This window comes from Eriocheir sinensis, unplaced genomic scaffold (assembly GCF_024679095.1).
Source record: "Eriocheir sinensis breed Jianghai 21 unplaced genomic scaffold, ASM2467909v1 Scaffold494, whole genome shotgun sequence".
Lineage (NCBI taxonomy): Eukaryota > Metazoa > Arthropoda > Malacostraca > Decapoda > Varunidae > Eriocheir > Eriocheir sinensis.
In genome coordinates this window covers 58345-130433 of record NW_026111825.1, presented here as the reverse complement: position 1 = coordinate 130433, position 72089 = coordinate 58345, and the positions used below count along the sequence as shown (strand labels likewise).

The 72089-nt window shown below is 43.1% G+C and overlaps 2 protein-coding genes across 3 annotated transcripts; both read right to left on the bottom strand.

The window, feature by feature from the left end:
• Positions 1–23464: 23464 nt before the first annotated feature.
• Positions 23465–42011, bottom strand: LOC126992596 (uncharacterized). Of its 2 annotated transcripts, XM_050851412.1 has the most exons (5): positions 41859–42011; positions 41146–41345; positions 36492–36600; positions 30905–31033; positions 23465–23600 (listed from the first exon to the last, which is right to left on the bottom strand). In XM_050851412.1, exons 2-5 carry the CDS (start codon positions 41156–41158, stop codon positions 23549–23551), a joined length of 303 nt encoding a protein of 100 aa, XP_050707369.1. In that variant the 5' UTR covers positions 41159–41345; positions 41859–42011; the 3' UTR covers positions 23465–23548. The 2 variants fall into 2 exon arrangements, 1 of the variants encoding a protein (XP_050707369.1); XR_007746660.1 differs by lacking the exons at positions 23465–23600; positions 30905–31033 and adding an exon at positions 30040–30089 and having other exon boundaries at positions 36492–36649.
• Positions 42012–43569: 1558 nt separating this feature from the next.
• Positions 43570–70856, bottom strand: LOC126992599 (uncharacterized). The gene is made up of 5 exons (XM_050851415.1): positions 70715–70856; positions 70110–70173; positions 69455–69600; positions 47694–47845; positions 43570–44109 (listed from the first exon to the last, which is right to left on the bottom strand). Exons 1-5 carry the CDS (start codon positions 70854–70856, stop codon positions 43909–43911), a joined length of 705 nt encoding a protein of 234 aa, XP_050707372.1. The 3' UTR covers positions 43570–43908.
• Between the last annotated feature and the right edge of the window lie 1233 nt (positions 70857–72089).

Below are 72089 nucleotides of genomic sequence, written 5' to 3'. Positions count from 1 at the left end.
GGTGAATTAGAGGTCAAGACGAGGTGATGTAGGCGAGGTGCAGACGTGGTGCTGTTGGTGGTGATGAAGAGAAGTGTTGACAGTGCTTTAGTGGTGGTGGTGGTGGTGGTGGTGGTGAGTGTAGCTATGAACGAAACGAAAACGACTGTGATGAACGCCGTGTCATGACCACCTCTCGTCTTGGTAGAAGTGAAACCAAGACAAATGTTCGTTCAGGGAGAGCGAAAGAGAAAAGCGAAACCAGGCAGAGTGGAAATTCAACATCAAACAACAAGAAGCGTCAGCCCTGGGCGTGGAAAACTGAGAAATGAAACAGACTCGTGGAAATTACCGCAAAAACATGAGAAATATATGTTTGTGTTCGTTCAGGGAGGGCGAAACAGAAAAGAGAAACCAGGCAGAGTGGAAATTCAACATCAAAACAACAAGAAACGTCAGCCCTGGGCGTGGAAAACTGAGAAATGAAACAGACTCGTGGAAATTACAGCAAAAACATGAGAAATATTTGTCTCCGTAGAGCAAAACAACGAGAAATATTGGCCTTTTTGGTGTAAATTATAGCGAAATTAAGAGAAATATTTGTCTTCGTATTGTAAAATCAAGAAATTAAAGCGACTCGTGGAAATTACAACAAAAAGAAGAGTAATATTGGTCTTTGTAATGTAAAGCCGAGAAACGAATCAGACATGAAAATCACAGCAAAACCACGATACATTTTTGTGCTTCTAGCGTAAAAGCAAAACATTAAACAAACTCTTAAAAATTACATCAAAACCACAATAATTATGTCTTTCTAACGCAAAACAGGTAAAAAATTAAACACTATTCGAAATTACAGAAAAGGCAGGATATCATTTTTCTTTGTTGTGTAATACCGAGGAACAAAACAGACGAGGAAATTACAGCAAAACCTCGAGATATGTTTGTCTTTGTAGCGTAAGACAGAGAAATGAAACCAAAGCCGTGGACATTTAGCCCCAACTCCACTACCATTGTTATATTTCCTTCTGGAGCACGAACCCGCAGAACAGAAATCTAAGTAGACAGTTTAAAAGACAACGATGAGAAATGTTAGGTCCTCAGAGTGCAAGGATTAAAAGGAGAAAAGAAAGAAAGAAAGAGAAAGACAGACTAAAGAAAATAGGAAAAGGAAGCAGTAGCAGAAAACAGAAAATAAGGACAGAAGGAGGAGGAAGAAGAGGGAGAGGAAAACCGTAATAGAACAGTAATACAACGATGAAGGTTACGTGTTTTGGAGCGTAAAAAGAGAAGATAAACTAATGTCGTGGAAATCTAACATTAAGTCACGTATTCTTAGATGCTTGACCAACTCTCACTAGGCTCATAAACCTACCCATGGAAAGACGAACACAGCACCCTCGAAAGCGTTCTCGAATGGGGGGGTGTAAGTCCAGAAATGTTTAAGAATAAAACCAAAGTCGTGGAAATCTAACATCAAGAGCAAGTGTCAGCTCTATAAGTTCGTAAAATGAAGAAGATAAGTCTCACGGAAATTAAACCATAAAACCACGAGAAATGTGAAAACTGTGACAAGAATTATAACTCTATCCACAACTTATAACGGTTTCAGGTGTAATAAATATAAGGAGAAACTTGTTTAGTATAAATTGTAAAAAATGATCGTTGATAAGATCGTTGTGCTGCAGGGACGACGCTAACTGTAACAAGAACCCACACTTGTCTAAGGAATTCGTTCATTATCAGCTCTGTTCGTTTTGAATTCGAAGAGAAAAAGTGGCGGAACATGAAGAAAAAAATACAACACTTCTCATTAGGCAAAATACGCAAGCAATGTGGCTAAAAGAGCATCGGACTCCAGTAACTTCGCCAACTATGTAAATAATTTCGAGCTAGGAAAGTGAACAAGGTTGTAAAATGCTGCAAATACCACAAAAAATACGCGAAGCAAGCTCTCATAACAAATATTCCCAAGGCCTCAAAGGAGATAAGACGGGTTCCCAGGAGTTATTTTTCACGTACATAGCGTAAGAGCCTTGTCAAATTATCACTAAGCTCATCAACTAACCATGGAAGCACTCACACACAACCCCTACGAAAACCTTGTCAAGTGGGGGGTTTTTTTGCAGCTAAGGAGACAGTTCAAGGGCGTAAAGAAAAATATATAAAAAAAGCCTGATACTTACTGCTCCTGAATAGAGGTCAAAGGAGTGGCCAAAAAGAGAGGTCAATTTCGGGAGGAGAGGTGCCCCAAAATGTTGAAAATTTGGACCCACAAAAGAGATTACTCGGGTTCTCTGGAGTTGTTTTCACGTGTAAAGTCGTTGTCGAACTATCACTGGGCTCATAAAACTTCCCACGGAAATATCCAAAACAACCTCTACGAAAGCCTTGTCAAACCTGAGTGTGTAAGCTCCGAAATGTTGTAAAATATGAGCCACGATGGAAATCATTCGAGTTCCCATGAAGTTTCCCACGTTCCTAGTGCATAAGCCTAGTTAAAATATCACTATAAAACTATTCATGGCAATACCTAGGACTACCTCTATGAAAGCCTTGTCAAATGTGGATGTGTCAAACTATCACTAGACTCTTATATCTACACATGGAAGGATCCCCAACCTCTAAGAAAGCCTTGTCAAATGTGGATGTGTCAAACTATCACTGGACTTAAATCTACACAAGGAAGGAACTCCAAAAGCCTTGTCAAATGTGGATGTGTCAAACTATCACTGGACTTAAATCTACACATGGAAGGATCCCCAACCTCTAAGAAAGCCTTGTCAAATGTGGATGTGTCAAACTGTCACTAGACTCTTAAATCTACACAAGGAAGGATCCCCAACCTCTAAGAAAGCCTTGTCAAATGTGGATGTGTCAAACTATCACTGGACTTAAATCTACACAAGGAAGGAACCCCAGCCTCTAAGAAAGCCTTGTCAAATGTGGATGTGTCAAACTATCACTGGACTTAAATCTACACAAGGAAGGAACACCAGCCTCTAAGAAAGCCTTGTCAAATGTGGATGTGTCAAACTGTCACTAGACTCTTAAATCTACACAAGGAAGGAACCCCAGCCTCTAAGAAAGCCTTGTCAAATGTGGATGTGTCAAACTGTCACTAGACTCTTAAATCTACACAAGGAAGGAACCCCAGCCTCTAAGAAAGCCTTGTCAAATGTGGATGTGTCAAACTGTCACTAGACTCTTAAATCTACACAAGGAAGGAACACCAGCCTCTAAGAAACTATCACTGGACTAAATCTACACAAGGAAAGGAATCCCAGCCTCTAGACTGGATGTCAAAAAATCACTGGACTAAATCTACACACAAGGAAGGAACCCAGCCTCTAGAAAGCCTTGTCAAATGTGGATGTGTCAAACTGTCACTAGACTCAAGCCTTGTCAAATGTGGATGTGTCAAACTATCACTGGACTTAAATCTACACAAGGAAGGAACCCCAGCCTCTAAGAAAGCCTTGTCAAATGTGGATGTGTCAAACTGTCACTAGACTCTTAAATCTACACATGGAAGGAACCCCAACCTCTAACAAAGCTTTGTCAAATGTGTATGGTGGGCATGCCTTGAAAAAATGTTGAAGGATCTGGGCCACAGGGATTCAGGGGACAAAGGGACAAAGCGACAAAGGGACGAAAGACTGGCGGATGTGAGAGAGGACCTGACGTGGGAGTCTTTATCGAGTACCCGGCGGCCTGGGAACATGGTAACGCTGTGTAATAAATGCCTGGCGTCACTTAAGTGGATTATCCGGCCTACAAGTGTCTGCCTGACCCGGGGAGTGGAGGGAACAGAACACAGGCAGTATGGAGTCACCCTACCCACCCCATCTCTCATTCTCCTTCACCTCCTCCCTTTCTGTCTGTCTGTCCCTGTTACTCATATCCGTTCTTCCTCTCCCTTCATAAGCTTATGTGTTCACTCTTTTGAGCTTCGTTTCCTTGTGTTCTTTCCCTTACTTTCCTTCTCTTCTCTTCCCCATAAACTTCATCTCCCTTTCTGCCAATATTTCCCTGTTACACGTATAGAAATGGGCACCAATATAGTCTTCCCTTATCGCCCCATCTCCTTCCCCCTTCATCTACATTTCCCTTCCTGTCCGTCTCTCCGTTATCCATATCTTTTCATTACCTTCCTCTCCCTTCCTAAGTCGATTTCCCCTTCCTTGGTAGAAGAGGACACCAGTATGTAGTCTTTCCTTACCACCCATCTTTCATTCCCTTTCACCTCCATTTTCCCTTCTTCATATCCTCCCTTTCCCTTCATCTCCCTTCGTAATATGAGAGTCTCCCCATCCTTGATGAAACTGGATGGAACAGAAAACGGCATGTAATCTTCCCTTGCCGTCCCTGGTGGGGTGCCGGGCCCCTCCCTTTCTCTGTTTTGTCCATCTTTCACTTGTTATTCATATTTTCTCTTCCCCTTCCTTTCCCTTCCTGAATTGATCTTCGTCCCCTTCCTTTCCTAAACTCCATTCCCCTTTCATCTTTCTCTTTCTTTCATTTTTCATCACTGTCCCATCCTCTCCCTTCCTGAGTTATTCTTCTCTTTCTTTTCTAAGCTTCACTCCCTTGCTTTCCCTTTCGTTCTCTTCACCTTCCTCTCCCTCACTCTAACTTATTTTTCTTTTACTAAACACTTCTCTTTGTTTTCCTTCAATTTCTTTCCCTTCCTTGGCCATTCCCCTTTCGTTTTACACATTTTCCTTTCCTGTATTTCTTTCCTCCTCTTCTCTCTTCCCATCCCCTTACCATTCTTTGTTCTTGGTCTTCATATTTTTCCTTTTCAAGTTACTTTCCGCGTTCATCCATTTTCTCTCCCATCTTGAGCCAGTTCCATTTCATTTCTTCCTTCATTCTTCTCCTATTTCGAGTCCAGGTGTTCTTCCCTTCCTGTCCTTTTTATTTTCTTCTTTTTCCTCCTCTAATTCCGTTACAAAGCTCGCCTCGCCAGAACTACATATTAAAACATTGCAAAAATTACCTCCAAAACTCCCGGGCGAGCATTAATCAGCCAACCCCGATGACTTCCCGCAAGGTTTTGATAGAAATTCGCCCATAAACGTCCATGCCTCGCTCGCCTCGCGCCGCATTGCTCGCCAAATTAAGTGAACACGGAAAAAAGTGGTGATTTAAGAGAAGCACTTTTTACTCATTCAGCGATTTATAAGTTTATTTTTTATTACAGTTACCCCCACCCACCCCCTTTCCACCTGTATAATACAGCTACTCGCAGGAGGATACATGGGCAGTAATCCATTGCGCATTTTTGTATTCTTTTCATTTGTTTTTGTTATTTTTAAGGAAAGACCTACGATTTTGTTTGTGCCCAGGTTGTGTTTTCCTGATCCTTCTTCTTTATCGTAAAATAAATGTAAGGGATGTACTTCGTTATATATGTCAATAAAAAAAATGTCGTTATGAAAGAATTAAATACTATAAAACACTGCATTCTGTAACATGATCTACTCGTCAAGAAAACAAAAGAAAAATAGGCAAAAACTATCACGTAAAAAGGAGGTAATAAAAACGAAAGCCAACACGAGATTACAAATATCATTTTTTGAAAGGAAACAAATGAAAATAAGGTCTTCAAAAAAATACGGCTCTTCAAAAAAAAATAGTTCAATAATAAAGTAAAGCAAAATATTGCCAAGAAAACGAAAAAAAAATGAAAAGAACAAAACTAGAAAAGAAAACTAAAAAGGATGCCGAGGAAAGGATAAAAATAAACGCGAAATATTTCAGTTAACCCGGCAGCTGCGGGGATCATGTTTCTTAATGGTCCCTCTAAGCGAAAAAAATGAGAAAAAAAACATCACTCACACAAACCATTACATAATATATATCAATGCATTTGTGCTCAGTTTATGCATAATCAAATTTTGAGGTTTATATCATGGCAAAAATTTGGCCCGTCGCTGGTACACGATAAAGCCACAAATTTGGCCCGTCGCTGCGGCTCTCGAATCGTCCCCTATCGGTCTCCTCCTCCCCCTTGCAAAGGTCCCAACGCCAACCCGCCAAGCGACAGATAAGCGGACTAAGAAGGCGATCGCAGGCCACAGAAAAGGCCACTCCAACCCTTAATTTATCTGGATCCGACGCAGTTGATAAAGGGCCGCTAGAACCGTATCGCATGGTGAACGCCATTACCCTGACGAATGGCTCATACCCTGCCAGTCTGCCCTGCTATTCTGCCACCCTACCCCTGCCAATCTGCCCCTGCCACCCAGCCCCTGCCACCCTGCCCCTGCCACCCTACCCCTGCCAATCTGCCCCTGTCAATCTGCCCCTGCCACCCTACCCCTGCCACCCTGCCCCTGCCAATCTGCCCCTGCCAATCTGCCCCTGCCAATCTGCCCCTGCCAATCTGCCCCTGCCACCCTGCCCCTGCCACCCTACCCCTGCCACCCTTCCCATGCCAACCCCTGGTGATTGTGGCACAAGGTACGGCACACCTCACGAGCCATGGCAAGGTACTCGAAAAAACTCTTGAGCTGCGGTCGCAATATAAGCCCTCCTGTGTTGTCTTGAGGACGCAAAAAATATTATCGTGTGCTGTCTTAAGGTAAAAAAAAAAAAAAAAAAAAAAAGCTCTCCTCTGTAGTTTAAGGTCGAAATAAAGGCTTTCTTGTGTTGTCCTAAGGTCGCATAAAAGCTCTTGCGTTGTCTTATGGTCGCAAAAAATAATCATTCTCTTGTCTTAAGATCATAAAAAAAAGCTCTCTTGCGTTGTCTTAATCAAGGTCGAAAATAAATACAAAAACAAGTAACACCAAGGAAAGGACAACACTAACACATAACTTGATGAAAGAAGAAAAATACAAAAAAAAAAAAAAACAAGTATAACCAAGGAAAGGTCAAGGTCTTAAGGTTGAAAAGAAAAGCCCTTGTGTTAAGGTCGCAAAAATAGATCAGTCTTAAACACATTAAGTAATGGAAACAAATAAGCGGGGATCATCTAAAATATACAGGATATGCGTCTACAATCATGACAACAGGAATTCAATAATGACAAAGGCAGCTGAAGAGGCAGCGGTCTGGAGGAAAACAAAACCAATTAACTGATTAGCCACAAAGTCTGACTCGCTTTGAAGCTACGATCTAATAATAAATGCACGTATGATATCATTTACAATAATCACAAAGGTTGATGTCGTTAAGTAAAAGCCTCGATAAATAAAAGTAGGTAATGCTATTGATAATGAAATAAACAATGCTAAATAAACCAATAAGATAAATGATAGTGAAATAAACGATGCTAAATAAACAAAAAATAAAGTAAAATGAAAATGATACAATGAATGACGCAGAAATACACTAAATACTGAAATGATTGCCACTTTTAAGCAACAAATGTCATAAGTGAAAAAAATCCTTCAACCCCGCGCAGGTTTCTCAGTAACAAAATGACACAAAAACGACATCAAAAGAAGCATTAAAGAAAACATTCCCGCCCAGCGACGCGCCGCTCCGAGGACACAAAACGGATAGCTCCTCAAAGCGTCTTCGTGACATCAACGTGAATATGTTTTTTTTTCCTTTTCATCATCGGGCGCTTCATAACGAACCCCAGGAAGAGATTAAGACTACAGAGAAGGTAATGAACGGACGAGAATAATGTCAGTGACGGATTAAAAGGGAAAGCAAAGCCGGGATCTGTTCTGTAATGATCTCGCAGTTACTCGGATTATCATATTTTTGCATAATTTAAGTGATTACCCCATCAGACTAATTATTAACTGCTACTGCACAACTTTAACCTCTCCCCCCCTTCATTCACTAACCCTCTCCTCCTCCTCCTCCTCCTCCTCCTCTTCTTCTTCCTCCTCTTCCTCTCCCTCCCTTCATTCAAAAAGACTCGAATATTTATTGTGTCTCACATTATCACTATTATCAGCAACGTCTCATTGGGCCAGTTTCACAGTTCCCATGATGGGTTAGTAAGCTCCCAAACCAATACCAGAGCCATCGAAATTTCCTTGTATAGTGTCTAGTGTTTGTATTTAAGTTCACAAATTTGATGAAACTATACAGGAAAAGTCTTGTGTATTTAGCGTGGCATCGAAGACCTCACCATTTTTTATTGTATGGGATTCTATAGTTTGGTCCGGGCTGTTACGAAGACGCTGTGTTGGACTGTGAGATCGGCTCATTTTCAGCCACTACAGGTCCAGGGCGGCACAAGCCTCTACCAGCGTCCTGCAGCTCTTAGTCTAATAATAGTGTTCCATTCTCCTCCGGCAAATGACCTAATTTAGTTTCTTCTCCTGGTTCTCTGTCTGCCCTGAATCCTCCTGCCATTCCTGGGTTCCTACTTTGGTTCTTCGTCTGTTTTCACCTCTGTGCATAATACGACCTGTACAAGTCTACTTTTAGTCTTAATTGACATTTGAATATCTTTAATCACTCTGTCGCTTAGTCCATGAAGCTCTTTTTCTGTCCCTCTACAGTTATAGATAATGCCTGGATTTACATTATTTCCCTTTTTCTCTTTTTTACTGAATTCAAATAGGATAAAAACATCAAACGCCTCCAGTAACAACTCTAAACACCGTCAGTCACTAATAGAATCAGTCTTGTAATAGGAAACTAGATATTAAACGAGAAAAATTTATATTAACAAAGAGCTTTCTCCCTCTATCTGTGTGTGTGTGTGTGTGTGTGTGTGTGTGTGTGTGTGTGTGTGTGTGTGTGTGTGTGTGTGTGTGTGTGTGTGTGTGTTTGGACTGGAATCTTCCAAACATTTACCTTCCTTCGCCTTTGCAAATTCTTTCTTCCAGCATATTTGTGTCCCTTCATTACGGCCACATATATAATTTCTTCTGGCTTCCGCTCTCTCTCTCTCTCTCTCTCTCTCTCTCTCTCTCTCTCTCTCTCTCTCTATCTCTCTCTCTCTCACTCTCTCTCTCTCTCATTACATCTTTACGCAGCCATTTCTTACAACTTTGCAATGTCGGCTAAATTTCCACAAAGATAGATGACTGAGAGAATGCATTTGTTCGTAGAAGGAAGAGGAAGAAGAAAAGGGGGAAAAGGAGGAGGAGGAGGAGAAGGAAGAGGAGGAGGGGAGGAGGAGGAGGAGAGGGAAATGGAAGGGTGAGGGAAGGAGAGCAAAGGGAGAAGTGAGAAGGTTAACATTTTTCGGAAAGAGAAATATCAGGGACCCGAACCTGAGCGAGTCGCGTTTCATTCCCGTTGACGTTTCATCACTGTTTCATCCTCTTCGGCTTCCCTTCCTTCCCCTCCGCTTCCATTTCGCGCCCCCTGCCTGCCCCTTCTCCCGCTGTCACCCTGTTCCCTCCCCCTCTCCCTTCTTCCTTACCACCCTCTCCTTCCTCAATCTCTTTTCTGGCCTCTCTTTTCATTTCCTTTGCCTTTCCTTCTCCCACTCACTCCCCTTCTCTCTCTCCTCCTTCTCATCTCCTCTCCTTCTTTCTCCTCCTTTCACTTCTCTCCAATTCCTTATTCATTTTGTCCCTTTTCTCAGTTTCTTTCCTCTATATTTCGTCATCTTAGACATTCCACTTTCTCTGTTTCCTTGATTTCCAACATTCTTCTCTTCCTCCACTATTTCTTCTCCCTCCTCCTCTTCCTCCTGCCTCTGACCTCCTCTCCCTATTTCATAAGTCTAACCCCGCTTCTCTATTTCATATTCTCTGGTCCGTCTTCCGTCTTTTATTATTTCTCTCTCTCTCTCTCTCTCTCTCTCTCTCTCATTTTGACTTGCCCTCTCTCTCTCTCTCTCTCTCTCTCTCTCTCTCTCTCTCTCTCTCTCTCTCTCTCTCTCTCTCTCTCTCTCTCTCTCTCTCTTCGTCTTGTGATCTCTCTCCATTGCAACTCTTCCTTCTTTCATTGGCCATTTTTCCTTTCTTATCTTCTTTTCTTTTCTTTTCTTTTTCTTCTTCTTCTTTTCTTCTCCTCCTGCTCTCTCCTCCTCCCCTCTCCTCGTAGTCTCTAATTTATCATAATCATCTCAGTAACAGTCTAACATCCATATAATTATTCTAAAACAAGTATATCCACCCCTTTCACGACTACCAAACTCACATACTCGATGAATTCCTCTCTTTCTCTCTCTCTCTCTCTCTCTGACATTCCATTCCCGGCCTAATCATCCTTTTATAGACTAAACTGACATGGTGCTCTTGACCTTGTCTCGGCTAAAGGAGGAGGAGGAGGAGGAGGAAACACGGAAGACCCGGCAATGGAAGGACTGATGGCGCATAACGAGGCTGCCTGCTTGAGTGATTTAATTAACTTAGTCGTCAGGGGCTTCAATACCTTGCAGAAAAGATTTAAACATCCACTTAACGTACGTGCGAGAATGTTTAATTAATTCCTCCTGTTGCCTTGAAGTGACGGCCAACGCGATCTTTAAACCCGTTGCTCCTTTTGCGCTGACTACTTTTGGCACTAACTAACTAAGTCTATATACACCAAGTCAAGTCATACGCAGGTTTGTAGGAGGAGACACGGCAGAGGCGTGGTTTATGCGTGACACTGCTTGGAGCCAAACTAGAGAATGTAGAAACAGGGACTTAAAGAAAACGAAGAAAGACGGACTTATTTAAATCAATCACTTCAACATGCCCTTCCTCACACCCCACGCCGCCGTTTGAAAAAGATCAATCGGGTTCTAATGGGTGTTTTTTTAGGTTCATGGTACAGAAGAAGGGTCAGACTACCACCAGGGTCATAAAACTACCCCTGGAAATGTCCCAAACTCCTACGAGCGGCCTTGTCAAATAAGTGTGCTTGGGAGGCGAAATGTTTATGAAAATGACCCAGAGAGCCGTGAAACAAACCAGGGAGACGGGGAGACAATAAGAGCAGGCAAACAAGGGAAGGAGAGGGTGATGGGAGGGAGGAGGTTTGGGCAGGAGGATGAGAGTAACTGCGGTAATGAGTGGGTGGTTGGGGGGGTTGGTGCGGGGAGTTGGTTGTTGGTGGCGGGGAAGGGGCAGTGGGTGGGTTGTGATGGGTAGGGGGGGAGGAGATAGGAGTCCGGGGAAGGAGGGAAACAGGCAGGTGGAGAAGAGAGGGGAGGTGGGGGAGAATACTGGGGAGAAGGATTTGAACAGTTAATTTGATCCACTAACTCGTAACATTTTCACTTGCCGAGAGAGAGAGAGAATCTTTTTTTACCGTATCAGGCTAGCGTATATTTCAATGGAAGGAAGGACAGAGAGAGAGAGAGAGAGAGAGAGAGAGAGAGAGAGAGAGAGAGAGAGTTTTTTTTTACCGTATCAAGCTAGCGTATATTTCAATGGAAGGAAGGACAGAGAGAGAGAGAGAGAGAGAGAGAGAGAGAGAGAGAGAGAGAGAGAGAGAGAGAGAGAGAGAGACTCACTTTTTTTTTACCTTATCAAATTAGCGTAATATTTCAATGGAAGGAAGAAGAATGATAACATATTAGGCAGCGTCAGCAACCACGCGTCAATGAAGGGGAAGGAAAATACAAGTAAATATAAATAATTCAAAGACATACAAAGCCTTGCCTTACCCCCGTCCGTCTCTGCCTCCTCCCTTCCCCCTCTACCCCCCCCTCACCACCCCACCCCGCCTCCCTCCTCCCTTACCTATCAGCCGTATCCTTCCTCTCCTTCCTCCTCCCTCACTCCTTCCTGGCCACCCCACCGCCTTAGGCAAGACGACTATCTCTTCATTACTCGCTCCCTCCCACCATCCACGGTCCCTATGCTCACTAATTCCGTAGCAGTATTTAAGGGTGATAACACACACACACACACACACACACACACACACCGCCCAGTCCACGCGCGCGCAGAACGACAGCAACATCACCGGGTAAACTGATGACGTCACGGGTTGCCGGCTAACCAATCACCGCAGCGGAACCTCCTTGCACCATATTACTCAACGCTTCACCTTTCATGCACTACCGCGGTGGTTAACTTGCAACATCAGCATTTAAAGGAACTATGGTCACAGGACACGAGGGGGGGCTAGGGAGGGCACGGGAGAGGGAGGGGGCTGTCTCCTTTGTTGTAAAAAAAAAAAAAAAAAAGTAGGGCACATGCACTCCCCCGCCGGTTTCCACTATCTGTATCGTATAAAATGAGCCTTTTGCCGCGTTCCAACTCTCAAGAACACCACAGCATGACTCCCTGGCACTGGCACTCACCTTCATCGTTGTGACGGGGCCTCCTCCACCCTCTCAATGACCGCAACACGATACACGCAACGCCGTCGGGCACACACAATCGCCTTATAATACACGCCTCGCCACCGCCGCCGGGCACACACAATCGCCTCATAAAACACGCCTCGCCACCGCCGCCGGGCACACACAATCGCCTCATAATACACGCCTCGCCACCGCCGCCGGGCACACACAATCGCCTCATAAAACACGCCTCGCCACCGCCGCCGGGCACACACAATCACCTCATAATACACGCCTCGCCACCGCCGCCGGGCACACACAATCGCCTCATAATACACGCCTCGCCACCGCCGCCGGGCACACACAATCGCCTCATAATACACGCCTCGCCACCGCCGCCGGCCACACACAATCGCCTCATAATACACGCCTCGCCACCGCCGCCGGGCACACACAATCACCTCATAATACACGCCTCGCCACCGCCGCCGGGCACACACAATCACCTCATAAAACACGCCTCGCCACCGCCGCCGGGCACACACGCGCACAAGGTCACATACACATCCCGCCGCTTGGCCGACGCGCGCCGCCCTGAGATGCACGAGGATCTCTCTACGTCACAGATTCTCCGCCGTTTTCCCACAGTGGTCAGCCGTCAGCGTTGTCGAGATGTAATTTTTGACACGCCACGCCCGGAAATTGCTTGCCACACAGGTATTGCTGGTGTATTTTTTTTTTCTTACAATACTGCTTTCATATCCAGTTCAAGAATTTGCTAGAAACAATTCCTGACAGTCTCTTTCTGACGCTAGGGAGCCCTCAGCAGCGTTGCCAGATTGCCTTACTCAGCCTCTTCTTTATACCGACTTCCGTTCCAAAAACTGTCCCCTACACCCAAGTAACGAGACTCATTTATAGTTATCGTTACAATCGTTAATTCCTGATGTCTTTTGGGGATCGTCAAGGGTCAAAAATCAGTAAGCACGATGCTCTAAGTACAGCAATCTGGCAACGGTGACCCTCAGTGCTCACCGTCTGAATGTTTCGCTATGAACAGTTCGAACGCGTGAAGCAGCGAGTCGCTCCACCCCTCGCTCGTCACTCCCTCATGATGCCACGCCGTAGGCTGATACACAATGTAGGTACAAGTATATCAGAGGCATTATGATTCTATACTCACTTCGATGCTATCAGCTCTCGTACGTGAGTGAGTTACAGGTTAGAGAGGCTACGAGATGCTGACCACTCACCTCCCCCCCCCCCCTTCCCCGGAGCACACACCCTAGTTTGCATGTTATGGGTGTTGCTGCACGGTACAGAGATGAAACGTTGGAAAGTTTCTTTTAGTCGGCGCAACATCTGTGCACATGTCATATGCCGGAGAGAGACAGGAGGGGGAAGGAATTATAGAAGGGAAAAGACCCTAGTAGACGGGACTAATACCTGGTACCCATTCACTGCTGGGTGGACTGGGGCGTAGGGTATCGGAAAAGCCGCCTAAGTTTTTCCACTCCGCCGCACTTCTCTCTCTCTCTCTCTCTCGACCCTGACGCTCTGCAGTTAATTTCCCTCCAGCCACTTCACCCTCGAGCAAACCGCAGATGAGAGGAAGCTGGGGCAGTCGTAGTAACAGTAGTAGTAGTAGTAGTAGTAGTAGTAGTAGTAGTAGAAGTCATATTTGCTTAGGGTGGCAATAAGAGGAGAAATGGGAGTGGGTAGAAGATGGCTTGTGACGTTGTATTTCTCTCTCGCTTGTATTTCTCTCTCCCTTGTATTCTCTCCCTTGTATTCTTTGTATTCTCCCTTCGTATTCCCTACCTTTTCTCCCTTTGTATTATTTCTTGTACTCGCATTGTAACCCCTTTTTCTTCGTTTATTCTCCCTTCTCTTCTTCGTCTCCCTCCCTTGCATTCTCCTTTTATTTTCCCTTATATTCGCCCTTCTATTCTCCCTTCTATTCTCTATTCTCCCTTTTATTCTCCTTCTTATCCTCCCTTGTCCTCTCCCTTCGCCCGTTCGTCACCGGCAATTTAATATCAGACTTGGGTAACGAGGGATTTGTGTCTTCCTTTATATCCACATGTGTCTCCTTGGGCCCTGCACCTAACTCATCCTTCCCTCCCTCCCTCCCTTCTGCTGCACCTCCTTCGCGACCTCCTTTCCTCCTGTTCGTCCGTTCTCCGTTCGTTCTGTTCGTTCTCAAGTTAAATGTCTTCTTCGTTGTCTTCGTCCTTGTGTGTTGTAATGTTACCTCTGTTTGCCTCTTTGATTTCACCCATTTTTCTTCTTTCCTTATCTATTTCAATCTCTTCTCTCTACTATCCACTTCCTCTCCTCCCTTCCTACCACCTCCTTTTCCCTTTGATTTCCCCTTTCGCTTCGTCCTTTTGTTCTTCCATTTTCTCCTCTCCTTTTCCCATTCCTTCTCTTTCTTCCTCTTTTTCTTCCAGTTCTTCATCCTTTTATTCCCTTTTTCTTTACTTCCTCTTTCTTATTTTATTCATTTTCCTGACCTTCCACTTCCACCCTTCCACCCACTCTTCTTTTTTTTTTTACCTACGGCACCTCTTCTTCTTCCACTACCTCCTCTTTATCTATCTACTTCTTCTTCCTCTTCTCTTTTTCTACTGAGTTCCTTTCCTTGCCATCTCTCTATCTACATCTACCTTCTTTTATCTATCCATCCTCTCCCTATATCCCTTTCTACCCATCTATTCCTCCCCCCCCTCCATTCCACCCCCACCACCACCACCATCATCATTAACAATCACCACTACCACAACAATGCCACGTCTATTCTCTCTCTCTCTCTCTCTCTCTCTCTCTCTCTCTCTCTCTCTCTCTCTCTCTCTCTACTACTGTCAACACTTCTACCACGAATTCCTCCACTCTCTCCATTTCTCCAAGTCCTTCTATCATTGGAGGAGGAGGAGAAGGAGGAGGAGGAGGAGGACAGTTAGACAAAGGGAATCTGCTTCGTCTTCTCCTCATTGTTCCCTTTACATATCCAGAAGGGAGGAGGAGAAGGAGGAAACATGGAAACATGGAAACATGGAAATGCAGGCAACAGAAAGCCTATTGGCTCATTACGAGGTCGCCCGCTTGGGTGATTTAATCTGCTCGACCGCCACTTGGGGCTTGGTGAGCAGATGAAAGCACCTCGATATTGAGGAGCAGATGGAAGCCCCTCGTTATTCAGTTTACTCCTGACGCAGCGAAATGACGGTCGATTCTATATTTGAAGGAGTTGATGGTATTCGCATTTACTACTTCTGAGGGAAGATTGTTCCAGTGGCGGATGACTCGGTTTGAAAAGAAACTCCTTCCAATGTCTGTGTTACATCGACTCGACTGAATGGGTAAACCGTTATTTCTAGTTCTTGAGTTGTTTTGCAGTTCAAAGAATTTGGAGTAATCGACGTTATTGAACTTTTTTAGATACTTGAAGACTTGAATCATATCCCCTCGTAGGCGTCTTTTCTCCAATGTAAAGAGATTGAGTCGCTTGAGTCGTTCCTCGTACGGTTGAGCCCTGAAGGTTGGAATCATCTTTGTGGCGCGTCGTTGAATCCTTTCCAGTAAAGCAATGTCCTTTCTGTAATTGGGAGACCAGAACTGCACTGCATACTCGAGGTGCGGTCTTACCATGGAATTATACAAGGATAGCATCACGTCTGGTGTTTTACACTCGAAGTTCCTCGCTATGAACCCGAGCATAATGTTGGCTTTGTTGTATGCTTTTTTACAGTGATTCGCGTGTTTCAGGTCACTGCTGATAGTGACTCCAAGATCCTTTTCCTCCTGCATCGCTTGCAGAGGTCTCCCATTCATGATGTATGTGTGGTTACTATTTTGGGACCCAATGTGCATGACTTTGCATTTGTCAACATTAAAAGACATTTGCCATTTTTCCGACCATTCGATAATGTGATTGAGGTCTTTCTGAATGATTTCGCAGTCGGTCTTTGTGAGGGCATCTCCACCCACCTTGGTGTCATCTGCAAATTTCGATATTGTGGATTTCAGTCCTGATTCTAGGTCATTGATATATATGATAAAGAGGATGGGTCCCAGCACTGACCCTTGAGGCACTCCACTAGTGACTGGTAGCCAATCGGAAGGCTGTCCGTTGAGTAGTACTCGTTGTTTTCTGTCGGTGAGCCAATCTCTTATCCACGCGATCAGATTGGCTCCGATGCCCGCCGAGTGCAGTTTCTTAAGGAGTCGCTCGTGCGGTACCTTGTCGAAGGCTTTCTGAAAGTCCAGGTATATAACATCACTGGGGATGTGGGCATCCCAGTTCTTATATATACCTTGGAAGAAGTCTAATAAATTCGTTAGGCAGGAGCGCTTGTTTCTGAAGCCATGCTGGGTGTCGGAGATTATATTATTGTTTTCTAGAAACTTAACAAGTTTATCCCTAATAATCTTTTCGAGTATTTTTCCTGCCACTGATGTCAAACTTATGGGCCTGTAGTTTAATGCAACGCTTTTGTCTCCTTTTTTGAAAATCGGTGCTACGTTCGCCATCTTCCAGTCTTCCGGGACCTTGTTTAGTTGAACTGACCGGTTGAATATGTTAGTGAGTGGTTGAAGTATTTGTTGTTTAAGCTCTTTTAATAACCGCGGGGACAAACTGTCAGGTCCCGTTGACTTGTTCGTGTCGAGTTTGTCCAAGTACTTTTTACTTCTTGGTCGCATATTGAGTCAATTTCCAGCGGCGTGATCTCACTCGGCGGGCAGGGCTCTCGGGATTGGTTTGGCTGTCCTTGACAGTGAATACGGATGCGAAGTTACTTTTGAGGATTCTGGCCATCTGTTTACTGTCCTGAGTTACAGATCCAGTATCGTCTGTCAGGGGACCAATATTTGATTTTACTTTCTTTTTCGATCTTATGTACGTGAAGAATTTCTTGGAGTTAGTTTTGATTTCGCGCGCTATTTGCTTTTCATAGTTGCGTTTGCTACTCCGAATAAGGCTGCGACAAGCTCTGAGGCTGTTGTGGTACTGTGTGCTGGCTTCGGCCGTAGCATTCTCTTTCATCAAATTATAATTCCTTTTTTTTAGGTTTACTGCCCTTTTTATTTCTCTGGTCATCCACGGTGGATCTACGGCCCCATTTACTCGCCTGGATTTCGTAGGCACTGTAGCCTTCTCTACTTGCAACAGCTTATCTTTGAAGACGTTCCACGCGTTGTCGATTGTATTGTCGGTGATGCCAAGTTGGTCCCAGGTCGTAGGGGGAAGCAGTGCACGGGCTAAGTCGAAATTTCCTTTTTTGTAATCTGGTATCACTGACGGATTATCTACGAGTTTGTGACATATGTTGATATTAAAACGGATGAAGAGAGGAGGAGAAGGAGGAGGAAGAGGAAGAGGAGGAAAATGGGGTACAGAAAGAGGAGGATTGAGGTAAAGAAAAAGAAGAGGAGAAAGAGAAGGAAAGGGGTGAGGAATTGGAAGAAAAGGAGACAGAGGAAGAGTGAAAAAAAAGGGGAAAAAAGGAGGAAAAGGGTCAGGAAAATTAATAAAATGACAGAGGAGGTAAAGAAGGAACTGGAGGAGAAGAAAAGGGAAGAAAAGAATGAAAAACTGGAAGAAAAAAAGGAAGAAAACTAATCACACTCATTTTTCCTTTGTGTGCTTGTTGTATTTTAAGATGTTTATTGCCCTACCACTCTGGCCCTAAATTTCTCTTGTTCATATTCTCTGGTCCTTCTTCTCCTCTTTCATCACTTTCATCTTCATTATCACTCTCCCGGCGTTTCAGGTGTCTGGGGGCTGATGAACAGGTATCTTATAGCGTCCTCACTCCTCCCTCTCTACCTGCTTCGCCTCCTATAATAATAATGAGGCTAAGAGTGGACTTGGACATCTTTATTGTCCTGGAAGTGTTTGGTCAGCGGGGTTAACTGTGCGCCATTCCTCCGAGGAGTGCGTGGCCTAACACATTGCTGCTATTTCGCTATGGCACGCTGATAATTTTTTCTTCTCTTTTTTATTCGCCTCTTCCACATTCCAATGAGTGTCGAAAGAGGCTACGACGCATCCTGGTAATTAACACAGACACATGATAAATTCCGTGTGTATCATCTCGTGGAAGTCATCTTACTCATCGCCCTTCTCTTTAACGCTACGAAACATGGGCAGGGAGGAGGCTGATTTATGAACGTGCTAATCAGGATGGAAGCTGTTTTGACCCACCTAAAAACCGCGCGGTGGACGATTGGATATTGGAGAGAGACAGAAACGTATGCTGGTTAACCACACTACACCACGGAACGAAGGACGCCGACACATCTTATATAATCAGAAGGGAATTGTACAGACCCATCCCCCCGCTGAGCGAAGGTTAGGATACAGCAGGAGAAGCGAGAAGGGATTTTTTTCTTGACTAAGCGTCAAGACAACCATTAGCTTTGCAAATCGCAACATCTCTATAAAAACAAAACTCTGACAGGAACACGAGCCGCCGTTAATCACACAAGGTCGAGATAGCATTCCCTTCTTCTTAATGTAGACACGATACGTAACATGAATTCGTCTTAGGAGGCACAAGGACGGTGGTGTTGGTGTTGCTAGTAGTGGTGGTGGCTATGGTGGTGGTGGTGGTGGCTATGGTGGTGGTGGTGGTGGTAGGCCTGGATAATGGTGGTTGTTTTGATTGTTATGGTGATGGGGATGGCGGCTGTTGTGAATAATGTTGTTTTTGTTGTTGTTTGTTTACAGCAAGGGAGGCAGCTGAAGGGCTAAGTACAAACAATATATAAATAAAAAGGCCTCTATATGCTGCCCCGAAAAAAAAAAAAAAAAGAGGCCAGGAGAGTCAAGTGATGGTGGTTGAAAAGTGTAATTGTGGTGATGGTGTGAAGCGAGGAAGTGTGAGAGAGTCTGGTCAACTTCAATAACCTCTCTGTTAACTGGTCTGCACTATCTGCCGACAGGGAAGGAACTAGATTATTAAATTTTGCGCAAGATACATTTCTTTATCAAACAGTTACCGCGCCGACGCGAGGAAATAACATTCTGGATTTAGTCTTCACGACCGACAGCCACCTCATAACCGCGTGTGAGGTAGGCGAGCCATTTGCAACCAGTGACCGTAACATAATCAGATGCGTTTTAAATATTGAAACAAAAGCACGAGCAAACTCACTCTTAATACCTAATTATAGTAAAGCAAATTTTATGGACCTAAAAAGAGAATTGGCTTCAGTAAATTGGATTCATTTGCTCAACAACGTCAGCGTTCAAGAAATGTATAATCGTTTTACTGCACAAATCACTGCGAGTGTAAATAAATTCATTCCACTCAAGCCACGAAGGACTGATAATCAAAAACCGTTGTGGATGAATAATTACCTACAAAAAATCATCGTCGAAAAAAGAAAACTGTATAAGAAATATAAGTTGTCACATAATTCACAGGATCATACTAATTACATCAATGTCAAGAGAGAGTGCGAAAGGAAAATCAGAAAACAAAAACGCGAAAATGAGATGAAAATATCACTTGATCCCAAGAAAAATCCAAGGTTATTTTTCAGTTACATGAGAAACAAAAAAACTTAAAAATAATATCGGCCCACTACTTTTAAATGGCAATACGATTAGTGATGATAAAGGCATGGCGTCGGTCCTAAATTCAACCTTTAGTAGCGTATTTACAAAAGAGAACATGACATCGATTCCAGCCCCGAAGAAAATTTTCAAGGCCCTGAATTACTTGCATTGACCGAAATTGATATCAGCGAAGTGCGTGCGTACCTGCAGAAAATAGATCCAAATAAATCTCCGGGCCCCAACAATTTATATCCTCGCGTGTTGAGAGAATGTAGTCAACAGCTAGAATTACCCATAACATTAATATTCAACAAGTCATTAGCACAGGCCAGTGTGCCTCTCGAGTTGAAAAAAGCCAATATTACCCCAATCTTTAAAAAAGGAGATAAAAAAAACAAGCCAGTAATTATCGTCCGATCAGCCTTACGTCTGTCCTAATTAAACTCTTCGAAAAAATGATCAGGGATAAAATGATCACTTTCCTTGATTCAAATGATTTGATAACTGATAGTCAGCACGGATTTCGTAGTAATCGGTCTTGCCTTACCAATCTATTAACTTTTTTCAACGATGTTTATACATGTTGGGACGCCCGAAGCCCATATGACGTAATTTACCTAGATTTTCAGAAAGCGTTTGATAAAGTTCCTCACGTTAGACTTATTTCTAAACTGCGTTCCCACGGTATTAACGACCAACTATGTGCGTGGATTCATGACTGGCTCACCGACAGAGAACAGCGTGTAGTTCTTAATGGTGAAGCATCGGATTGGCAACCCGTCACCAGTGGCGTGCCCCAAGGTTCGGTCCTGGGGCCAACACTATTCATAATCTACGTGAACGACTTAGAAACTGATACTCTATCAAAAGTAGCCAAATTCGCCGACGACACCAAATTAGGAGGTACGGTAATGAACAATGAAAGTTGCGAAAAGATTCAATCAGACTTAATAAGACTTGCCGACTGGAGCGAAAAATGGCAAATGAGTTTTAACGTAGATAAATGTAACGTAATGCACATAGGTGAAAAAAATCCTAACTTTAAATATCAGATTCAAGGACATGAGCTCAGCGAGGTAAAACAAGGAAAAGATCTTGGTATCATTATCAGTAACACTCTTAAAATGAGTGATCAATGTTCTGCAGCGAGTAAAAAAGCCAATATGATGTTAGGATTAATATCAAGAAACTTTGATTATAAATCACCCGAACTTATGAAGAGATTATATTTAGCATTTGTAAAACCACACCTAGAATACACCGTTCAGTTCTGGTCACCGAACTATATCAAAGATCAAGTTTTGCTAGAAAAGATACAGCGACGAGCAACCAAACAAATTCCAGCGCTCCGAAACTTGCCATATGACGAGCGTTTAAAGCGTTTAGATATGTTTTCCCTAAAAAAGCGAAGGATAAGAGGGGACTTAATTGAAGTGTTCAAAATCCTTAATGGATTCGACAACATTAAACCAGATAGTCTATTTCAGAGAGACACCAACACAATAACACGCAGCAACGGTATGAAGTTAAAGGGAAATCGATGTAACACATTGGTGCGCAAAAGTTTTTTCAATAATAGAGCCGTCGATCACTGGAATAGACTCCCACCATCAGTAGTTAGCGCACAGAGTATCAATAGCTTCAAGTCTTCATTGGATAAGTACTTCAAAGATATAAGATTGTACTGACCCTTCTTCGCATGTTTTCAGACAGATTGCAGCAAGACGTCAACCTAAATTCATATTATTCTCCCCCACAACCTAGATTGCAAGTAGCGTAAGTTAACAATAGAGTAAAGCAACAGTTAATGTCCGCATGACAGGTGGAGTGAGGTGTGGATGCAGTAAGGTGACAGGTTACTGGTGCCGTGCCTAGTACCGCCGGTAAAACGAGGATCAAGCCTCCACCTGTGCCCCTGAAACTACACCTCACCCATCGTGAGTATTAGGGGGGATCCTGAGGCTGCCCTGTGCAGGCCACTCGTCCTCTTCCATTCTCCTTGTGTTTCTGTGTTCTTATGTTCTTATGAAATGAGGTCATTTTCCCCCACAGCTTAGGTTACCAGTAGTGTAAGTTAAGGGTAGTAATTTCCTCTTATTTCTCTCTTTACTGTAAAATTTCCATGTCCCATTCCTCCTTAAAGGTACATGGTGTTCTCTTCTAACTATTTCCTGCCGGCACGTTGCCGGAGGGAGAGGTGGGTGGGGAGGACCCTTCATCTTTTCTGTCCTGTCCTACCACACGTAGATTACTAGTAGTAGCGGTAGTAAACAGACACCCTCGCCATAGACCGATAGGTCTTCTGGTGTCTGTTCCTCCTATGTATTCCTATGTATTAGTGGCTGCCGTGATGTATGTCTCTTGCTATCTTCATCCCAGCTTTCAATCCAAGCTGGATGCTGCATCTATGTATGCCAAGATGTCACTTCCTCTCGTGCCCATGACCTTGATCCTACAGAATTTTCCACCATTTGTCTAAGACTTCTGTCATACTCCATATGAGGACAGAAAAGACCCTTGTATGTGGACAGCATGTGTGAGGGGGAATAGAGCTGGTGAAAACGATACAAATGCATAACCTCGAAGACACTGATTTAGCAAAAGAGGAAATAAGTTTTCAGTTAATGTTTTGAGTTAAGGATAGACAGAATATTTAGTGTAGAGGAAGGGGACCGCTGAGTGTGGTCGAAGACTAGGGAATAGACGATGGAATTTGTTGAGTTGATAGGCGGAGAAATTGACTTTTTCCTTAGAGAGGGAGATAAAATAGTCGTACAGAATACAAGTGCTGAGAGGTTTAGGAGAAGACAGTGGCAGGATTACCACAGCATAGATAGATCAGCTTGAAAGGAAACACGAGATAAAAACAGAGGGATAGAATTCCGAACATCTGTTCCCTATTCTATGACAACACTCGGCTGTCCACTTAAACAATAAACATATTTGGTCTATCCTCAACTCATAATTTCATCTCACCTCTTCCTAAATCAACTTCTTTGAAGTTGTGTGTTCTGTATTAGTCTTTCAGTTTTTTACCCCTCACAAATGATATCCAGGGGCCTTGTCTGTCCTCGTATAGAGAGCGCATTTCATATAGGAGGGGCTTCATTCACATAGCTGTTTTGGACTCGATGGAGTCAAACTTAAACTCTCTTCTTCTATACCAAACTCTGCTGCAATGTTGCCCCTCTGTCTTCTACAGACATTTTCATGATGATTGCCCTTCTAAGCTTGCTAACTGCATGCCTCCACCTCTGCTGTGGTCCCTCTTCACATAACGTTCTACTCGTCTCTATACTATCCTAATTCCTTATGCAGGTTAACTCCAGAGCAGCCTTCCTTCATCTATTTCCTCCAGCCTATCGAGACACTTCTCCATTTGAAATCAACCACTCTCTTCTGGCCTCTCATTTTTTACTCATGTTGGAACAGAGAGGCAGTGGCTGAATGGTTAGTGTGCAGGTCCTGCGTTCACCATGTTCTGGACAATGCGGGTTCAAATCTTCTGCTACCACCTGGGATTTTTCAGTCATTGCCAAGTGGCATAAGGCTACCCACGTGCTGTCCTGAAGATCACCTATCAACCCCAACTCTAGAGGAACTGTCCAAGTGAATCAAGAATGAGCTCCGGCGGGCAGCATGAGCCAAGAAGAAATGGTGCTGCTATAAACATTTGCCTGCGCCATGACGGGCTTGGGTCGACCACCTGTCCCCTGACGAAAACCTTCCAACGCTATAGGCCAGTGTAAAGAAAAAAAAAACTTGGCTCGGTGTTTGTCAGCTCTTTTGGGCAACAGTGCCAGATGTTCGACTGACAACTGGATTGTCCTTACACTGTGAACTACACATCTCTATCCAGATTGGTACAGGTGCTTATTGGAGGGTTGCAACACCTGGCCACACCTGAAAGAAAGTAACACCAATATTAGAATAGCCTCCACCCTCAACATGCTGCAATGTCATTAAAAACATTACTTCAGGGGTCGGCAACCGCTGGCACGCGTGCCAGACTCGGCACGCAGAGTGCTTGCCTATGGCACGCCACGTGATTCGAAGAAGCAAAGAAAAAGCTAAAAACAGAATAATGAGAGAGAGTGAGAGAGAGAGAGAGAGAGAGAGAGAGAGAGAGAGAGAGAGAGAGAGAGAGAGATAGTACATCCTTACTTTTATCACAGTTTAAGTTTTCGAACGATTTTAAATCATTCTTTCCTATGATACATTGAATTAAAACGACAATGTTTCGTACCCGCGATGAGGAATACGTGAGTACAACGAGATGTAAACGAGTATGAGACACGTTGCCGCTGCTGACGCATCAGTCACGCAGCGGCAGCGTTGCTATTCTGCTTCAGTAACTATTTAGCCGCCGTGGTGACACTCTTTCTAGTTACTGTCGCCATGGCTACTGCGAAAAAGTCAAGCTTGATGTCCGATCATTTCAGTCATCATGGACAAATGACTTTGGATTTATTCAGCAGAATGATCGTGCTGTGTGTGCTCTGCTGCGAGAATGTCGTGTGCCGCACATCGAGTGTTAAAAGACACTTTGAAACAAGACACGAGAAGACTTTCAAGGACAGTACAGACAAGGCTGCAGCGATTAAGAAAGCAGTATCGCGCTGTGAGAAACAAAGTAATGTGTTTAAGTGCTAACAAAAACAATGCAACTGAGGCCAGTTACAAACAAGCTCTGTGTATTTCCAAGCATGGAAAGCCTTTTACTGATGGAGATTTTATAAAAGCAGCTTTCCTAGAGTGCTCTGAGGTGTTATTTGATGGCATATCAAACAAACACATGATCATCTCAAGGATAAAAGACATGACTGTCTCAGCTAGGACCGTGGAGAGACGTATTTCTGAAATGGCTGCTAATGTAAGTGAGCAACAAACTGTTGCTTTAACAACTACACCTGTGTTCAGTGTGGCCCTGGATGAAAGCGTGGATATAAATGACATTCCCCGCTTGGCTGTTTTTGCCAGGTATAGTGACACAGAGATACACGAGGAGCTGTGCATTCTTAAACCTATGTGTGGCCCTACCAAGGGAGAGGACATACTCAAGACATTCACTGATCATTTTGAGGACAGAGGGGTTGACATAAGAAAGATTTTTGCAGTTACAACGGATGGTGCCCCTGCCATGGTAGGAAAAAACAAGGGTTTTACTAAGATGGATGAGGATAAAATTGGACACTCCATTCTGAAATTGCACTGCATAATTCATCAAGAAAATTTATGTGCCAAGATCTGGAGCTCGGATCTCAACAAAGTGATGCTACTGTTACCAAAGTAGTGAATTTTCTTGTTGCACACTCTTCTCTTACGCACAGGCAGTTTCAAGCTTTCCTTGAAGAGGCGGACAGTGCTTACAAAGATATACCCTTGCACAGTGGGAAGGTATTGGAGAGGTTTGTGGAATGCTTTGATGAAATGAAGATTTTTTTTTTTTATCAGAAAAAGGCCAAGACTATCCTGAGCTGGAGGACAGAGACTGGACTGTGAAACTTATGTTTCTCTCAGACATCACCAAACGTCTAAACGACCTCAATCTTGCAAGGTGGTGGAAAAACAGTGATGGATTTGTATGATATTTGGAAGGCATTTGTTGCAAAGCTTGCAGTTTAATCATCAGATATCAAAACTGGTTCTTTCCGTTACTTCAAAAACTTGAAGAACTTGTCTGCAATTCATCCTGTCAACACTACTGATCTTCAGGTGTACATGCAAGAATTAAAGTCTGAGTCCTCAATCAGATTTCAAGATTTCCAACACACTGGCCCAGTGTTTTCGTTTTTAATCAGACCAGACACCTTTAAAGACAGTGAGTTGGACGAGTCTCTCTTTGAGTGGATGGAAACTGAGGAGTTGGAAATGCAGTTGATTGACCTTCAGGCCTCATCATTGTGGTCAGCTAAATTTAAAGATCTTCGAGAAATATTGGAAACTAGTACGAATGATCATGCAGCCTCCATATTAAGTTCCTGGACCTCACTGCCTGATAAATTAAATTGCATGAAGAAGGTAGCTTTTGCATTGCTATCAGCATTTGGATCTACATATCAATGTGAGCAGATATTTTCACACATGAGGCACATCCTCAACCCCCATCGCAGCAAGCTTACAACGGATCATTCTGACGGTTGTGTGAAGCTCAAGGTGTCCAGATACTCACCTGAAATTTCAACTTTGGCCAAAGGGAAGCAAGGGCAAGGATCGCATTAATATTGTGAGTATAAATTTAAAATAAAAAAATAATATATTTTTAGTTACAAGGAATGCTAATTGGTACAAAAAGGTAACATTTATGTTATACATGTGCAGGAAAATACACTTTACTTTAGTTATAATGGTCATACATACTCTATGAGTCTATGTCTATGATTATGATCTCAATTTCCATAGGATATACGCTTTATAATGTGGGAAAAAATAACACCTGGCACGCAAGGTAGTAAAAGAAAAGGCATTAATTAGACTTTGCACTCTATGTTCAAAAGGCTGCCGACCCCTGCTTTAATTTAATTGTTACAAAGGTTTTACTAATGCATTTGTTATTCATTAATATACTGATGGGATAATTAATCTTGTTTTATTTTATAATTGTTCCAGTTCTCCAGAGCCACTGACCTTTTTTTTTTGTTAATCTTAGACCTACTCATATATTCCTTACCAATTTTTGTCACATAAGTAGCAACACTCCACTATCCCTATGCTCAGGGAAATGGCTTATTAAATCAATTTGTATAATCAGACTTTCTAATTAATGTGACTGGAGGAAATATAAGAAAAGCAAATGGCAAACTGACTAATGTTCCTGGAAAAGTACCCATGATCAGTGGCAGTAAACAAATGAAACAGAAAACCTGATGGAGTACAAAGATTAGGAAGAAAACTACGTAGATGACAGAGCTGGGATAACTGAGCTTAAAATTGTTTGATATCTAATCTAAATTTAACATGGACAAGCTGGAAGAACAGCAGAAACATGAACACAACCAGTAGACTGGGCATTGGCAGATACCAGTTGTTTGCTCTTGTGAATGTCACAAATAATATGGAAGAGGTAGTTACGTACTTAAAGAATTTACCTACATGGAATTGTACAACAGTCAGGGTGGCCAAGAGGAAGGTGGCGAGTATGTTTTGCTGTATTTGGAAAGTCCCAGTGTAACTGTAGATAAGTAAATAAAGAAAACGAAATGTGTAGGAGTAAATCATGATGAGAAGCCTTTGAAAAGACCTTATAATTAGTTCAGAAATTCCTATACTTGAGTTTAATAAAGTAGCTCAAGTATATACAAAATGCTTTCAGAATCAGAATTCCCAAAGCCTGAATAAATGTTGGTGGGCAGGAACACATTCACATAAAGGCTGTGTACCGTGCGGGTTACCCAAAGTCTACTTCCCACGGTCTCCTGAATGGGTGTGCCTGTGTTAAAAACTCAGCCCACCTAGCTGTTCATCCTCCCTTTCAGGATGCTTGATAAATGGAAACCTGGGGAAGGTAAACTCTGGTTTTCATCATATTCATTCTCTAACCAATCATCAGGTTCTGTGTTGTTCCTCCACAACTACTGTTGCTATAGTCTTACTGAATTATTTTGAAAAAAAATATCAAGGAGATTACACAGTTTGAAAGTATTCAGGTCTGAAGACAAATATGAAGAAAACTAATGACCCTCCTTCAAAGCCTGTATGCCGTCAGTATTACTAGGAATACAGTCACCAGGAGTGACATGCAGTAATACTTGTATTTCTAATAGTCTCACTAACAAAAATACACTCAAAAAGCCCTTGTTTGGGAACTATGACAAACTGCAACTTATTGTTTTTAAGTTACCATTTGCAAAGGTTAAGGAGTCAAATATTATTAGTTATTGCCCTCTGACTGGTCCGTCTAATACTTAATGGCCCATATAATTATAGATGATCAGACGGGATGGCCCAGGCTAGGCACATCTGTGGTGTTGTGAACAATTATTAAGGTTGCGTCACCACACTAATAAATTTGATAACATTGTCGTGTTCAAAATTCGAGCCAATTAACTTACGGAGGCAACTGTGCCAAATTTGACCTGTCCAGCCCACTCCTGAGTCCTGACCCCCGGATTGCCACTCAAGTGTCGGTCCCTGGCAACAAGTAATTAACCATCTCGTTACTATCCTCTGGGAATAAACATGCAATGTACGGGATAGAAGGCCAGCAGTGCATGTCTATGTGTCATATGCCAAGACCCAAACAGGTAAACAGCAATCACGATGCTAACTTTGGTCCGTGTCGCAGTAAAGATTCCACTGTTCCAAAATGTCCCTGCCTAGACACACAACCCAGCTGGCCTATTCATACGAACGAAATGCAGCCCATGATCAGGATCACTGATAACCCAGGGCAATGACTAGTTAACTACCTCCCTCGATACACCTTCATAATGGCTGCTCAGCATTTCATGCAAATGAAGATAATGAACAATAAGCAAAATATATACTACTAAGGATTTCAGAGGCTGTGCGGCCTCGTTTTTTGGGAATAATATCGTAACGAACAATCGTATCGGTACGAGATTTTGCGACAGTGTATTTCACACACTGCCTTAATTTTGAAGGGTATCGCCAACCGCCACAAGTAGAGAATAAAGGCACTTGTCCCTATACCAAGAGGGTAAAGTCATCAGTGTCAGGCAAAGATACGAACACAACTACCAGAGGCTCCGCCCACCTTGTTCCTCTTCCCTCCATCTCCCGCCTCCTCCCTTCTCCCTCAATATCTCTCTCTCTCTCTCTCTCTCTCTCTCTCTCTCTCTCTCTCTCTCTCTCTCTCTCATGTAGCTTCGTAACTATAATGAATGAAAGGCATGCATTAATTGTAGTGGCGTTATATACTCTTTCTAATACTGATAGGCATCCTTTAAATAAAGTTGAGAGTAGGGTAACGTGTTACTTACATAGCCTAATTACCTCCGTAACTATTGGTAGCGTAGTGGTTTGGTGGTTTATGGTGTACGTTTTCGTAGGGCTATTGTATAGCATGTACCTACTGATAAAAGTAATGGTGCTCTTATCCTTAAATTATAGTGGTGCTATTAATTTTTGAGCACATATCGGCAGCAAAATGATGGAAGATTACTCACCCATGAGTAGTACTAAATTATGATGGAGGAGGAGGACACAGTTTAACGCAAAGCCAGGACATTACTCGAGTGCATCTGCAAGACACTCTTGGTCTGTTAACTAAGGATACTACATAGATGCTTGGATGTAGAGCCTTCTAAATTCTTGATTACCAGACATCTAGCAACTACCCACAACCGAAGCTTCAACCACCGGTTCAGTTTTCCCGTTCGCCGCAAAGGCATTTCTCGCGTAGTGACTTGCCTGGGTGTTGTTATCTTCTCTCAGTCGCCTGGACGACTGGTGCCGCACAACACAGCAAATGACGTACTGGAAAGGTAGCAAAAGGAAAACAACAAACGGCTGCTTGAACAAATACAAGCGAGCAATCGTTCTACCATCAATCAGTGATTCCTTCCTTATCGCCCTTGTACCAGATGTGTGTGTGTGTAAAGTAAGGACTGAATGGAGGATGTTAATCTGACGATCATTAGAATGTTAATCTATTAACATTGTGCCAAGAGAGAGAGAGAGATTGACAAATTTCCTAATATACAAAGTTCAAATATTAAGTCGAGCTACAGTGAACGGATAAGATATTTTCGAGAATAAGGCTTGTCAGCGTGAAGCGTGATGTTTTCTTATTAACATATAGACTACCTATTAAGTAAACTACTGGATTCATTCATATTATTTAACAGTTAATAACACCATCCGGCGTGCCTCGTTCCGCTGATTTACTGATTAGATAGTCAACATTCATTACTGTTGGCTTGTTACGTATTTATGGAACAGTTGCCATGACAACATAACGTCATATATAGACGTTGTGTGTGTGTGTGTGTGTGTGTGTGTGTGTGTGTGTGTGTGTGTGTGTGTGTGTGCAGCACCATAAACAAGCACCTGATTGAGAATGACACGTGTAGAAAAGCTTAAAATTCGGACACTTGAATCTTAGTCATGCGTCTTTTCAATCTGTGCTAACATTGTCAAATCTTATCAAAAACATCTAAATACAAATATAATTATTCAAAGGTTTGGCGTCCACCTGAACTCGATTAGCATTGAATATTCTATCAACAAAGATCAGTGCTGCGTGACTGTCACGGTGACTGCACAGGATGCTTCATAATGATAAAAACCTGCTCAGGACTCACCTGCTGGAAGCTGAAGGGCATGACGCGGGTGTCAGACACACACGCCCCGCCTGGAGCCGCAGTGCCGCCTCGCCGCTCGTCTCGTCAGTAATGAAGATTTACTTCCTCGTGAAGCGGTGCTCCAGGCCTGGGTCGACACCGATTCGAAAGTGTTAGTTGAACCCATAAAGAAAATTAGCCAGCTGTTTCTATTTTTAACTTTAATGCCCATCTTAGGTCCTCCCTCCCATACACATACTCGTACATAAAATGCCCTCCTGTGTGTTCAGACGTTCCCAGAATTATTGAGTAGAATGTTAATCTATTAACATTGTGCCAAGAAAGAGATTGACAAATTTCCTAATATACAAAGTTCAAATATTAAAGTCGAGCTACAGTGAACGGATAAGATATTTTCGAGAATAAGGCTTGTCAGCGTGAAGCGTGATGTTTTCTTATTAACATATAGACTACCTATTAAGTAAACTACTGGATTCATTCATATTATTTAACGGTTAATAACACCATCCGGCGTGCCTCGTGCCGCTGATTTACTGATTGAATAGTCAACACTCATTACTGTTGGCTTGTTACGTATTTGGTTGGAACAGTTGCCATGACAACATAACGTCATATATAGACTGTGTGTGTGTGTGTGTGTGTGTGTGTGTGTGTGTGTGTGTGTGCCACGCACGCCAAACAAGCCTGATTGAGAATGACACGTGTAGAAAAGCTTAAAAATTCGGACACTTGAATCTTAGTCATGCGTTCTTTTTCAATCTGTGCTAACATTGTCAAATCTTATCAAAAACATCTAAATACAAATATAATTATTCAAACATATTAGCGTCCACCTGAACTCGATTAGCATTGAATATTCTATCAACAAAGATCAAGTGCTGCGTGACTGTCACGGTGACTGCACAGGATGCTTCATAATGAAAAAACCTGCTCGGGACTCACCTGCTGGAAGCTGAAGGGCATGACGCGGGTGTCGGAGGAGCCGCCGCCCCGCCTGGAGCCGCGGTGCCGCCTCGCCGCTCGTCTCGTCGGTAATGAAGATTTACTTCCTCGTGAAGCGGTGCTCCAGGCCTGGGTCGAGCACCGATTCGAAAGTGTTAGTTGAACCCATAAAGAAAATTAGCAAGCTGTTTCTATTTTTAACTTTAATGCCCATCTTAGGTCCTCCCCTCCCATACACATACTCGTACATAAAAATGCCCTCCTGTGTGTTCAGACGTTCCCAGAATTATTGAGTAAGCGGCAAGGAGCACCTGACAGCTATGAATATATAAGAGAGAGAGAGAGAGAGAGCGAGAGTAGTTGGGGCAAAGTTTGTAAAAGATGAAGGAGGGAACATCATGGTGGAAAAAGAAGATATTGGAAAGATGGAGTAAATATTTCAGTGAACTGTTAAATGAGGAAAATGAATATACGATAAATGAAACTGAAAAAGTAGAAGGCCCACAAGAAAATATTATGGAAGAGGAAGTAAAAGAAGCACTTAAGGAAATGATAATAGTATAGAGCAGCAGGACCCTCAGGGCTAACAGTAGATTTAATAAAAGCAGCAGGAAAGGAAGGAGTGGTGGAATTGACAGGAGTGTTAAACCATGGATTAAAAAAGGGAAAAATACCAGAAGACTGGAAAGGAAGCTACACTATACCCATTTTTAAAGGGACAGGAGATGCTTTGAAATGTGGTAACTCTAGGGGGCTAAGGTTACTGGAGCATGGCAGGAAGGTGTATGAAAAAGTCCTGGAGAAGAGGCTGAGAAGGATGATAAGAACTGATAAATGTCAGTTTGGCTTTTGTCCTGGGAGGTCAACAACTGAAGCAATATATACTATGCGAGAGCTTCAGGAAAGGTTCATGGAGAAGAGGAGGAGACTGTATCATGTTTTTGTAGATCTAGAGAAGGCATTTGACAGAGTACCATGGGGAATTATAAGATGGGCATTGAGAAGACAAAGAGTACCACAAGGATTGGTTGAATCGGTGGTGGCACTACATGAAGGTACAAAATGAAGAATGAAAACAGTGGCGAGAACATCAAATGAGTTCGAAATTGGAGTGTGGGTTCAGCAGGGCTCTGCCCTTAGCCCGCTCCTGTTTATAACAGTAATGGAGGAGGCAACAAAGGAAGCAGGAGGAGAGGCACCATGGGAGCTGCTGTATGCAGATGACTTGGTAGGAAATGCAGAGACAGCAGAAGAAGTGAAAGAAAAGTTTAATAAATGGAAGGAAGGAATGGAGGAGAGAGGTTTGAATATTAATATGGAAAAAACAAAGTATATGGTGACTGGAAAAGAAGCAAGAGAGAAGATTAAATCAGGAAAACACTCAGGTGGATGCTGTGGGAAGGGAGTAGGGATAAATTTAGTCTTATGTTGCAGGCAGTGGTGCCACCTTAGATGCTCAGGCCTCAGAAGTGTAAGAGGAGTGCAGAATTTTACATGCCCAGCTTGTGTAAGGAGACAGCAAGGACAAGAAACTGAGAGGGATGAACTAGAGGTGAATGGAGGAAAGCTGGATGAGGTAGAACATTTCTTGTTATCTGGGAGATGTTCTGGACTGTGAGGCAGGAGTGGAGAGGACAGTGAGAGCGAGCGTGGCGGCAGCGTGGTTAAAGTGGAGGGAGGTGACTAGTCTACTTGTGAATCGTAGCATACCTCTAAAGAGCAGAGCAGGGGTGTACCAAGCGTGTATTACAGTGGTTCCCAACCTTCTTTTCAGGCGACCCCAATCATGCACCTCTAGACATGACTGCGACCCCACTAGTTTAGTTGTATATGTGTTACTATAATGGAATAACACCATGTTTGATATTTTGAGGTTTTGGCAACCCCAAGAAAATCGCTTAGCGACCCCAGAGTTGGGAAAGGGGGGTGTATTAGATCAGTGATGTTGTATGGAGCAGAAACATGGGCTCTAACTAGAAACTTGATAGAGGTATTGAGAGCAAATGATCGCAGAAGGCTGAGGTATGTGGCGGGCATCAGGTGGCAAGACAGGGTGTCCAGTGCAGAGGTAGCTAACAGATGTGGAGTACAGGACCTGGAAACAGTGCTCAGAAGGGAAAGACTCCGATGGTTTGGACATGTGAAGAGAGCAGGGGAGGATACAGTGCTGGGCATTTTGGAGAGATTGGAGGTAGAAGGAAGGAGACCAGTTGGTAGACCTAGGAAAACGTGGAGAAGTGTATACAGGAAGACTTGGCATTGATGGGATTGGATGAGCATAGGGCAGAAAACAGAGTGGAATGGAGGAGTCATAAAGTGTCCAGCCGATCAGGAAGTGAAAACGGACGTTAAACAAAATGATGATGATGATGACTTATAAATGAATGCCCTTGCTGATTGATTACATGTGAATTAAAATGAGTTTTTGCCCTGTGAGTAAATCCTCAATTAATGGAGCATTATTTTTGTCTCAGCACAATCATAACAACACAGAGAGTGGCGAGGCCCAGAGGTTGCTGCCCCACTCTTTACAAACAAAATGGTGCTGGCACCAATCATACATTCAATTCAACAGACTTTTAGCATCAATCTACACTCCTTGCCCTTCCATTAGTCCACTTTAGTGAGGAATTACTGTACAAATAAACTGTCAGGTGTTCAGTCTGCCCTTTGCCCTATTATAGGTACAGAGCTGTATGTACGGCTTCACATAATTTCTCTGTGGCCTGCACTGCAGCCACCTGGCAACCACCTTCATCCGGGGAAAGTTGACTCTTCAGAGTCCAAGGCAGCTGGCTACTGGTGGGGACTTGTGGCCTGGCTCATGATGACATGATCACTGTTTAGGACAGAATCAGGCCAACAAACTTCCCTTGTGTCTAGCTGCCTGGAGGCAGTGGTGGGCACCGCTAACCGGAAAGTTAGATTCACTGACTGGTAATGCACTAACTAAAAGTTAGCTTCGCTTACACTAAATTGCTAAACTGATAAAGAAATTAGTGGAAGCTAACGCTAACCTCTAACCGCTAACTTTTTTATATGGATTTAGCTCCGGTTTAGTATTTTGGCTCTAAAACCCTTATAAACAAACCTAGTGACCTGAAACTTCAAAATGTTGTAGCTTAGACATAGAGCTTTCTAGAAAGGTATAGCATGCATGGTCCTCTTGGGGTGGCACATGACGCACCAGAAGTGCAAGACATTGGGGTTCGCCATATCTCTTGATTTAAGGACAAAGTACTTCTCCAGGTGGGGCCACGGGTTCCAGATCTTCTGGGACTCCTGGCCGTCAGCTTGAGTGTCCTCCGCCTCACCCACAGCTGCTGACGGCCCCCTAACAGGGCCAGCATCCTCAGGCGGAACAAAAACGTCCTCACTCCGGTCACCTTCCATGACTTTGATATCAAACGATAAACAAGGCGACAATAATGAACACAACTGCAGTGACAACGTTGCAGCTGAACTGAACAAGGAGCCCAAAGAGCAACAACAAAAAGAGAAGAGAAAGAAGCCTCCAGTTTTTCCTAAATCCGTATATTTTACCCAAAAATTCCAGCAAATTTACGCACATTTTACTTTTTTCCATAACTGGCACTTTTATTTATATTATTTTAAGTTTATTTCTTGTCAGGTGGAAAATATTAAATTCTTGGTATTAAACCCCAAGTTCAATGAGTTGGAAATGGAAGATGCATTACCCTAAAATACCCAAAAGTTTCCCTAATAATTGTCCAGTTACCCAACTTTAAGGCATAATTTACCAAAAACTGGAAGCACTGGCATTGTTGCGCTACGTGGCTCAACTGGTGCTGTGTCTGCCCACAACGGATAAAAGCAAACCTGTATGAACTTTTTAGTGGACTTTAAGTTAGCGGACGAGGAACTACATGTAGCAGAAGCTAATTGGTCCACTAGCTGCTTCCAAAGTTAGTGAAAATGCTAATCAGCTAGCAAAAAAGTAACAAAAAAGTTAGCTTTGGTAATTAGCAGTTAGTGGAACCGTGCCCACCACTGCCTGGAGGAAATGAGAAAGAGAGAAAGATTTACAAGGAAGATAGCGTCATAGATTAGGGAACAAAGGTTCAGAATATTCTAGTAACAAATAAAGATAATAAATAGACTTGGGAAGGTCACATCAACATGCAAATAAATGATAACAAAGAGACAACCAAAGTAACAGTGTGTCAAGCCAGGAACCACATGAGCCACAGCAAACCATGAACCAGGAAGAGATGAAGTGAGTGGCTGGGATGGGGCACCTCAGCACCAGACACAGGGGCAGAGAACCAGGCACACATGAAGTGAGTGGCTGGGAGGGTGCACCTCAACACCAGACACAGGGGCAGAGAACCAGCCACACATGAAGTGAGTGGCTGGGATGGGGCACCTCAGCACCAGACACGGGCAGAGAACCAGGCAAACATGAAGTGAGTGGCTGGGATGGGGCACCTCAGCACCAGACACAGGGGGGGAAAGCTTCAGGGAAACACTTTTCCTGCACAGGATTACTAATGACTTACAACAACGATGATGATGATGATGATAATGAATACTCAAAAAACTTTCTAGTCTGCCATAGCAAGTTTGTACAAAGGCTTGAAAACACAGGAAGGAAAACTGGGATGCTCTGGAGAACAATCCCCCAGTCATTACTGTTATCTAATATCATTATCAGCTATTGTTATTATTATTATTATTATTATTATTATTATTATTATTATTATTATTATTATTATTATTATTATTATCAGCCAGTACTAGTCCACTGCACAAAAAGCCTTTCGACCAAGCTTCAGTTCTCTCTCCCTGATGCTAGTGTTTTCCATCCTGCTCTGCTGACGGTTCTAATGTCATCGCTACACTTAGTTCCCTGTCTGTCCTGGCTTCTATGACTCCTAGTTCTCCATATCTCCCTCCGTCTGGTCTTGTGTGATCCATCCTGCCCTGGCTAAGGTTCTTATTTCATCCCTCCACCTTGGCTGCTGTCTGCCCTGGCTTCTATGACTCCTAGTTCTCCATATCTCCCTCCGTCTGGTCTTGTGTGATCCATCCTGCCCTGGCTAAGGTAATAATTTCACGTCCATCTCATTATATATCACTCAGGGTTCTACTTCAGCACATGGTTTCCCACCTCTGTCTGTCCATCAGTGTAGCTCACCTCACTCCAGGCAAGATTCTATTTCACCTCTCCAGCCAATTTTTGTGTGGCCTGACCATTCAATTCCTACACTTGCTGGGTCGCCATTCTACTGAGAGCACAGATGAAGCACTGCCGCCATCAGCCTCACCTAACAGCCTCACCACACCCCAAGTAGCTCTTCACTTGCCTTCACTTGCTGGGCCACTGGTTATACTAATGCAAGGTCTGCCATTACGAAGAGAGCGTTTTAGCTAGTTTGTCCACATCATTCCAACTAATATGCAATACTAACAGGAAAAAACTAGGTAAGGAAAATGAAACCCAGCAAAAGTCTCCATTTGCTCCCTCCCCTGCATGACCTTTGCATACCTCCTCCTCCCATCTTAACACACAACAAAAAGCACACCCCCATATAAACAACATCCCTTAATGTGTAACAGCTGATACCTTGGTCTGGGCAGGAATATCACAGAAGTGAAGTTGTCTGGGTGGCCGAGGCGTTCGCTGAGCCACTGCAGCGCTGTGTCCTCCATGCCCTGCGTCACCAAGCCGTCACCTGCACATCACAGCAACCGTCAGGGTCCGTCCACACGGTCAAACACTGTCTGTCGGACAGACACTGTGTTACCATATCATAAGGCGAACCAGGATGACGTCATAGGCGTTGAAATGAAGGAAGTTGATATGGCAACAAACAGTGGTACCAGATGAAGTTGTGTACCATAGTTTCTACTCCGTTCACCAGGCAAAGATCGGCAGACAATGTTCAAAGTTGATGTTCGCTGGCAACCCACGGGTATCTAAGTCAGTGTTAGTATGGGCTCAAGACAGGTGACAGACGTACGGCCAGCCATGTTGACAGGGCAGGTGAGATCTAATCAACTGACAGCCTCAGTTCATCTGGTTAACAAGTAACTTTGTTCATCCTGTGCCTGGCAGTATCGTGTACTTCCAAGCCTCTGTCCCACCAGGCAGTGTCCGATACTACGAAAATGGGCAGTGTCTGGTACACCTCTTGGTGCTCGCTTCTGACGTCATCAGCGAGCCTTTCCGCTTTCCATTGTTAACTGGTAGCAGCGTTTGTCCGACGGACATTGTTCGACCGTGTGGACGCACCCTTACAAGGCGTTTTGCACTGGTACCACTATGAGCCAGACATGGCCACCAACACACTGAGGTCCCTGCCATGATACTTAGGTCCTTATTTTTAACGTCTCGGCCTCCCATTATGACTGTTAACCAAGGCCACAGAGGAGATTAACCGGGTGTTCATGTGGCTGTTTTTCCCGTCCAAGGTGCAGAAGTTGTGTAACACTGTCTCCAGGATCACAGAACACTCCATGAAAATTTCAGCAACTGCTACATGAGGCTTTTCAAATGGAAACTGAGTCACTGATATGTTTAAAAATAGGGACTTTATTCCCTCAGCCACCCCCCCTTCCTGGTGTGACTGATCCCTGCCTCAGGTTATTTATGTTGTGTTGATGAAGGTGACCCAGTGCATCAATACTACAGCAAGTGTTAGAAACTGGAGCTGATGCTGATGTTGGCCTGGAGGGTGAGGGAGGCTGTGGGGCTTATTGGGCATGTCAGCCGTGATGGCAGGGGCTGAGGGTACTTGTAGTGTAGACTGTTTCTCCTGCTGATATTGGTGAGTTGAAGGCAAGAAGCAACACACACCTCTTGTTAGCTCATCAGGCATTGTTCTGTCCCTGCCCTCCCCTTACTTTACTGTCTCCTAGTGTTCATACTCCGTGGAGGGGACTCAGGGTCTACAGTGGGGCCCTGGCTCTAGTGATGTTAAGAGGCTGAAAAATGTCCAACCATTTCAAATGGTCCGTTTGGGCGGTAGATTCCTGGGTCCTCTCCTCCCCTCTGCTCTGCCACACAGCCCCAACACCTGTTTTTTCCTCTCCTATGTTACCTGTAGCTAACACATGAGAGGGAAAAACAGGTGTTGGGAGTGAGCGCAGGCCCGTCCCCAGAAGTCTAACCATAGGGGGGCAATTGAAATATCAAGGGGGGCAGATCATGAGAAGGCTGTCAGTAGCATAGAGCAAAGAGTTAGTCCCACCTATATCGATACATGGGTCCATAGTTGTCATGGCTAAAGTTGGGATATAATAAAAACAGTTCTCTCTCTCTCTCTCTCTCTCTCTCTCTCTCTCTCTCTCTCTCTCTCTCTCTCTCTCTCTCTCTCTCTCTCTCTCTCTCTCTCTCTCTCTCTCTCTCTCTCTCTCTCTCTCTCTCTCTCTCTCTCTCTCTCTCTTAAATGATGAGGAAAATTACCTCAGATTTACAGATTTTACCTGATTTTAATATATATATATATATATATATATATATATATATATATATATATATATATATATATATATATATATATATATATATATATATATATATATATATATATATATATATATATATATATATATATATATATATATATATATATATATATATATATATATATATATATATATATATATACACACACACACACACACACACACACACACACACACACACATAATAACCCAGTAATAATTGAGAACTTAATAAGGAATGTAATAGCAAACACCAAATCAAATTTAATAGATATTATTTCCTTATCATGTTTCACAAGTAGGACATTGAAACTAAGCAAATTTAAATGCGTTATTTATGAGGACGAGGACTGCATTGTTTCTAAGGACTACATACCAATATACGCATCAAATTACTCAGACGAGAAACAGGCATGTCTTCCTCATAGCAAGACATATAAAGCAATTGCAAATCAAGGAAGGTAAAGCACAGCCAGGAACACTGAAAACCCCAATACACATCATGCACAGTAACCAAATAAAAAAATGGCATTTATTTCTCATAACCAACTAAAATCCCAATCAATATTCACATTATTCAAAGTACACATAATGCACAGTATCCAAACCAGGAAGACTTTTATATTTCATAACCAAGTTAAGCCACTGATCAAAATACACATCAATCAAAATATGCAGAAGATAAATAGGCATGCATTTCTCATAACAACAAGGCATTGAAGGCAAGTGTAAATCATGGAAGATAAAGCACACCCAAGAACAATGAAAGCCCCAAATAGACACACACTGCATAACATCCAGATCAGAAATAGACATGCTTTCTCATAACAACAAGTTTAAAGTAACTCTAGTCATGAAAGGCCACCCATGAAAGAACACATAAGAATATTCAAAGCCTCAATATACACATCATACAGAATAAACTGATCAGAAATAGGTATGTACTTTTAAAACCCAACACCCCAGTAGCCAATATGCACATCATTAAGTACCAATATGAGAAATATAGACATGTTTTCTTCATAGCAACACATTTAAAGCAAGTGTAAATCATGGAAAACAAAGCAAACTCAAGAACATTGAAAGCCCCAATATACACATCATGCAAAGTAGTATCCAGATAAGAAATAGCCCAACCTTTTCCTCATCAACTCCAAGCCCCAATAAACACATCATGCAAAGTAGTATCCAGAAAGAAATAGCCCAACCTTTTCCTCATCAACTCCAAGCCCCAATAAACACATCATGCAAAGTAGTATCCAGATAAGAAATAGCCCAACCTTTTCCTCATCAACTCCAAGCCCCAATATACAGATCATGCAAAGTAGTATCCAGATAAGAAATAGCCCAACCTTTTCCTCATCAACTCCAAGCCCCAATATACACATCATGCAAAGTAGTATCCAGATAAGAAATAGCCCAACCTTTTCCTCATCAACTCCAAGCCCCAATAAACACATCATGCAAAGTATCCAGATAAGAAATAGCCCAACCTTTTCCTTATCAACTCCAAGCCCCAATAAACACATCATGCAAAGTAGCATGTCATACATTTGAAATAAATTTCATATCTGCTGTCTGCTGATGCTCTTAATACAACTGAATCTTCCTGCTTCTTGCAGCAAATTTATGGAGAAATTCATCCATATTAATTTTTTGAGTGTAGTCAGAGAGAAATGACAACAATACAAGGTTGCTTTTTCTTTTATGGGTCATAGATCGCCTGTATGGTACTAGTACACGTGAGAGTGTTGAAAATGATTCTTCACATACTGCCTCGTAGAGACATTCCCAGATCTCCTCGATATTAACTGAGAACCTGATAGTTGGGGTGGGGAGTAGGAGGGGAGGAGCAGGAAACTTGGTAGTTGGGGGGGCAGCGAATCTGGTAGGGGGGGCAGTGCCACCCCGTGCCCCCCCTTATGGACGGGCCTGAGTGAGCGGCAGAGCAGAGGGGAGGAAAGGACCCAAGAAATCCGCCGTCCAAACAGACTATTTGAAATGGTTGGACCAAAGTTTGGGTGAAAATTTTGAATAAAAAATAAAAACAGACAGGAACTCATTGGAAAATGCCTTTTTGTGCTCTGTCTCATGTGCTTTAAACAACCCAACCTACATTTATAGATGAACATAACCACCAATAAGGAAAGCAACGAAAAAGCTCTGACTGTGTGTGCTCTCTATTGAATACAGATGTTGGGAGTGTGTTTGCTCACTGAAAGCCCAGACCTCTGCCACCGTGACCACTGCCACCCCCACCACCACACCCAGCGAGACACACGGCAGCCCCCTCTGGAGCTGCAGCAGCCCTGCCTCGGGCTGGCCTGACGCTGTGCAGACGGGGGGCAATGTTTGTACATAAGGCAGACGATGTAGTTATGTGAGTGGCCAGTGACACCTTTGCAGCACCATCTGCAAATGTTTCCTTTGACTGTGATTGTTGTTTTCAGTAAAGGGTCGCCTATAAGAGCTGCTGAGGGAACACTGTGATGGGGCTGCTGTGTGGAACGCTGTGTTTGGTGCGCCCAGCTGATCCAGTGTCAGTGTGTTTCACCCCCACACCCACGGGGAGCTGTGTGACTCACCAGTGGACGGAATGCACCACTGCAGCGGTCAAGTCCTCTGGTCTAGCAGGGTGCTGCAGGGGCAATGTCACACACCAGCACTCAGTTGGCCTGAGCCGCATAGCTCCCCATGAGTGGGGCAGGCCAAGCGGGACACTGGATCACCTGAGAGCCACAAAGCTTCATTATGAGGTCACCAGGGCTTACCAGTAGGGGTCATCCTGGGTCACAATGTGCAGGATGTCCAGCTTGTTGAAGGGCAGCCCGGCTTCCTTGCAGGGAATGTGCTTGTTGTCCTCCTTGGGGTCATAGTGGAAGTAGGCGTGCACCCTCACCTTGCTCTCCCTGAGGTGCACCGAGCTGCTGGCCGGGAGCAGCCTGAAGGTCATGGTGCCCTCCGCCTGCACCTGGAAGGCAGGAGGTGGGCTGGTTACTTGTGGGCTCGGAAAAATAAATAATGATATTAATAATTGTAATGATAGCTTTATTTCATCCAGAGCAAGTATACAGGAAAAGCAAGGCAAAAGAGAGAATAAAATTTGACCAACAGTTATATATATATATATATATATATATATATATATATATATATATATATATATATATATATATATATATATATATATATATATATATATATATATATATATATATATATATATATATATATATCCTCTCTCTCTCTCTCTCTCTCTCTCTCTCTCTCTCTCTCTCTCTCTCTCTCTCTCTCTCTCTCTCTCTCTCTCTCTCTCTCTCTCTCTCTCTCTCTCTCTCTCTCTCTCTCTCTCACAGTCACTACCACAGCCCACAGGCACATATAGGTCTCTCTCTCTCTCTCTCTCTCTCTCTCTCTCTCTCTCTCTCTCTCTCTTCATCCTTCCTTTCCCTTCCCTTCCCTTCCCTCTCCCTCCCTCCCTCACCAGCATCTTGTGGACATCCGCCGGTGTCTTGCCCTCCACATTGAAGGTGTTGACCCCTGCACCTCGTCGGCAGCATGGATGAGGCCGGAGCAGTCAGCCATGCATGATGCGGGTGACGATGATGGCTCCGGAGTGGTCGTCCTGCTTGATGGTGGCTCCCTGGGGGTAAGTAAGGAAGGGACGTGCTAATGTTGAAGACGCTGCCATTGCCTCCACAATTTTTTTTATTTTTTATTTTTTATTTTTTTTACTGTTTATTGGGGGCAAAGGAGGGAGTTCAAGGGCAAGATAGACAGAGAGATAGAAGGAACAGAAGGCAGGGAAAGGAAGGGAGAAAAGAGAAAGAAAGAAAAAGAACAAGAGGAAGGAAGGAAAGAGTTTACCAGCGGAAGGGATGAAAGAATGAAGTTGCTGGTTAACTCTTGCATAAAGGGTTTGGACAGTATAGGGATGAGCAGGAGTGGAAATACAGACGAAGGGAGGCTGTTCCAGAGTTTACCAGCGAAAGGGATGAAAGAATGAAGATGCTGGTTGACTCTTGCATTAGGGATCTGGATAGCATAGGACTGAGCAAGAGTTGAGAGAGGAGGAGGTATGCAGGTGAAGGAGACAAGTAAGACACACACCCAGCCACTACATCTACACACAAATTCCACAAAACCAGTCTTTCTACTCCCCACAATAGGCTCTGCTCCCTTTCCCTCCTGTGGCAAGCACTGGGCAAACAGCAACAAGGGTCAGGGAACTCAACACAGACTGAGGCACAGAAATACAGTGTCTTACATAATGATTCTTAAACTGGGTGGCCATGACTTCCATCTCGACCAAAGAAAAAATAAATAAAAAGAAGGAAATGCCAATCTTTTCAAGTGCACTGCCTCAGATGACTGTTGTGAGGTGCTGGCTGTCTCTTTAAAACACTGAATCAGCCTGTACTCGCCTAGAATATTTATTACATCAGAATATTGAGAAGCTAACCTAACCTAACCTAACAAAACCCCAAACAGTTACTATAGGTCTTGCCTCAGAAAATTCATACATGCTTCCTTACTAATGAGACTCTCTACAACAAAGTGAGGTCATCCTTAACGTGTCAGGCTCCCACCATGACTGTTTCCCAAGGCCACAGAAAAGACTAACCGGGTGTTCATTGGTGTTTTCCCCGCTCAAGATGCAAAAGCCATGTAAAGCCATCACCAGGATCACAAACCACTCCATCAAAGTCCCAGCAGCAACTTCTATGACAAGAGACTTTTCAAACAGGGTAAGTGAAGGGCAAATACATTTAAGATACAGACAGAGAGACAAGATTCCTACCATTGGCTCATTGCTCTTCACCCACTGCACAATCTTGACTGTCTCCTCATCCTCATCACCCTCGACGGGTGTTTCCGGCAGTGCAGTGTGAAGTCCTTGGCGGCAATGGTGGCGTGTGCCTGGAGAACTCCCTGCTGGATGAAGGAATGAAGATGCTGCTGCTCAACTCTTGCATAAGGGATCAGGATAGTATAGGGATGAGCAGGAGTAAAAATACAGACAAAGGGAGGCTATTGCTGTTTCAGAGTTTACCAGTGGAAGAGATAAAAGAATGAAGATGCTGGTAAACTCTTGTATAAGGAATTTGGACAGTACAGGGATGAAATAATGAAGATGCTGTTTGACTCTTGCATAAGGGATTTGGATAGAATAGGGATGAAAGAATGAACTCTTGCATAAGGGATCAGGATAGTATAGGGATGAGCAGGAGTAAAAATACAGACAAAGGGAGGCTATTGCTGTTTCAGAGTTTACCAGTGGAAGGGATAAAAGAATGAAGATGCTGGAAAACTCTTGTATAGGGAATTTGGACAGAACAGGGATGAAATAATGAAGATGCTGTTTGACTCTTGCATAAGGGATTTGGATAGAATAGGGATGAAAGAATGAAGATGGTGGTTAACCCTTGCATAAGGGATCTGGATAGCATAGGAATGAGCAAGAGTAGAGTCATGGCAGTGAGGGGGACTTCAGGATGGCAAATATCAAGCTTGATGTACAAACAAACCTAAAATTAAGACACAGAACTGAGGAGAAAATGTACGGTTCCCCCCCAAGCCACGACCATCCTGGAGGTGTGGCGACTACAGGATGGCAATAGCTTGCTGGCGTCCGGTGAGGGTGTGGTGCGGCTGTGTGTCTCCCTCATGATAGGAATTCCGATCTCCTCCACACTGGACATCAGAGCCTGGCATGTCTTGCACGTGCGGTTGATCTGAGAGGAGGAGGAAGAGGAGGAAGAAGGTTTAGTGTTGACTTCGGCAAAACCTAGTGATCTTATTTGTTACTGGGGGAGCTTTGGGGGTCTTGGCAAACCTGGTGTGTTCTCATTTTTTGTTGATTTTTAAGGTTAGGGGCAAGACAGAGCTAGTTTGTTGATTGTGACTTTGAAAACATTGTTCTAGACCCATCATCATCATCATCATTTCATCGACGCCTGCTCCTAGGAGCTCCCACCAGGGGATGGCCACGGCAGAAGAGCTTCCAACTTTCTCTATCCAGACACTCCCTCCTTGCCTGCTCAAAGTTTCTCAAAGATCTTTCCCCCCTCTCCCTAACGTACTCTTGCACCCTATCCCTCCATTTCACTGGAGGTCATCCTCTAACATTCCCTCCCTCTATCTCACTCACATACACCCTTCTGGTCATCTTACTCTCCTCCATTCACTCCATGTGGCCAAACCACTTTAAAGTCTGTCGCTTCACTTCTTCCACCACTCCACACTTCTTCCCTTCACCCCCGTGACACATTCCAAAATGCTCGTACACACTTTCATTACTCATTCCATCCATTCTACTCACACCACAAGCACTCCTCAAATAACTCATTTCCACTGCCTGCACTCTAGACCTCTGACTTTCATTCCAGGCCCACGTTTCACTTGCATATGTGAGGGTTGGTACTATTATTGTATTTCTCAAATCCCTCTTTACCTCCATGCTCACACTTCTGCCATTCATGATTCGTCCCAAAGACCCTACCACCCTTCTTCCTTGCAATGCCCTTTCTCTTGTCTCTCCCTCCATACCACCATGCTTACACATAACTGATCCAAGGTACTTAAACTCATTTACCTCCTCCATTTCTTCACCATTCAAAATTATTTTGCATTCTTTTTCACATTCAATTCCCACTCTATATGGGCATACAAAATCTACAACCTCACTTCTACTTCACTCACAAACCATCACTTTACTCTTGTTGACATTTACTTTCAGCTTTCTCCTGTTCAGGTAAAATGCTTGTGTCAATAATAGCAGATAGTATTAGGGTTTTAGGGACCATATTGACAGACATAATTTAATTCACGACTCACAGCATGGATTTATTAAAGGAAAGTCATGCATTACTAATCTTTTATCCTTTTACAATAGAGTATACGAGGCAGCTGACAATGATGAGAGTTACAATGTAGTTTATCTTGATTTTAGTAAGGCCTTCGATAAGGTACCTCACCAGAGACTTAAATAAAGTCAGGGCTCATGGGATTAGAGGGAAGGTATTTGATTGGATTAGGGCGTGGATTTGCGACAGGAAACAGAGGGTTACCATTAACGGTAAAAAATCTGAATGGGGTAATGTTACCAGTGGGCTCCCCAAGGTTCAGTTTTAGGCCCGCTTTTATTCATTATCTACATCAGTGACATAGACAATGGGATAACTAGTGACATAGGTAAATTAGCGGATGACACCAAAATAGGACGCACTATTAGGACAGGGGAGGATGCTAGAGCTCTGCAGGAGGATCTCAACAAACTGTCAGCTTGGTCAGAGAAATGGAAGATGAATTTTAACATCACCAAGTGTAGCGTACTTAGTGTAGGAACACGCAACCCATTACACGGGTATAGTTTAGACTCCACAGCAATAGGCAGATCAGAGTGTGAAAGGGATCTGGGAGTGTTAGTGAAATCTTGACCCAAAACTAAGGAAGCAATGTATTAGTGCGAGGAATAGGGCTAACAGGGTATTGGGTTTTATTAACAGGATGGTAACCAACAGGAGTGCAGAGGTCATCCTCAGACTCTATTTAGCGTTAGTTAGGCCACACTTAGATTATGCTGTCCTGTTTTGGTGCCCACACAACAGAATGGACATCAACTTGCTAGAATCAGTTCAGAGGAGGATGACCAAGATGATTCAGGGGCTGAGGATCCTCCCATATCAAAATAGGGTGAAACATCTAAACTTACATTCACTAGAGACGAAGAGTGCGGGGAGATCTGATAGAAGTATTCAAATGGGTCAAGGGTTACAACAAAGGCGATATAAGTAAAGTTATGTGAATTAGCCGGCAGGATAGAACACGCAGTAATGGATTTAAATTAGAAAAGTATAGATTTACGAGGGAAATAGGCAAGCATTGGTTTAGTAATAGGGTGGTGGGGGAATGGAATAGACTCAGCAATCACATAGTTAGTGCAGGGACGATAGCTTGTTTTAAGAGTAGACTGGATAGCTACATGGACGAGGACGACAGGTGGCAGTGAGGTGTGGATGCAGTAAGGTGACAGGGTACTGGAGCGTACGCCCCCAGAAACTACACCACCCATCGTGAGTAGTGGGGGGGATTCTGCAGCTGCCCTGTGTAGGCCACTCGGCCTCTTGCAGTCTCCCCGTGTTCTTATGTTCTTATGTTCTTAACACCTTGGAGGAGAGGTTGACGGCTAGCTATGAACACACCGGTCTGGGTTATAATGACGACCCACCCAGCTGTTCATCCTTCCTTTTGGGTTGGTCTATAAAAGGGAGCCTGGGCAAGGCAGCTGTGGTGACCCAGATACTGTAGTGGCCATGTCCTGGGGCTGAAGGGTCCTTGCCCGCTGCTGGCTCAGGGGCCAGAGGGATGGAGATGAGCACCACAGCCAGGCACACTTGTAACATGTGCCCCAAACTTTACCTAATTACTGCAAACCAGGCCTACAGAATGAATAAGAAATCAGGAGATAAATGGAGTGGAACAATTTTGGTAAACATTGTATTATTATGACTATAAACCTGCCCCTCTCCCTGAGGAGAAGGGTGCAGTCTGTGCATATTCCCAGCCCTAAAATGTGCTTCATAAACTCTGCACCTCACACAAGATCCAGAGAGAAGGTAAGAAATGTGCCAAGCTGAATGGAGAAGAATGCCAGGCACAACATGGGGAGACAGGCCTTGAGTGTCCTGGACCAGGGAACAGACAAAGGTTAAAGGTGTCCTGGTGCCTATGAAAGGTGAGGCTTGGACTTGTGCACTTCATCTCATGCACCTCACAGCAGCTGAGGAACCAAAGCACCCAGCCAGCGTGTAAGTCAGGGCAGACAGAGAAGCAGGACGTGAAATTAGAAGCTTTGTGGGGCAGGATGAAGTGTATTAACATCAGACACAGAGACAAATGGACTTTGTTTTCATTAAAGGAAGCAACTCCAGGGGGAAAAAAACACTAATATCTGCTCCAATAAAATAAAGTATAGAGGAGCTGCCAAAAAGAGTTGTGAAAGACCTTCATCCTATAGCAGAGAAATAATGGGCTGTATAACTCAACATTTTGGCACCCAAGCACACATACTTGGCAAGGCTTTCATAGGCATTTTGGGCATTTCCAAGGACAGTTTTATGACCCTGGTGGTAGTTTGACCCTTCTTCTGTACCGTGAACCTAAAAGAGCACTCATGAGAACCCAATTTATCTCCTGTTTGGCCTTTGGAAACAGTTGATGTGATGGACGAAAGCGTTTGATAATACCAACCAATATATGACAATGACGATGACGTGTGTACTGATGCAAAATTGAGTATATATAAGAGTGAGGAGACCTTAGTGAAGCCACAGTGAAGCCTGCCATTCCAGAGTCCCATCCAGAGGTGTTTGTGGTTCCTGGCCTGCAGGCTGGTGGTGGTGACCTGCCCGCGGTGCTTCAGGCCGCCGGCTTCCTTCAGGGAGGACGTGAAGAGTGACTCAACAACCTCTGCAATAAGAACAGTCTCACCATTACCGGCATTTGTTGGGCTCGGATAACTTGAACAGCTTTGTGGAGTGTGGACAGCCTCAGGATGTTTGTACTAGAGATGTATCGGATATCCGCATCCGCATCCGCATCCGCGGAACATCCGCATATTTTTTCACATCCGCATCCGCATCCGCATCCGTAGTTGTGATAAACTGAACATCCGCCTCCGCCTCCGCATCCGCATTTGTGGTGAAATATACATCCGCATCCGCATCCGCATTCTACAGAGGATGTGTGGATGCGGATGTGTTTTGTGTATTGCACAACCTATAGAGTATAGAGTAATATATAGACACGCAGTTACAGACTAGCAGAGTAGTAGAGTACTGCCTGGTGCTTACAGACTTAGAGTTCAGACAGAGCTTAGAAATGTGGAGTAAATTTATTGATGTGTCTAATGAATTAATTATCTAGTAAAACTAAAGCAAATAATATCACGGATTCATTTCCTTTCAAACTTACACAACGTAATGTGTCTAGAATTTAGGGGAAGGTCAGGAGGAGGGGGCGAATTTTACTTAGTGACTATGAAGTAAAAATACTTAGTAAATAAACTGCAAACTGTGAATGGTGGAATGTTAGATACTTAGTAACAACAGATGAGTGAGTCACTGTGTGTGTGTGTGTGTGTGTGTGTGTGTGTGTGAGGAGGGTGAAGAGGGAGATAGAGAGGAGGCTTATCACCCTTGCTTGTCACCTTCACCCCGATGCCTTACTGCTGGAGAGAGAGAGAGAGAGAGAGAGAGAGAGAGAGAGAGAGAGAGAGAGAGAGAGAGAGAGAGAGAGAGAGAGAGAGAGAGAGAGAGAGAGAGAGAGAGAGAGAGAGAGAGAGAGAGAGAGAGAGAGAGAGAGAGAGAGAGAGAGAGAGAGAGAGAGATTTACATAGAAAAACAGACCACACAGACCCCATGGTCCAGACTTGGTGGTCTGTCCTTAAACCTAAGTGATTTTACTTTAATCAGAAGACTCCAAAACGTTGCATTTCTACTCTAGTTGATATTAAGTTGAAGGAAGTGACGGTCGAGCTTATTTTTGAAGGAGTCAATCGTGTTACACTGGACCACTGATGGTGGAAGCTTATTCCATTCTCGCACTACAACGTTGGTGAAGAAAAATTTGGTGCAGTCTGAATTTACTTGTCTACATCTGAGTTTTACGCCATTGTTCCTCGTGCGCAAAGTGTCATCGATCATAAACAATGTTGATCTGTCTACATTCGTGAAACCATTAAGTATTTTAAAACATTCGATCAGTTTTCCTCGGAGGCGACGTTTCTCAAGAGAGAACATGTTAAGGGTAGTAAGCGAGAGAGAGAGAGAGAGATTGTAATGTGTGTGTCGTGTGGCTTAGTAATGTCGTACATTGCAGTCTTAGACCTTATTCCCACTTCACACGGTAGAATTCAGTGCTTCTTCCTTAAATACTTTTAATGCGAATGTTTCCATAATTATACAAATAATAATATTAAAAAAATATGAACCGGCAGCGCTGAGCTCTTCTTATCGCACGAGTTTTCCTGTTGTCGCCTGTTTCCCCTGATACAGTGAGTTGCCGATGAAAAGATTTTCACAGAGGAAGGGTAATATTAGCTATTGTTTTATTATTATTATCATTATTACTGTTATAGAGGGCTTTTCGATGTATTTCTTACTAGAATTTAATGCAATGAAGCATTAGAATAAAGTAATTTTCTTTTCACATTTGCTAAGCATCTCGAAAATTTATAATACTGATCCATAAGTTGTAAACTGGCATTCTGAGCATAACTCCTACACAGTAAACTGGCAGCTAGGTCATCAGTTTGGTAAGAGTTTGCCTTCGAAGGAAGAAGTACTGCTCCTTCCTTGCTTTGCTCCTCGCTGATAATACAGTTTGCCAGTGATGGTTTAAAAGGATATTATAATCAAGTTTACAAAGCCTTATTGTTCTGTGCTGACTGCTACAGCAGCTGAAAAATGGCGTCACATAGCAGTGAAGTGTGGAAATATTTTATGAGCAAGTCAAGTGACCTAGCACAGTGTCTGTTGTGCAAGAAAGATTATTCACGAAAGGGACGTGGAACTACATCTTTGAAAAACCACTTGAAATCACTGCATAAAGAACAGTTTGAAGAGTTAATGGCAAAAGAGACAAAGAAGTTGGAAGAAAAAATAAATATAGAAAAAACACCTTTGCAAAAAGCAAAGACAGATGCTAATCAAAGGAATGTTGCTGAGTATTTTCAGAGTGCAAAATTATGGGATGCTTCTAACCCTAAGGCAAAGAAACTGGATAAATGCATTGCAGAAATGTTAGTCATGGATGATTTGCCTTTCAGTCATGTTGAGGACATAGGATTCATGAGACTGATGACTGAAGCTGCTCCACTATACAGTCTAAAGCAGCGAAATTTCTATTCATCAATGATATGTAGTGATATGTATGAGTCTGTTTTCAAGAAAATAAAAGAAATAATTGATGAAGTGAAGCAAGACAACAAACTTTCCTTCACAACTGATGTGTGGTCAGATACCTCAGCAGGTGTCTCATTGCTGAGTTTAACTGCACATACCATAAATAAGGAATTTGAAAGAACAAACTTTGTGCTAGGTGCTGAACCACTGGAAGAACGACATACAGGAGAGTATATTTCCAAAATGTTGGATGATATGCTGATGAAGTGGGACATATCTCGTACAAATGTGCACTGTGTTCTGCGTGATGCTGGAGCAAATATGAAAAAAGCTCTGTTTCTCTCAGGTGTAAATAATTTGGATTGTACTGTGCATAAAATACAGCTGATTGCTAAAACTGGGTTATCATCACATTGTGATATAGAAAACATGATAAAAAAAACTCGTTGTATTGCTACGCACTTTCATCACTCAACTATGGCACAAGATGAACTTAAAAAGATTCAGGACAGGCTGCAAGTACCTAAACTCTCTGTTATGCATGATACACCCACAAGATGGAATAGCACCTTACACATGCTAAGAAGAACACTAGAAATAAAGGAATCTGTGTGTGTGTGTATGCTGCTACCAACTCCAAAATCAAACAGCCCAGCAATACTGAGTGGTTAATTCTGCATAAATGTGTACAAGCCTTACAACCTTATGAAGATATCACAAAAAAACTTAGTGACTCCACATCAACAGCAGCTGAAGTGATTCCACTTGTAAAGTCCTTAAAACACACTCTTCAGCATACCACATCAGTAGTTTCTAACCCTGTTGAAGAAACTCATACTTCAGATACAAGCTCTGAAGATGAACCAGGCTCAGGATCAGTGATTGAGTTAAATGAAGACAGACAAGCAACACAGGCAGTAAACTTCATGAAAGAAGCAATGCAGGTTGATGTTGAGAAAAGATTTTCTTGGATTGAAAATGAAGATCTTTACAGAATTGCAACATATATTGACCCAAGATACAAGAGTAAATTTTTTTCTTCATCTCACGTCACTGATCGAGTAAAATCATCACTTGCCAGAGTATGTGAGGAGCTTCGTCAGACGACTATTCTAGAAGAGGAAGATGGAGAACCAAGAAGGAAACGAAGAAGAGATGATATGAGTGAAACACCTACCACCTGTGGAACATTAGATGAAGCAATGACCTCTATTCTTGCCTCCAGCAGTGATGATGAAGCAGAAAACTCATCTGTAGTAACTTTACTCATGAAAGATATTGAGAAATATCACAGAGAGAAAAGAATAAGTGGAACAAGTCAAGATAGTTTGCAATGGTGGAAGACAATGAAGACAGTCTACCCTGATTTGGCAAAGGTAGCTTGCCAGTATCTCTCCTGTCCACCAAGTAGCGTTGCTAGTGAGCAGCTGTTTAGTAGTGCTGGCTTCATATATGACGCTAAGCGCAATCGGCTTTTGCCAGAAAAGGTAGATAAGCTACTGTTTTTGAAACAAAACTTGCTCATCTTGAACTTTAAATATTAAGTAATAAATATGTGTTTATAGTATCAGTTCAATCAGTTGGTTATAGATTTATAGTTAACCACTTTCAAAAGGGTGGAGGTTGGGGAAAGTGGTCGGTGGGATGCACGACGAGTTGGGTCCACGTCCCGCATCCTGGTAACGCACAAAATGTGTGGCTGAAACTCGTCATAAAACTTTATTGTAACAAAAAGTACTTCCACTTTACTTCCACTAGTATACTCTGGAACTCCCTTCCTGCGTCTGTATTTACGTCTTCCTATGACTTAAATACTTTCAAAGAGAGAAGTATCAACTATTAAGACACCATTCGAACTCATTTGGCAGTATTTTGGTTCTCCCATCTTGTTTTTATTTGTTACGTCTCCTGTCTGCATGGTCTGACACTGAAACAGGCTTTTTTTTTGGGGGGGGGTCCTCTCGGTGAGAACGTTTGACGTAAAAACATCCGCATCCGCATCCGCATCCGCGAGGATGTCATATTTTGATATCCGCATCCGCATTTGCATCCGCATTTTAGTAGAGACTGATATCCGCATTCACATTTGCATCCGCAAAATGACATCCGCATATACATCCGCATCCGCGGATGTCTGAAATTCGACATCCAATACATCTCTAGTTTGTACATGTTTGTGTTGACTTTAGTAATGACATGAAGAGGGGCTCAACAGCCTGTCTTAAGGATAAATAACTACAGCATTACTTGTTTGGCAGACTCAGAAGAGCTGGACAAAATCAAGGCATCCTGACAGTCAAAACTTATGTTTACACCTCCCTCCCTTCCCTATCACCCCCTTGTTCATCGCCGACACTTTTTATCATTCTTTTCACCCTTTCGTTTAAAGCCCTTCCCTCCACCTTCCCTGGCACACTGAGTCACCTTATTCCCCGTGACTGCCACAATCATCCCTTCTTCCTTCCCGTTTGTTCAGTGGCACAGTGACGGCCCTCCTCCAGTGTTCCGGCACCTCACCCTGCTCACAAGCTTGGCTGTGTGAGGCGTTGGTGTAAAAGTTGTGACAAACCAATCAAAGCGGTAGTACTGTTTTTAGCAGTATCTGGCACCTGAATTCTTGCTGCATTGTGCGGTGAAGCAAGTTTCAGAAAAAGCAGCCTTAAACCAGGTGATTCATAGGCCTACAGTTGTGTGACTTCCCCGATGAGGTCCCCAATTTATCTCGACTTCTTTCAGAAAGCTTTTTGTTCTCTAAATAGTTTGTTGATGTCACTCTACCAAAATAGTCATATACTCTGTCTACTTTCCCTACTGTTCCTTAACTGTCTATTTTGTATCGTCTGTCCAGCATGCATTCCCTCCCTTGTCAGGAACCAGAAAACGAACAAACAAGAGGAATAGCCATAACAGTACAGAGTAAACATCTCATAGGACAAACACTAACAAAGAGGGAAACAACGAGGATAAAGAAAAACAGATACCCAGAGAGGAATGAGAGATATACAAATGTGTAAACGAACTGTCCTATCCATTCCTACGCCGATGATTCCACTCTGCATTATTCAACTTCTTTTAATAGAAGACCCACCCTTCAGGAACTTAACGACTCAAGGCTGGAGGCTGCAGAACGCTTAGCCTCAGTCCTTACTATTATTTCCGATTGGGGCAAGAAGAACCTGGTGTCCTTCAACGCCTCAAAAACACAGTTTCTCCACCTATCCACTCGACACAATCTTCCAAACAACTATCCCCTATTCTTTGACAACACCCAGCTATCACCCTCCTCAACACTAAACATTCTCGGTCTATCCTTAACTCAAAATCTCAACTGGAAACTTCATATCTCATCTCTTACTAAATCAGCTTCCTCGAGGCTGGGCGTTCTGTACCGTCTCCGCCAGTTCTTCTCCCCTGCACAGTTGCTGTCCATATACAGGGCCCTTGTCCGCCCTCATATGGAGTATGCATCTCATGTGTGGGGGGGCTCCACTCACACAGCTCTTCTGGACAGAGTGGAGGCTAAGGCTCTTCGTCTCATCAGCTCTCCTCCTCATACTGATAGTCTTCTACCTCTTAAATTCCGCCGCAATGTTGCCTCTCTTTCTATCTTCTATCGATATTTCCACGCTGACTGCTCTTCTGAACTTGCTAACTGCATGCCTCCCCCCCTCCCGCGGCCCCGCTGCACTCGACTTTCTACTCATGCTCATCCCTATACTGTCCAAACCCCTTATGCAAGAGTTAACCAGCATCTTCACTCTTTCATCCCTCACGCTGGTAAACTCTGGAACAATCTTCCTTCATCTGTGTTTCCTCCTGCCTACGACTTGAACTCTTTCAAGAGGAGGGTATCAGGACACCTCTCCTCCCGAAATTAACCTCTGATTTGGACACTCCTTTAACCTCTGTTCGGGAGCAGTGAGTAGCGGGCCTTTTTTTTTCTTTTTTTTTTTCTTTTTTTCTTTGCGCCCTTGAGCTGTCTCCTTAGCTGTAAAAAAAAGAAAAAAAAAAATCTGACAGGACAAACACTAACAAAAAGGGTGACATATATAACAGTGTAAACATCTCAAGTACCAAAGAGGGGAAACAACGAGGGTAAAGGAAAACAGATACCCAGACTCAGATACATAAAACAGATGCCCAGTGGGCGTGGTCAGAAAGTGTGAACAACCATTGAAAAAGACTCTGACCCGTGACGTCAGTCGTGGCGACATGTTATGAGCCAATAATTTAACAGAAAAATCACTGAGGGAGTGTCTTAAGACTGACTCACGAATAGCAGAAGTAAAACAATACAACATAATGAGCGAGCAGATGGGTGTAACAGGAAGTATTGGCCATTGGTTATGTAGAAAATTAAGGGCGTGTCAAGGATGTAAGTCCGCCTAAAGCAAAGAAAAATGTGGCCTAGAAATCAGTGGTATGAGTAGACCGAGCTTGGTTCTCGCCTCAAGCAGACCTGCTACTCACTCAGCCGAGGATGGCTGTTGTGATCTTAATCGTGAGTAGAAATTCGAGAATCTAAGGGAAACCGACTGTATTGTCCTGGAGATTATAATGTAGGAGATGTGAAGTAGGATTGTGAGTGGGACAGGATTGTGATTATTTGTTGCGATGTAGAGCAAAGGTAAAACCACTGAGTGTGGTAAAATAATGTGTTTCCATGACTTGTAGTAGATTATACTACAGGAATGTGTTATTAGGATTTTGTGAAGAGAGTACATAATGATTGTGATGTAAGCAGAGAGATACAAACCACTGCTTGTGGAACGACGAGTGTTATTATTATTGGCAACAACTGAGCACATATTGTAGTATTATGTTTAAGACATGTCGTTTGTCATATGTTGCATCCATTGCTGAGTATGCCAGTGTTATGATCGTCTGAGCAAAGAATATTGCGTAAGGCAATTACTTTCATTTAATTTTAAATAAATGTATAGTATTATCTTTTTCCCTTGTTTATCCCCGAACACCAGTCTCCAATAACAACTTAAGCCGGATCACGCTACCAGGGATACGAGACAGTGAGATCATTTATGGAGTAATTAATGAGTGATAAAAGAGTTGATTTAATACAAGAAAAGAAGGGTCTAAAACTGGCGGCAGCGGTATAGGGATAAATAGGGACATGTGCTTACAGTGCTTTTGTTTAATTTACTCTGACGAGAAAACGCCTCTTATTTTCATTAAGCTTTGCTCGTTTTAAGTGGCGGAAATAATAGTGACGATTTAATTATATAATTAATGGTTCTTCCGGAGGACATGGACTTTGACGATATGGTAATGGAAACTCTGGCCAACCACTGTTGTTCTGTAGTGCAATGGGTAGCACACGCGACTCAACCGAGAATTCATGAGTTCCTTCCCGGGCGGAGTGGAGAGGGATGGGCAGTCTCTCCACCCGCGCCGCGATCCATTCATCAGTGAGAGGGTGTCAGGTGACAGGCAGCGGCAGCGTCCTGCCTCTCAGGTTTGTTTGTTTTAGGATTGTTACCCCAGGATGGAGGGGAGCACGGGGCTCTACGCCTCACAGGGTGGTGGTGTGCCGCGGCGGGCATGCAGCCATAGAGTGACTTTATAAAGGCCTAACCCGCGTCCCCCAGGTAGGAAGTGTAGAGTATGATCTAGAAAAAATGTGAAATACTAAGAAAAGTGTGAGGTATGGATAAAAAAGTCATGAATGAAAAAAAAAAAATGAAGCATATGGACAATAGTGTGAAGTATTAAGATAAATTTGTGAGGTAATAGAATCAGAGGAAGAGGAGGCCAGGGTAGTGCCCCTCAGTTAACTAATAACAAATAATATTAAATAAATAAATAAATAAATAAATATGCACACTTGCAGTGGAAGAAACGGAAAATGAGCGAAGAACAAAACAGGGAGTAACCTTTAATATAATAAGATGAAGGCTATAACGAACAAGGGAGTAACCTTTAATATAATAAGATGAAGGCTATAACGAACAAGGGAGTAACCTTTAATATAATAAGATGAAAGTTATAACGAACAAGGGAGTAACCTTTAATATAATAAGATGAAGGCTATAACGAACAAGGGAGTAACCTTTAATATAATAAGATGAAGGCTATAACGAACAAGGGAGTGACCTTAAAAATAATGAAAAGAAGGCTATAACGAACAAGGGAGTGACCTTAAAAATAATGAAAAGAAGGCTATAATTACCATAACTCAAGAGTAACTTTGGTAGGCAGATCGCACTACTCATGATAATACATATACAAAAGTGGCAGCACTCCTAGAAACAGGAGCGTGTGTGAGTTTTTAACGGATGAATTTATTAAAGAATTAGGGCTCGCAGTAAATGAATGTGAAGCGAAACCCGTGAATATTGTCTCTGTGCAAAGATACCATATTGAAGATGACGGTAAAAGTCAAGTTAATATGGAAGGAAAAAGTAGTTTCCAAGACTTATTGATAACACGCGATGTAGATTTGCCGACTCATATTATGTTGAGTACTGATTTGTCGTGTAGCACGAGATTATTTTGAAAACATTGCAACTAAATGAGGAACAAAAGAACGAAGCTTAAAACTGATAATAGAAGGGGAAACCATACAATTATGCCAGGAAAAATATCTTATATCTAGAGGTGAAGGATCTTAGCTAAATGTAGATGGAAAGGAAGAAGGTCTCACTAAAAATAAGGCCGTACGTTGGCAAGCAGCGGAACCTTTGCAACTGCATGCATCTGTTGCAGGTTACATAACGCTAGTGACGCAACTACAGGCAAGTGAAGCTTTATTTGAGCCTTGTGTTAGTACTCCTCAGGCTAGAGTCTTGTGCTCAGGGATAGTTAAGTTAACACCTTCATCTGACAATCAAAGATCTTATGTCACTGTGCCGTATTTGAATATTGAAAGTGAGTGTAAAGATAGATGATAATACAACGTTAGGATTTGTGAAGCCTGTCACTCATGAGCTATACGCTGATCTGCCACAAGTATCTAGTGTACAGACCGCTGACACAGCTAAAACAGACTTGAAGCCCGCAGAGCTTGAAGTAAGGAAGAAAAGCCTCTATCAAATTGTTGACGCTAAATTCCCAAGTGAAGAGAGAGAATCAGGTTTTAAAGTCCTTAATAGATAAATATATAACAGTGTTTTCCACAGAACAAGAACTATTAACAGTAACGCCCTATTTTTTTAAGCACCATCAAGCAAAACACTGATGAAGTAGTGTACAGGCGTCCATATAACATTCCTATCAGTTATCATGACAGAGTAAATGAACAACTTATATCGCTCCAGCAACAGGGTGTGATTCGCCCTTCGCGATCACCCTATAATGCCCCACTTATCACAGTGCCCCAAAAAGATGGAGTACTACGACTTTGTCTGGACTTCCGGGCACTTAATAAAACACTACGGGACGACCGGTACCCACTCCCTAATATAACTACCATACTCAATCAATTGGGAGATAGTAAGTTTTTTTCATGCCTAGACTTGAAACAGGGTTACCATCAAATCCCCCAAGATGAAATCAGCAGAGAGAAGACGGCATTTTCTTCTCCAGCAGGACATTGGGAATTTACTTCCCTCCCCTTTGGCCTTAAAACAGCCCCGTCCTGCTGCAAGAAAATAATAAACACTGTCCTTACAGGACTATTAGGTAACAAGGTTCAGGTGTACCTTGATGACATAATTATCCTGGGCGATATATTTTCTAATCACGCAGATAACTTAGAACAAATTCTGGATCGCTTAAAGGAAGCCAAACTGACTCTTAAGATGGAGAAGTGTAACTTTTTTAAGGACAAAGTAGATTACCTGGGCCATGCCATCCGCTCAGAGGGAATAAGACCTCAGTCTAGCAAGCTGGAGGCCATACAAAACGTCCCGGCCCCCCAAACTGTTCATGATTTACAGTCATTTCTTGGATTGACTAATTATTATCGCAAATTTATTGCAAATTATTCACAAATTGTTGCTCCTTTCCTAAAGATTTACAAAGAGAAGAAAGGTACAAAAAAATAAATAAATAAATAAATAAATAAATAAATAAATAAAATAAATAAATAAATAAATAAATAAAACTCCACTCATATGGACGGATGAAACAAAAATTGCGTTCTCAACCCTTAAGGATAGAATGCTTGGTACAGTCACTCTACGCATCCTACTACAATACTGGTGGAGTATTGCAATAACAGGATAATGATGATAAACTAAGACCTGTATCTTTTTTTGTGAGAAATTGAATACGGCAGAACAGTGGTACAGTATAGTTGAACGAGAGGCTTTAACTGTAATTTATGGGTTACACGTAAACCGCCCATTAATACTGGGTTACCCTGTTGAGATCCACACGGGTCACAGACCTTTAGTATGGTTGTTACAGGTAGCTAGTCCCAACGGCAGGATAGCTAGATGGCAGACTCTCATGAGTGAGTATGGTTTTACAATCAATCATTTGCCTGGCAAGGAAAATATAGTAGCAGATTTTTTTTTTTTTCAAGGATGAAGGCTCACAGGACACTGAGATTGAATTATAAGGACACGCGCGATAATGTTTGTGGATGGGGAACAACAAAAACCGTGGAACACGTGGATAATGAGGGGCAAGGTATTGCATTAGTGCAGAAAAAGAAACAGGCGCCGAAAAATGAGAAAATAAAATATATGATATGTATGGACCTGAATAGTGAGTGTATTGGCCACACACTTGACTGGAGTATTCAGGAGATTAGTGAGCTGCGTGATGAGCAGCCAGCATATAAGTATGCTAAAAGAAGGAAGCCCCATGAATGAAAATTGAGCAAAGACTCAGAGAAAAAAGGCATAATATGAGATGCCGCCCCTGTTAGAGGTACAGGTGGAAAATATGTTATATTGTGTTGAAGATGGGCATAATGTGAGATGCCGCCCCTGTTAGAGGTACAGGTGGAAATTATGTTATATTGTGTTGAAGATGGGCATAATGTGAGATGCCGCCCCTGTTAGAGTTACAGGTGGAAATTATGTTATATTGTGTTGAAGATGGGCATAATGTGAGATGCCGCCCCTGTTAGAGTTACAGGTGGAAATTATGTTATATTGTGTTGAAGATGGGCATAATGTGAGATGCCGCACCTGTAAGAGGTACAGGAGGAAATAAAATTATATTGTGTTGAAGATGGGCATAATGTGAGATGCCGCCCCTGTCAGAGTTACAGGTGGAAATAAATGATGTGTTTTAGTGAGTCCGTACGGAGAAGCCACTAAGGTGGTGATTCTACCCCCCAAGTATTTCCAAGGCGATAACTCTGGCTCATTCGTCGCCACTGCAAGGCACGGAGGAACCAAAGTTACGTTATGTCGGTGTAGAAAGTTCGCTTTCTGGCCTGGAATGAAACGGGATGTAGAAAATTATGTAAGGAAGTGCGTCATGGTAGTCGTTTTAAAAGTGAGTTGGGAACTTGCACCCTGCTCCTTGGCGGCAATATCCAGACGTCACCGCTCCTTTTGGAAGAATACACATGGACCTTGTGGGTCCCATGGGTGTATCGGACAATGGGGTTCGATACGTAATGCCCATAGTTGATGTTTTTAAAAGGTATTTGATTACAGTACCCTTACGGAGTAAGGAAGCCCGCGAAATGGCAAGGGCGTTGTACGTGGATGCTGTTTGTGTACACGGTGTTCCTCAGACAGTTGTTACAGGTCAAGGTTCAGAGTTCGTTAATTCCGTGATGCAGGAGATAAATTAGAAGCTACCTGTGCGACACGCGAATAACGGCTTGCCATACAAATGGAAATGGAATAATAAAGCGCGCAAATTATACTGTTGTTAACATTTTGAGGACAATGTTCTAGGAAATGTGTCCGTTTGGGATATAATGCTACTTATAGACATCTTGGCCTGTAATCCTGCGTATTATCGCACCATAAAGGAGTCCCCATTTTATCGAGAGAGACAGAGAGAGGATTTTTAGAGATCCTCCTGTACCTTACACTATGTTAGAAAAAAATTCAGCAGCCCTGGTATGATATTTACTCCTATAAAGAGGAAATGGCTGCAATTGCAAGGAAAGTTTATGATATTTACTCCTATAAAGAGGAAATGGCTGCAATTGCAAGGAAAGTTTATGATATTTACTCCTATAAAGAGGAAATGGCTGCAATTGCAAGGAAAGTTTATGATATTGACTCCTATAAAGAGGAAATGGCTGCAATTGCAAGGAAAGTTTATGATATTGACTCCTATGAAAAGGAAATGGCTGCAATTGCAAGGAAAGTTTATGATATTGACTCCTATGAAAAGGAAATGGCTGCAATTGCAAAGAAAGTTTATGATAGATGCCAGGTTTACATTGAAAAAGGTAGAGAAGAAATAGAAAAGAAATACAAAGCTTCAAAATCAAAACTATCAACGTTGGAGACAGTGTTCCTCAAACGAGACCACAGAAAAAAGTAAATAAAAAGTTGTAGCTTATTTTTGATGGACCCTACAGGGTAACAGAGAAGATCAGTGATTTAATGGTAAAAATTATAAACCTCAGGACTAGTAAGGTTTCACCGGTCCCCACAGATAGAGTAAAAGTCCTTCATGAAGATTGCATCGACGTGCAGCAATGTCCAACGATTAGGCGAGCATACCCTTTAAATCCAGAGACAGACACTGATCTATTCTTTGCATTGCTCAACCCTGAAATCGCTGAGAAAACTTCTACCGAAAATAATGACTCGTAGCGGAGAGGTGACTGCTACTCATGACACATTAAATAATGTTCGTTCTACAACAGCAATAAACAGCTGATGCACAGGCCCTACCTTCTCAGGTTACTCCCAAACTTTCAGAGCCACCTCGGCATAGATAAAGCCTTCGCTCTTCGACAGTACAAGAGTTGCCTAATGTAATGTCAAAACTATTACGATATAGAACAGGAATAATGCATACGGATGAAAATGCAATAATTGAGCGGAAATATGACGAAATAAACCACAGATTGATCTGACTCTTTCGGTGTACGACTCAATGACACAACAGGAGTCCCCAACACGTGCTGGCCAAAGTTTCACACCAACATACTCTCTATATTATAGTCCTCACAGACAGAGACTATAGTACCGTTTAGCCTCACAGAAAATGTTTTAGCTGCATTATATAAAGCACGGATTTTAACTGCTTCGTTACTTGAAATGTTATTCAAATGTCACCTGAGTATCCAGCTGTAAAAGCAATAAAATACACACTCTTTAATTTTGAAAACGAATTCAGTTCATTGTCGCATCATCTAAGAAAAGTTTTAAGCTATGTGATGACTACTATTCAAAACAAGCTGCATGCTTCTATGAATTATAGAAAAAAATAAATAAATAAATGGGAAATAATTATTTTTTGAGGATCCTTGTCTAATAACCTATTTGGTACCGCGACCCAGGCTCAAGTTGATGCTATTCATGAAAAAATAGAGGACTAGAGTCATTAACTGAGAAAGATTTTATATAGTTAAATGTTTATTATGGAAAACTCAACATCGTTAAGTAATATGCATGCCATGCAATCTGCCTTTAAAGGGCTATATTCAGCTGTAGATGTATTGAACCAAGTTGTGCGCCATTTTAGTATAGACTATAGACTATGGCATTAGGAAGAGAAAAAAGCTCCTACAAGAATTGTTATATTTTGACTTAGCATTGAGACACATAAGACCAGGTATACAAGATTTATATTTGAGTCTGCAGGCTCCCCTGCAAACATACATAACTCCAACCATTATGTGAAACAAACAGTTGTTCAGTACATTAAAGGAAGCCTAGGATCGGCCTCCAGGTCTTTTGTGCCTTGCAGTTCTTGATTTTTTAGCTCTATATAGGGATGTAATAACTGTCCTCCAGGACAACGGCTTTGCACGATTCTCGTAATTTCTATTTCACCAAACCTTTACGAGGAGATCCGATGGACACCTTTGATGTCTTTCGAATCGACTCCCTTCCATTTCTGTGCAGAATAGCACTTACTTTCTTATGTATAGTGTTGATTCAAGATGTATTGCCTTCAGTGAGAATAGGAAAATATATTTTATGCTTTCTAGTATAAAACACTGTAACAAGAATAACCATATGTTAGTTTGTCCTCCCACAGGCCCCGTCCATGAGGCTAGTGACGCAGCCTCTTGTGAATCGGCTGCTTTCTTGAAACATGAGTCAGTGATCAACTTCTGCCACACAATAGTCTTGAAAACATTTCCCCCTATGTTTATAAAAGGTCCTGGCTACTGGACCTGTTCACTTGCCTCCCCCATCACTCTGACACTCACATGCCCTACCCATCCTGTAAACAGACATACTGTCAGCCTGACGGATAATGGGATATTGATGCTTCAGCAAGGTTCTCTTCGCAGTGCTGAGTCCATCCCCCTACAGGAGCTAACAGCTGGCTTGCAGCCCCTAAATTATGTGGTCGAGCCGAATCAGCCCTTTCAACCCGCAATCCATTGGTGGATTGTCTTCGCCATTGTAGTGATCCTGGTTCTTCTGCTGGTGACGTCTGCCGTGGGGTATTCCTATGTCCTGCGCTACGCACGACGCCGCCTAATTCCAGACTCGAACCAACTGCAGACATTGCAAGGCGTATCTTCTCCACCAACACCTGTGAGATCTCAGGGGCGAGATCTTCCGGAAGGGGAAGTATGTCAGGACCCAGAAGACGAGGAAACAGAGGAGTGAGATATACAACTGTGTAAACATCTGACACGACAAACACTAACAAAAAGGGTGACATATATATAAGTGTAAACATCTCAAGTACAAAAGAGGGGAAACAACGAGGGTAAAGGAAAACAGATACCCAGAGAGGAAAGGCAGGTATACAACTGTGTAAACATGTGACAGGACAAACACTAACAAAAAGGGTGACATATATATAAGTGTAAACATCTCAAGTGCCAAAGAGGGGAAACAACGAGGGTAAAGGAAAACAGATACCCAGACTCAGATACATAAAACAGATGCCCAGTGGGCGTGGTCAGAAAGTGTGAACAACCATTGAAAAAGACTCTGACCCGTGACGTCAGTCGTGGCGACATGTTATGAGCCAATAATTTAACAGAAAAATCACTGAGGGAGTGTCTTAAGACTGACTCACGAATAGCAGGAGAAGTAAAACAATACAACATAATGAGCGAGCAGATGGGTGTGACAGGAAGTATTGGCCATTGGTTATGTAGAAAATTAAGGGCGTGTCAAGGATGTAAGTCCGCCTAAAGCAAAGAAAAATGTGGCCTAGAAATCAGTGGTATGAGTAGACCGAGCTTGGTTCTCGCCTCAAGCAGACCTGCTACTCACTCAGCCGAGGATGGCTGTTGTGATCTTAATCGTGAGTAGAAATTCGAGAATCTAAGGGAAACCGACGGTATTGTCCTGGAGATTATAATGTAGGAGATGTGAAGTAGGATTGTGAGTGGGACAGGATTGTGATTATTTGTTTGCGATGTAAAGCAAAGGTAAAACCACTGAGTGTGGTAAAATAATGTGTTTCCATGACTTGTAGTAGATTATACTACAGGAATGTGTTATTAGGATTTTGTGAAGAGAGTACATAATGATTGTGATGTAAGCAGAGAGATACAAACCACTGCTTGTGGAACGACGAGTGTTATTATTATTGGCAACAACTGAGCACATATTGTAGTATTATGTTTAAGACATGTCGTTTGTCATATGTTGCATCCATTGCTGAGTATGCCAGTGTTATGATCGTCTGAGCAAAGAATATTGCGTAAGGCAATTACTTTCATTTAATTTTAAATAAATGTATAGTATTATCTTTTTCCCTTGTTTATCCCCGAACACCAGTCTCCAATAACAACTTAAGCCGAATCACGCTACCAGGGATACGAGACAGTGAGATCATTTATGGAGTAATTAATGAGTGATAAAAGAGTTGATTTAATACAAGAAAAGAAGGGTCTAAAATACTAATTTTGCTGGAATTTCCTTGTCTAATATATCAGTTAATAAGGAGACATGTACTATACTGCAGACTGCTCAGGTGAGAGTTGCAGGAGCAAATGGTGTTCTTCATAGGGCCAAGTTGTTGTTTGATAGTGGCTCCAGTAGGACATATGTCAGTAGTAGACTTGTTAAGAAATGCAAACCCACATGGAGCTCCAGCAAACCCATTTCTTATTCAGTATTTGGGGGTAATAATTCCTCTAATATAAAGCAGTGCAACCTGTTTGATCTGAAGGTTCTTGATTGCAGTGATGCACCACACAAGTTAACAGCTGTAGAGATTCCAGTGATATGCCAACCCTTAGTAAGAACCACTGTGCCTGTAGGTATACTATGAAAATTTCCTGTGCCTCTTGCAGATGACTATCAGAGTGATTCCTATATGGATATAGATATACTAGTGGGTTAGGATGCTTACTGGAAATACATAATGTCTAATGAGTCTGTGCAAGTGGGAGGCGTAGTGGCCCAAAGATCATTGTTTGGCTGGGTATTGTCAGGGGCTTGGAATGCTGACACTAGTTCTAAGGTACCAGTAACCTCTCCACAGATGTTATGTATTTCTAAAGTGTCTGAATATGATGTAAGCAAGTTTTGGGACTTAAGACTATAGGGATACAGTCCAAGGAATCAGATCATAAGTTTGAGTCAGATGCTGCCTTGCTAGAGTTTTCACAGAATGTTTCATATGCTAAAGGCAGATATGAAGTGTCATTACCCTGGAAAAGTGACTCCTTGAAAAGTGCCCTACTCAACAATGAGAAACTTGCTATGAAGAGACTAGATAAGTTACATGCCAAACTAGATAAAGATGTTGAGTTGAAAACTGCATATTACAAGGTTTTTGATGACTATGTGCAAGAAGGTATTGTTGAGGAAATTCCTAGTAATGAGATAGTCTGTGAGAATCCTACTTTTTATATGCCTCACTGTCCGGTGGTTAAAGAAACTAGTAACAGTACCAAGGTGAGACCTGTCTTTGATGCCTCAGCCAGTGTGTATAATGGAATTTCACTGAATGATTGTCTCTTGAAGGGTCCTTCACTCAACCCAGATTTAGTAGAAGTGATGATCAGGTTTAGAAGATGGCCTATTGCTCTTACTGCTGATGTTACCAAGGCCTTTCTACAGTTGTGTGTGAAAAGACGAGACAGAGATGTACACCGTTTCATGTTGAGAAATGAGGATGAGATTAAGTACGTGAGATTCCTGCGGGTTCCCTTTGAAAACACTGCCAGCCCATTTTTATTGAATGCCACAATAAAGCATCATTTAGAGAAGTATCCAAGTACTGAAGTAATACAAGAACTGAAAGAAGATATGTATGTAGATAACTGGCTGAGTGGTGCTGACAGTGTGGAGGAAGCTGCCTGCAAATTTAGAGGCTTGTGAGGTTTTGGCACATGCTGGCATGCCTCTGACTAAGTGGGTTTCAAACAGTAAATTAGTAACTTCCATGTTTCAGGATAAAGTTGATCAAGTACATGGAGAAGAAGGTACTAAAGTGTTAGGCCTACAGTGGTGTAACACTTCTGATGAGTTTTCTTTTGAAGGATTAGAATTGAACACCCAGACTGAGTTGACATATACCAAAAGAAGCATGCTGAGCTTGATTGCCAAGATCTTTGACCCTCTAGGTTTTATCAATCCCTTTGTGATGTTTGGCACAATACTTTTTCAAGATATTTGGAGGCTGGGTCTTCAGTGGGATGATAAATTGCTTCAGGATGTGAAGCATAAATTTGAAAGATGGGTCCTGAGTGCAGCATCTCTCAGCGATTGGAAGATGGACAGATGTTATTTTCCTTTTCTTAAGTGGAATAGCCTTACTGATGTAGAGCTTCATGCCTTTGGAGATGCTTCAGAGAAAGGTTACGGTGCCTGTGTATATATCCGTACCTGCTTACCAGATGGTGCCTACAGGGTTGCATTAGTCACTTCAAAGTCTAGAGTGGCACCTATTAAGACCATAACTCTGCCCAGATTGGAGCTGATGGGGGCTTTATTGTGTGCTAGATTAGTAAGCTTTGTGAAGCATGCCCTCCATCTAAACATGAATGCCAAGGTATTTTGCTGGACTGATTCACAGATAACTCTAGCTTGGATCAAGGGTGACCCTCTGAAGTAGAAAATGTTTGTTGCAAACAGAGTCACAGAAATTCAAAGCTTAACTCCACCAAGTTCTTGGCATCACTGCCCTGGACATGAGAATCCAGCTGATTTAGTTTCTAGAGGTGTCTTAGGTGATCAGATTGTATCAAGTAAATTGTGGATGTGTGGACCATCTTGGCCAGCTGAACCTCTTAGTATCAGTATAAAGGAAACAGAATCAATTTGTACAAATGAGGAGTACAAGACTACTGAGGCTCTAGCATGTGTAACTGTTCACCCTACTCCACATGTGTTTGAGTTTGAGAGGTGGAGTGACTTTAGTAAAGCTCAGCGTGTTGTTGCTTGGGTGTTGAGATATACACATAATTGTATAACACCTGATAGTAAGAGTTCTGGTCCACTTTCAGCCAAGGAGTTGGATGATGCAAAGGTAAAGGTGTTTTATCATGTACAGAGAGATATGTTTCCTCATGAGATTGCGGCTCTGCTAAGTGACAAGCCTCTTCCTAAGGCGTCAAAGTTAGTTAATCTAGATCCCTTTCTAGATGATAAAGGTTTATTGAGAATCAGAGGTAGACTGGAAAATGCTGAATTGAGCTTTGACTGTAAACACCCAATAATAATTCCACAATGTCACCTAGCAAAGCTACTGGTCAAGTTTCACCATCTTTTTCTCAAACATGCAGGTGTTTCTACCATTGTATCTACCTTGAGAGAAAGTTTCTGGATTATAGGAATTAGAAGAATTGCTAAGACTGTGATCAAGGAATGTGTAAGATGCCAGAGACATGACTCCAGAGCTTGTAGCCAGCCAGTAGCCCCACTACCAGAACTGAGAGTTAAAGCTGCTCCACCATTTACAGTGACTGGCCTGGATTTTGCTGGCCCTCTGTTTTGCTCTGATTTCCCTTCTAAGAAATTTTACATTTTACTGTTCACCTGTGCTGTTGTCAGAGCTATACATTTAGAGCTCACTGACTCTATGAGTGTTGAGGATTGCATGCTTGCCCTACGCAGATTCATTGCACGGAGAGGGCTACCTTCAGTGATGTACTCAGATAATGCCAAAACTTTTGTTGCTTGCAGTGGGCAAATACAGAAGGTTTATGGTCACATATCTCCACACTGGAAGTTTATAGTCCCCCGTTCTCCATGGTGGGGAGGATGGTGGGAACGTTTGATAAGAACTGTGAAGTCTGCCATGAGGAAAACTTTAAGTGTTAAGTATATATCCAGAAGTGAACTAGAGACTGTACTACATGAAATAGAAGCATGTGTAAACTCAAGACCTCTCACTTGTGTTGGGGATGAACCTAATAGTTCTCTGCCTTTATCTCCCTCACATTTCCTCATTGGCAGAAATGCTAGTACTCACTCTGAGTTCGACCCTAAACCATCCTATATTTCCCCTCAAGATCTGAGGAATAGAGAAAATTTGAGAAACCAGAATTTAGACATATTTTGGAAGAGATGGAGCTCAGATTATATTTCCAATTTGTCCCCAGTTGTTAAGGGTTTCACTTCAAAATGCAGTATTAAAAAAGGTGACTTAGTCCTGGTGAAGGAGGACAACATTCCAAGGCTACAATGGCCCCTGGGTTTGGTTGTGGATATTTTCCCTGGTCAGGATGGTGTTCTCAGAGCTGTAAATGTGAAGACTTCCAGAGGAGTACTAAATAGGGCAGTTCAGAAGCTACATAACTTGGAAGTATCTAGCCATGAGTATACTGATGTTAATGAGACTGTCCAAGATTTACCTGAAGTTGATGCAGCTGTCCAGGAGTCCTCAGATTCTAGTCCACTTCCTGAGACAGCTGCTGAAACTCGTACTCGCTCTGGTAGGTCTGTTAAAGTTCCTAGAAAACTTGACTTGTAACTTCAGTTGAAGTTCAAGTTGACGGACTAGTTTCTGAGGCTGTGAATTGTATTTCGTAAGTGATATGTATGAATAATTTAAGGTTGATGCTTTATACTCAGGAATACAGTTGTCATAAGTAATAGGAGTGCTAGACTCCTATGGTGGGGAGAATGTTGAAGTTAGTGAAGAAGTTATTTAAGTTTCCCATGAAAGTACAGTTTCTTTAATTACTCCTCCACATATTTTTATAAATCCAGAAGTTTAAGCTGAAATTACTGAGTCCATTATTTTCCTTTATTATAATTAATTTCATCTAGTTTCTGTAAATCAAGTTTTGTATTCTTAGTTGAACTGAGATAGGTATATATTTGCCTTTCTCGAGTTTGTCTGTACAAGTTCCTGTCGTTGAAAATAAACACGATTCAGCAAGAAGAGCGAGACCAAGCCGCCACCAGCCCTTTCTCTACCCTCCGTTCACCTCCAGATCTTAGCCACAGTGTTGATAATTCCAACAAAGAGAAAGGGCATTGCAAGGAAGAAGGGTGGTAGGGTCTTTGAGATAAATCATGGATGGCAGAAGTGTGAGCATGGAGGTAAAGAGGGATTTGAGAAATACAATAATAGTACCAACCCAAACATATGCAAGTGAAACGAGGGCCTGGAATGAAAGTCAGAGGTCTAGAGTGCAGGCAGTGGAAATGAGTTATTTGAGAAGTGCTTGTGGTGTGAGTAGAATGGATGGAATGAGTAATGAAAGTGTGTACGAGAGTTTTGGAATGTGTCACAGGGGTGAAGGGAAGAAGCGTGGAGTGGTGGAAGAAGTGAAGCGACAGACTTTAAAGTGGTTTGGCCACATGGAGCGAATGAAGGAGAGTAAGATGACCAGAAGGGTGTATGTGAGTGAGATAGAGGGAGGGAATGCTAGAGGATGACCTCCAGTGAAATGGAGGGATAGGGTGCAAGAGTACGTTAGGGAGAGGGGGGAAAGATCTTTGAGAAACTTTGAGCAGGCAAGGAGGGAGTGTCTGGATAGAGATAGATGGAAACTCTGTAATGTGTGAAGACTCTCATACTGGAGTGTCTGTGGGTTGTGTAAGGTTGTGTGTGGCGTCACTGGCACACTACAACGCAGCAGTGACTGGCAACAAAACACCAACAACCAAATATTACAAAAAATACCACACAAATGACAGGACTCCCATGAGCTGCACACTGTTCAATGACTGACAAAGACACCCACCTGTGTGCTGGATGATGGAGGCGTGGTTGGGGGAGTTGCTGCGCTCACCCTTGTCAAAGTTCTTCAGCTCCAAGTGGCCGTGATGGATCCACAGGTCTGGAGGCTGGATGCCAGGCTTGTTGCTCTCACTGCAGCTGCCGCCAAGACTGCAAGGAAGTGATGCATCTTACTAGCTGCTAAACATTACTGAGTGCTGCTGCTGTACCTCACAGGGCTGTCCAGAGGGAGATGGAAGGGCACATGCAATCTTCAAAACAGGATGGATGTTAAAGGCATGAGGTTTGAGTTCAACAAAGCATATTTGAATTCATTTAAAGAAATAGCTCCCAGCCAGCACACTGCAAGCAATCACAAGTTAGAAACATGTGTTAGCTGCTCCACCAAGAGACACAGATATCACAAACAGAGGTCACTTGTTTCCCTGCAACTATGTATAGCACAAAATGAAAGTCCATCTTGAACATTTCCTATGAACAAGTTTACCTTTTTTTTTCTTTCTCTAATCTTGGCAAACTTAAGTCTTTGTGGACTATGCCCTGCAGCCTTGTTCTCCATATTACAAAGTGAATAAAAAGTTCCAGCAGTCAGTGTAAAGGATTGCTGAAATGAGTCATGGGATGAAACACACCAACAAGAAACTGTCCTGCCACCTTACACAATGCTTGGCCTGGGCTCCGCCTTGACCCGCGGCAGTACAGTGTGGGCCAAGAAGGCCCCAGCTGGTCATGGCTCCTGCCACGCCAGCGATCACCAGCACAATCAGGCCTCTCGCTCCACACACCAGCCTGGGGGCTCACCGATGCTCTTGTCAACAGCTGGAACACAGGAGCAGATGTATAATATTTTTAACATTGGCTTAATCAATCAGTCAATCAATGGGGGCCTCTGCCACCCTGCCTCACCCAAACTATGACACCATTCTTGGGGGTCCTCTGTGCAGGTCCCCATGCAGGCACCTTCCCCATACCATGTACCTCCCAGCAGGATCCATCAACCTGCTCTAACCCAACTTTCTGGGCACACTCTTTACTAAGGATTGTGTCTTACATAAACAACCTGGAAAGCAGGGTTTACCCACATGTCCACAGAGCCAGAGGTGGCATTCACAGAGCATGCAGGTAATGGGCCTCAAGTCAGCCTCAGGGAGGGAGTGCTCCATGATGAGGGACAGTGTGGTGGCACACAACATGTGCATAACTGGGAGAACAGTGACTGATGCACCACAGCAATGACGGCTCCCTAAAACTAACACTTCCTTACCTGGAAGAGTCGTGAAGCTTTCCATGGAGGAGAATGGACCAAAACTTTTGACATTGTGAGAGTGCATCTTGTGCAAATACTTCCTTGAAGGCGTCAGTCCATGGACGGTGAGGGTGAGCCAGTCCCCCGCCACTTCCCCCATCACCCAGTCACTGACAGTTTGGTCCGTGGTGAGGAATATCACGTAGCCTGGAACAAACAAAATTACTCTCTCAATAATCTTTTTTTAACCGTGTACCAGTGACAGGCAAAATTTGTGGCTTTACCGTGTAGCAGCGACGGGCCTAATTTTTGCTATGATATAAGCCCCCCAAAATAGATGATGCATAAACTGATCACAAATGCATTGATATATATTATAAAATGGCTTGCCTGAGTGATCATTTTCTCTCTCTCTTTTTTTTACGTCGCGGCCTATTGCGCCGGTAGGCTTCTTCCCGGTGGGTCCTGATGGTTGGCCCAAGGCAGTGCTTAGAGTGGCCTTTCAGAAACATGATCCCTGCAGCTACTGGGTTAAGTGCTGCCCATAGCTCCAGTAGGCTCTTTGGAGGGGCCTCTTGGATGACCCCAGCCCAGTAGTGGCTCAGGCAAATTGTATTTATAGTGGCTGACAAGATGTATGGTTCTTGCTTCCTGCCTGGCCCACGCTGCCCACCACCATGACCTAAGTCACTGTTTATTTACTATATATCCAGGTCTTTTCCACGTCAGTGAAGGTGTGTTCCCTTAACTATGTAGTCTAGTACATCACTGTGGTTTGGCACACTGACTCTTTTTTTTTTTTTATAATTTGAAGATGCCATCCTGGTAACCCATCAGCTCACCTGTGATCCTCCCATTGTTCCGCTGCAGCGGCTGCCGGGTGAAGGTGGTGGTGGACGGCTGCCGGGTGAAGGTGGTGGTGGACGGCAGCCGGGTGAAGGTGGTGGTGGACGGCTGCCGGGTGAAGGTGGTGGTGGACGGCTGCCGGGTGAAGGTGGTGGTGGACGGCAGCCGGGTGAAGGTGGTGGTGGACGGCTGCCGGGTGAAGGTGGTGGTGGACGGCTGCCGGGTGAAGGTGGTGGTGGACGGCAGCCGGGTGAAGGTGGTGGTGGATGGCTGCCGGGTGAAGGTGGTGGTGGATGGCTGCCGGGTGAAGGTGGTGGTGGACGGCAGCCGGGTGAAGGTGGTGGTGGATGGCTGCCGGGTGAAGGTGGTGGTGGATGGCTGCCGGGTGAAGGTGGTGGTGGACGGCTGCCGGGTGAAGGTGGTGGTGGATGGCTGCCGGGTGAAGGTGGTGGTGGATGGCTGCCGGGTGAAGGTGGTGGTGGACGGCTGCCGGGTGAAGGTGGTGGTGGACGGCTGCCGGGTGAAGGTGGTGGTGGATGGCTGCCGG

Excerpts from the sequence above, each read along its gene's own strand:
- LOC126992596 (XM_050851412.1), bottom strand. Across the intron at positions 31,034-36,491 it reads ATATTCCTGCCCAGACCAAG|GCCTGGAGCACCGCTTCACG; the intron begins GTATCAGCTGTT and ends TGCTCGACCCAG. Across the intron at positions 23,601-30,904 it reads TGCCCTTCAGCTTCCAGCAG|GTGTGGCCAGGTGTTGCAAC; the intron begins GTGAGTCCCGAG and ends ACTTTCTTTCAG.
- LOC126992599 (XM_050851415.1), bottom strand. The coding sequence starts at position 70,856 with ATGGGGGAAGTGGCGGGGGACTGGCTCACCCTCACCGTCCATGGACTG. Across the intron at positions 69,601-70,109 it reads GAGCCCAGGCCAAGCATTGT|TCTTGGCGGCAGCTGCAGTG; the intron begins GTAAGGTGGCAG and ends ACTTCCTTGCAG. Across the intron at positions 47,846-69,454 it reads CTCCATCATCCAGCACACAG|AGGTTGTTGAGTCACTCTTC; the intron begins GTGGGTGTCTTT and ends TTCTTATTGCAG.